Source organism: Humulus lupulus, chromosome 5 (genome assembly GCF_963169125.1).
Source record: "Humulus lupulus chromosome 5, drHumLupu1.1, whole genome shotgun sequence".
Classification (NCBI taxonomy): Eukaryota; Viridiplantae; Streptophyta; class Magnoliopsida; order Rosales; family Cannabaceae; genus Humulus; species Humulus lupulus.
The window spans coordinates 84,879,840-84,951,928 of NC_084797.1; the positions used below are offsets into that span (position 1 = coordinate 84,879,840).

Below are 72,089 nucleotides of genomic sequence, written 5' to 3' on the forward strand. Positions count from 1 at the left end.
CACCCGAAGAGTTTCAAGGGTGAGAATGACTCGATAACCTTCTCCGAAGAAGACGTACGGGGTGTACATTTCTCTCATAATGACCCCTTGGTGCTAACCGTCCAGCTTGCAAACATGAGGATACATCGAGTCCTGGTGGATAATGGAAGCTCTGTAGACATCCTATATCGCCCTGCCTTGGAGAAGATGGGATTGAACATCCGGCACCTGAAGCCCTGCAATACTTCCCTTTACGGATTTATAGGGGATTCGATTCGGCCCCTAGGTGCAATTGAGTTAGCCCTCACCATGGGGGAACAACCTAGGCAAACCACCATAATGGCAAACTTTGTTGTGGTGGATTGCGCCTCAGCCTTCAATGCGGTATTAGGGAGACCCTCCCTAAGAGAATTGAAGGCGATAACTTATGTGTACCACTTAGCTATGAAATTCCCAACTCCCAGGGGAATATCAAGCGTGAAAGGAGAGCAGAAGGAAGCAAGGGAATGTTATAGCACATCCCTCTGCGCGGCCACAAAGCCATCAGTGCCTATGGCAATGGTTGTGCAAGAAGGCGCAAAGTCGTACGAGTTGGACCCGCGAGTCGTGGAAGAACCTAGAGCTGAGCCAGTAGAAGAGTTGGAAGAAGTTACGGTCATGAATGAGCCATTGAGAAAGTTGAAGATAGGAAGAAACCTTACGGGTATCATGAAGGAAAAGCTAGTAGAATTTTTGAAAGCCAACCTCGACGTATTCACGTGGAGTCACAAGGACATGGTAGGAATAGACCCATCAGTCATGTGTCACCACTTAAACATCGACCCAAAAGCAAGGCCCATGAGGCAGAAAAGGAGAGCGCTAGACCCAGAGAGATACACAACCCTAATATAAGAGGTTGACAAGTTGAAGGCAAATGAGTTTATCCAAGAGGCATTCTACCCACTATGGGTATCGAACCCAGTGTTAGTCGCATAGCCCAACGGAAAGTGGAGGACCTGTGTGGACTTTACTAACCTCAATAAGGCCTTCCCTAAGGACAGCTTCCCGCTTCCTAGGATAGACCAGTTAGTAGACGCCTTAGCGGGGCACGAGCTACTTAGCTTCAAGGATGCATATTCCGAGTACAACCAAATACCCATGAACCTGGCCGATGAAGAGCATACTTCGTTCATAACAGACAAGGGGCTTTATTGCTACAAAGTGATGCCTTTTGGTTTAAAGAACACATGTGCTACTTATCAAAGGATTGTGAACAGAATGTTTGCGAATCAAATAGGAAGGAATATGGAAGTATACGTGGACGATGTGCAACACCCTCCGAAAGTTCAGAATGAAGCTAAACCCGCTCAAGTGCACCTTTGGAGTTTCATCAGGAAAGTTCCTGGGTTTTATGGTGAATTCCCGAGGTATCGAGGCTAACACTGACAAAATTAAGCCATTGCTGGAAATGAGCCCACCACGAAGCAAGAAGGAGGTGCAGTGCTTAATAGGGAGAGTAGCAGCACTCAGTAGGTTCATCTCCAGATCAACTGACAAATGCCTCCATTTCTTTAACATCCTAAAAAGGGGCAAAAATTTTGCTTGGGATGATGATTGCCAGGAAGCCTTCACCAAGCTAAAGGAACACCTTGGAAAACCACCCCTTTTTGCCAAGCCACAAAAAGGGGAAAAGTTGTATTTGTGTCTAACTGTATCAGAGCTTGCTATAAGTGCCGCCTAGGTTAAAGGAGAAAAGAAGCATCAACAACTCGTGTACTATGTGAGCAAACAATTGATAGACGTTGAAACCCGGTACCCAGAAATAGAGAAGTTGGCATACGCCTTGATAGTGGCTTCTAGAAAGTTGAGATGCTATTTTCATGCTCATGCCATCGAGGTGCTCACCAATACCCCTTTGCATCAAGTCTTGCACAAGCCAGAAAATTCAGGGAGGTTGTTAAAGTGGTCGATTGAATTGAGTCAATTTGATATCACTTACACCCCAAGGACCTCAATCAACGGGTATGTACTTGCAGACTTTATAGTCGAGTTTGCACACCAACCCCATGAGGAGGGAGAAGTAGAAGAGAATGGACCGGTGCATGAAGGGGAAGATCACCCTGAAGAATGGAGTCTCCATGTAGACGGGGCATCTAACAAAGGAGGAGCCGACACTGGTATAGTAATGACAGGACCTGAGGGGCACAAGATGTATTGTGCCTTGAGATTCGAATTCGAAGCTTCCGACAATGAAGCAGAGTACGAGGCACTATTGGCTGGCTTGCAGCTATCTAAGGAGTTAAAGGTAACCCATTTTCATGTCTTTAGTGACTCAAAGCTCGTGGTATTTCAGGTGAAAGGTGAATATCAAGCTAGAGGCCCAAAAATGGCTGCATATCATGCCAAGGTGAAGGGGCATTTGGATTAGTTCAAAAAATGCACCATATAACATATCCCAAGGGAGCAAAACAAAAACACCAATGCACTCGCAAAGCTCGCCTCTACTCGAGACGAAGACATGCTTAAGTCCATCCCAGTCGAATACCTCTCCTAGCCGAGCATAGTAGAAGAAATGATCCATATGGTCAATAGCCCGGGAGAGTCTGGTTTGCACCCGTCGCAAAGTACTTAAATGACGGGGCCTTGCCTTTGGACAAAAAAGATGCCCGTAGGCTAACTTACAAAGCTGCCCAATACACCCTAGCAAACGGGGTCTTATATAAGAGAGGCTTCTCTACCTCGCTCCTACGATGCGGAAATAAGGGAGAGGCTTTAAAAATTCAACAAGAGATACATGAAGGGGAATGTGGAAATCATGCTGGGGGGCAGTCCACGACAAAAAAGGCCATCAGCCAGGGGTACTATTGGCCTACCATGGAAAAGGACGCGAGCGATTTTGCGAAGAGGTGTGAAAAATGCCAGAGGCATGCAAATTACCCCAGACAACCACCAAATGAGTTGGTGGCCATGACCAGTCCGTGGCCCTTCGTTGTGTGGGGGATTGACTTGATTGGAGCGTTGCCAGCAAGAAGAGGAGGAGCAAAATACGTGGTGGTAGCAGTCAATTATTTTACTAATTGGGTGGAAGCAGAGCCTCTAGTCAACATAACGACTAAGCAAATCACCACCTTCATCAACAAATTTATCGTCTGCAGGTTTGGAGTACCCTACAAGATAGTCTCCGACAATGGGACGCAATTTGAAGGAGGAGTATTCGAGGAATATTGCATGGAAAAAGGAATCAAGAGGAGTTTCTCAGCTATAGTACACCCACAAGCCAATGGAAAAGTGGAGGCCATCAACAAGATCCTAAAAAGGAACCTGAAAAAAAAGTTGGAAAAGTTGAAAGGGGCCTGGATCGAAGAACTTCCCAGTGTGCTTTGGGCCTACAGGACCACAATTCATTCCACACGGGAGAGATGCCTTTTGCCTTAGCCTATGGCTGCGAGGTTGTCCTTCCAATAGAAATGAAGATTAACTCCATCCGCACACAAGCATATGATGACCAGGCCAATATCGCAGCATTAGCTAGGAATTGGGACCTATTAGAAGCTATGAGAGACAAGGCACAACTGAGGCTAGCCACATATCTGCAACAAGCCGCGAGATATTATAATTCGAGGGTGCGAGAGAGGGCGTTCAGAGTAGGAGACCTCGTGTTCTAGAAAGTCCTACCCAACACTCGAGATCTGAGCGCGGGTGTGTTAGGGCCAAACTGGGAAGGGCCCTACCAAGTTGCCCAGGTTATGCCCCCTAACACCTACAAGCTCACACGCTTGGATGACACCATGGTACCTAGAGTATGGAATGCAGAACATCTAAAGAAGTATTATCAGTAAGACTTCCATGTTGAGGCAAGGTTGTTATTGACCTGTCTAACGCGCAGGTTAAATGTAATAGTTATAAGTTCAATGTGAACTCCTTAATATTTAGCAAGAACAAGTCACATTAAGTTACCATGTACTTCACATGTTTTCTATGAATCATTCTGACTATCCTTAATGCATGAATCAAAGAATCAGATGACACATGTGAATGCTCAAAATTTTGTACTTGTGAAAGGTCCAAAACACACGCTAAGGTACCCTAAACGCCTAAATACATGCTTGTGCCACAAGGCCCTTGGGCCACCATCTTCTCGCAAGGAGGTAAGTGACGCCATTCTCGGCATGCCTAGCACCCATGCACCTAGCGAGGCAACGCCTCGTGCAAGAGCCTCTCGCAAGACCCATCTCGCAGCTGCCTCCACTCGGCGCACCAAGCGAGGCCATGACTCGCACACCAGGCAGTGCCCCACGTCACACGCATCAGCCCAAACAAGGCCCAAACAAAAAAAGGGGGGGGGGGTCCCAAACAAGGCCCCTATATCGTAAAAGGACCCCTTATATCAGGAGGATCCTAAAAGGACTCCTTATATCAAGAGGATCCTAAAAGGACCCCTTATATTAGGATCCTAAAAGGACCCCCCTTATAAAAAAAGAAGAAGACCTTGTAAGGCATCACTTAAGTTCACAAGGATTAGCTACCCTTATGAACATCAAGGAGGTCAAAAGGTCCTACAAGAAAAGCATCCTAATAAGAGTAAATGCTTCCACAAGAGGAAGTGCCTCAGGAGAAGCACCCACCAATAAGCCTAGAGCGGCCACCAAGCCGTCTAGCCAAAAAGGGTCCTAAAAGAGACCCTTGCAAAAATAGTACTATGAATAAAGACGAGAAGGACGCTTCTCGCAAGAAATAATAAGCAAGCGCAAAAATATATAAAAGGATAAGTAGAACCCAAAGGGTTAATATATCCTCATAGGTACAATCAAGAGGCACCAAAGTGGGACCTATTGAACCCCTTCGCATGGGCTCCAAAGCACCTCAAGCTTGATAAATAAAAAAGAGAACCTATCGAACCCCATTGTGCGGGCTCAAAAGGATCTTGAACATAGAGGAATAAAGATGAATGATCACATATGTATATATATAAAAGAGTTTTCATAATGTAACAGGACTCAGAGAAATTACAAGCAAAATAAGGCCCAAATAAGCATACAACCACATTGGACTGAATGAAAAAAATCGCAGAATGATAATCTCAAGGCCTCCTATCGTAGGCGTTCTACTCAGCCACCCTAGCAACGGCATGCTCACCAAAGGAGGAGAAATTGAAGTAAAGATTTTGCCTCCATGCTCCGTAGAGGGCGTGCTCTATGGATCTATACTCAATATCAGCCTTATCCGCCTCTAAGGAAGCGACCCTCCCCTACAACGTTGTGATGGTAGCCTTTGCACCCTTAAGGTCGGCCTCTAAGCAAGTGACCTTCTCCTGCAGCATCACGACCTTGGTAGTCGCCCTCTTCTCCTTTTTTGATGATGAAGAGGCCTTTGCCAGGGCCTTCTCTAGCTTAAGTTTGGTTTCAGCAAGTTCCCTCTTGAGCCCCTGGACCTGGACTGTAAGACGGTCCCTTTCAGCATTCGACGCGGAGAGGTCTTGAGCTGAGTCGGCAAATCGTTGAGCCACTGTATAAGTCTGCACAAGAAAAATAACAATAACGATGATAAGCAAAAAAAATCAAAAGAGAGAAAAGGGATAAGGCCGACGTAAGATGCATGAACTCACCCAAGTTGCGGAGCGCACAAGAGTCTCCCCAAGCTCCTACATGGCGAAATTCCCAAGACCTCTGTAATCAGCCTCAGGAAGATCTGTGGCGACCTAGTTGTAATGCCCTACATCCTTAGAGCCGTTACTAAGTGAGTTTAAAATTGTGCTTTCAACTCGTTAATCGAGGTTTTAGGTCAAACCGTGTAACTAAGCCACAATTAAAAGGAAAACATTGAAGAAAGTAGTTTTTCATAGCTAATCATAAAAGTTTTCACCTGGGATCCCAAAACATAGTTTAGAAAATATTTACAACACAAAACTGATCAGAGTCGACTAAACAACAAAATCTAAGTTCATTTACAAGCATCTCCCAAAATCCCCTAGCTGTGGCAGCCAGGCTGGCCGGACATGTACACGCCGCCTCACGCCAGCTATGCTCATGGTTGGTTGATCTTCTCTTTACCCTTACCTGCACCACAGAGCATCTGTGAGCCGAAGCCCAGCAAAAAAACCCATAACAGATAACATATGCAATACATAAATAGAATATATAAACAGGCCACCATTGGCTAAATACATACGGCCTAGCCATCCCAGGCGTTTACCAAACCCTGGGTTCGCAGACCATGCCGTTTGGATATCCCAGGTATCCTGTTAGGGTCTCGCCCTGGCAACCTGCACCCCACGTGCTCAATGCCGCTCCCAGCCTCAAGCCATTCTCGGCCTTGCACTCATCGTGCTTGATGTCGTTCCCGGCCCCACGCCGTTCCCGGTCTACACCGTTCCCGGCTCTTGCCGATCACACATATAATATCAAACACGATATAGCAACAAGCACAGAATTCAAGCATAAACAGATAAAGAGCCATGCTCTACAATTCTAGTATATAGGGCTCGGCCCTGCACACAAGCTCTATGGAAACAGGGGTTTCCTTACCTGAGTTCTGAGCTTCCTGAGCACCGATTCCCCGAGCACAGTCCGTTAATGTGAGCCTCGCCGAAAACCTAGACACAATACATTAACAACATCGTCCATAAAATTCTAACCCAATAAATAACCTCAAACCATAACCCTAACCTCCGGGGCTTTGAATTCTATCAATCCGGACGATAAAATCCATCCCGAGCCTTACCCTTTGAGTTCCCAAGTCTAAAATATCATTAAAATCCAAACTGGCACTAAGGGTCGCGGCCCCTCCCACTAGAGCCGCGGCTAGCCTTAAAACAGAGGCTAGCTCTCCATTGACCCCACGCGGGCCGCGGCGCGCCCTGCAAGCGCCGCGGCACGCTTGAATTCTCTCAGCCTCCCATGGCAGCGCGCGCACGCGGGCCGCGGCGCACCCCTCCTAGGGCCGCGGCGCTATACAACGAACCCAGATTTCTACACCAGTTTTCCATCCCTCCTTCAAGCCAATTCCTACCAAAACCAAGCTAACATTCCCAGCTAATAACACCATCATTTCCAGGTTAACTTCAACACTAAAACCCAACAGAAATCTACTCCAAAATACAACTAGAACACCCAAAAACAGCCTAGATTCTACCCACATGCAAAGCTTGAAAACACAGCTGAAACTTGAACATAACTTCCATGGAAAACTTACCTCTTGCTTAATTCAAACCCCTGATGTTGAACCTTAATCCACAAGCCTTAAGCTTTTGAGTTAACACAGCTGAATCCCCTTGCTTATGCTAGCTTGCACCAAGAATTTCCTTTGAGTTTCCTCTTGAGTTTTACCTTAGAAAGTGAAAGAGAGAGGAAAGCTAAAGCTATCTTCAGTTCTAGGAAGGTATGGGTCGGTTTCTCAAGGTTTCTAAACAGTTCCTTTCTTTTATTTGTTTTATATAACTTAAGTCTAAAGGTTGCCTCAAGGCTCGGGGTACCAAAACGTCCCCGAGGGCAAAAATGGTAAATTCCTCAAATATTCCCGCCTAGGCATTCTATCCTCAAATATATCTCCAAATATTTATTTCTATGTCCCGGTAATCCCATAACTCAACTAATACCCGAATTACCCCTCGACTCGCCCCGAGTCCGAATCTCAACCTCGTTGTGTCTCTCTGGCTAACTGCTCCCCAGGACTGTCTCGTATCGTGCTGTACAGACATATCACACATATACAACATATATCTCATTTATCACATTTATGCCCCTAATATCCAGACGGGGCCCACATGCACATTTAACTCAATTAAACATGCATCATAATCATATATTCACATATAAGCATATTAAACCACTTATTGCCCTCCAGGCACACTAATCAAGGCGCTAAGCCTGATTAGCAAATTCGGGTCGTTACAACCTGGACATACCGTTGCCCATAAGAGGCCGCCATGAAGCCCACCCAAGGTGCCCCCTCCAAGCCAAGGGCGCCTGGCTGGGTAGAGACAAATGACCCGCTCACCGAAGGAGGAAGGGGCACAGGAAGATCGAAAAAATGAGCCCCTGATAGACTAGGATTGAGGGAAGCTCGAGGGAAAGCATCAAAGTACTAAGAATAGGGATAGACGAAGCCCCTCGGCATGGCCTGTTGATCGTGGGAGTGGGAGGCCATGTCATGGTTTGTAGGGGCTAAAGGAGGGCACCCCCTGGGAGACAGAGATGATCGACGGGGTTGCCTATGTCTTAGGGAGACCCTCTCTGGCACACACTCTGCTTCACCCCCATCCGAGTGAGGTTCAGCCAAAACAACCTTTTTCTTTCGCTCAGAAATATGCCACAACAACTCAGGCTCCGAAACCGGGAATAGCTTGTAACGGTTGAGGTTGGTCACGGTGAATAGACGTGTAGCCATTTTTTCTGCAGGGTCAGCATCGAGAAATTTATCCACTGCATCCGCCTTTGACCCGAGAACGTCGAGCATGGAAAAATTCTCTGCACAATCAACTTAGTTGTTGACACGAACATAAGTTAAAAAATAAAAACTTGAAGTACTTACTAGGAGCTGAGCAAAAGTGCTCACGAACAGAGAGGGGACCCTTCACAAAGAAGAACTCCTGCTTCCAGGTCCCTGGGTTGGATACATAACCCTCTATCAAGGAGATCGAAGAATTGGATTTTTGCAGGAAATAAAAGCCTTTGGATTTAGGAGTGGGCATGAGGTTGTACATGTAATGCACCTCTTGACCTGTGGGAGCACGCCTGTTATGCTCTTTATACGCAATAAAGAGCCAGCTCAAGGTCAGCCAGCTGTTAGGCGCCAACTGGAGCAAAGCGAGGTGAAAATGGTTGAAAACCATGACGAAAAATGGGTGTAATGGACTTGTGCCACCAACCTTCAAGATGTGCTCACCCATGGCCACATAACCCTAAGTTGGGTTATCAGCCCGACACTTGTTCGAAGGAACATATACCTTGTATTCCGGGCTAACACGGTATTTCTCCGCTAATTACAGAAATTTATTTTCAGACACATGGGACACTAGGGTGGATGCCAACAGGGGACCAAGGTCTTGCTTCTCAGAGACCACCTGTTGCCATGCTCTCTTCAACATATCTGCAAAACCAAAAGAAAAAGGTGAGGTAGAAACATGGCACTTTACCCTCCATTTTTTCTTCCTAGCAAGTGTCTTCCGTTGAGGAACCGAGTGCGAAAGCGCTAAGCAAGGGTAGACCCAAGGGTTGAGGAGAAGACAGGATGGCCCCATGACAGTCATTAGGGGAAAATGGGGTAGGAGGCTCAGGTGGGAGATTTCCCTCCATAAACTCCAACTCCATATGCAAATCTAAAAGGGTTACCCTAAGGTTCGTTATATGGTCGTTAAGGTCAATGGGGAAAGACACTCCGTCTCCCCTCAAAACTGAGTCTATTTCTCTCTCTACTACCTAGATTTTACGTCTAAGTTCAGCCATGTGCTCAAGATGACGAATACGGGCCTGCCTTAAGGTGTCGTAGTCTTGGTGAAGGTTGTCTTCGGAGGACTCCGAGTCTGAAGAGAAGTCTACAAACTCGACCCCCGGAGGAACACCGTATGATCCTTCACATGCCACGGGACCTCATCTCGTAAGAAAATAAGGTTCACATATAAATGAGGGGATTGCTACAAAACACAAAGGAATGGGCTCAAAACCTCTAGGCACAAGCGCTCTAAATGACCAACTACGAGGTATGAATGAGGGCATGCAACTAGGTTAACTTATGACGAGCTCAGGCCAAAGTACCCCATCCCAAGTGGTGCTAATTTAGACCCAATAAACATAAGGGAGAAAGAAAGTATACCTTAAGCAAGTAAGATTGGTCGATGCCATGGTCAAAAGGAGGTCTAGGGCCGATAGCATCGTCGCGGTCGAAGAGAAGCAAGTGGTCGAAAGTACGTGTCTGCAAAAACAAAGGAAAAAGGTGTTTTAGTCCTCAAGTACCTGCATGGATATAGACATAAAAGAAATGAACTCAAATAAAAAAAAAAGAAAGCAAAAGTGAGGTTGTGGGGGATTGAACCCCTTACCTCTTGAAAGGAGCAAGGATCCCAAAACCACTAAGCTGAAGAGGTAAAGTGTAAAAAATAGGCTAGATATGAAGGCTTATTTATAAGAGCCATAGGCTCATCTTAACCATCGAACCTAAAGACTGATCAATGGCCAAGAAGGGATCTTGGCATCTGGATTGGGATCCACGAAGCAAGAGGATAGGCTCACGATCAATCTCAAGAAATCACAAGGATCACCACTAGCATCACCCATGTTTTCAAGACACCATATGGAAAAGTCTACCAGAGCACCTAAAGGCCCTCTCCTACACTGACGGGCAAGTGTGGATGCTCAAAATTCCGTACTTGTGAAAGGTCCAAGGCACACGCTAAGGTCCCCTAAACGCCTAAAAACATGCCTGTGCCACAAGGCCCTTAGGTCACCATCTTCTCGAAAGGAGGAAAGTGATGCTTTTCTTGGTGTGCCTAGCACCCATGCACCTAGCGAGGCCACGCCTGGTGCAAGAGCCTCTCGGAAGACCCATCTCACAACTCCCTCCATTCGGTGCACCCAGGGAGGCCACCACTCGCACACCAGGCAGCGCCCTGCGTCACGCGCATCAGCCCCTCGCGAGATCCATCTCGCGACTGCCTCCACTCGAGTGGGATCGTTAGCATGGCCTCGCGACATGGGGTCCGCGCACACAGGGCCTCGCAACACCACATGGGATCCGCGCACAGGGCCTCGCGACGAACCTTGGGATCTGCGCGCGCAGGGCCTCACGACACCACCAGGGCCTCGCGAGGGAGCATCTCACGCCAACCGGGGCCGCGCCTCCAGGGTCTCACGAGGGAGCGTCTCGCCTCGCACGGCTAGGCATCTTGCGAGGCCAGGTCGCCTCGGACACCCACTACCGTTTCGCGCGCCAGCAAGTGTCTCGCCAGGAGTGGTGTCTCGCGCACTTATCACCCACGTCTTGTGGGTGGCCTTGAGGTGCTTCAGGCATGTCGCACCAAGGGCCCAAGATCCCTGTTTCGCGCCACGACCCTTGCATGCACCGGTTGTCTCGCACCCTGCACCTCAAGTGGGTGTCTCCTATGAAGACCTACAGTGACTCCTTCATTTAGAGGTAAAGGCCCAAGTATAATTCAAAAGGATCGTACCAATACAATATTTTACGGGGTACGACCTTTAAGACCTCGTATGTCTGATCCGGATACTCATGCCAAACAAGTAGTGGGAGTATTAGGAGAGGGGACATGGCATGTATGTCTCTGGCCAGATGTCAGAGTCAACACCACCACCACCTTCACCACTACGCCTGGCGCCCCTCCTCTGACACTCGTACTAAGTAAGTAGTGGAGACGTCCCCATGGACCTTGACTATGTACTGGGGCACCCACCACTACACCTGATACCACTCTCCTGACAATGTACTTGTGTACATTCTAGTCCCCTGGACCACAATGTATTAGGGGCCATTAGAGCCCACTATAAAGGGAATCCGTCTTCAACATTGAAGGGGGTTGGAAAAAACACTGTAGCTTGAGACAACAAAGGAATACAAGTTCTTTTCCCATTTTTTCTTCTGCAACTATTTTCTAAGTTTCTAAGTCTGTGATTACATTGTTGAATTTTTTCATTGATAAGTAATAGACTTTGATTTTTCTAACTTAACTTCGTTGACGAGTTCTCACCGTTAACAACACATATAAGAGTTCATAGCAACCTCAGGATTAAGATCATCGTGTAAATGATCATCGTTTTATGTGTTTGATTAATACTATGAAACAATGTTTAAATAAGTATTAACAAATCACATCTAGTCCAGTTCTACATACTCTCAGCATGCAAAGTACCTCCACTAAAGTTTCCTACTACACTAGTGACCGGGATCTAGGTCACACGTATTCATAATACTAGTGGACCGTACTAGCAGTAATTAATCTAAAGATTCCATAACTTTATTTTACTGCAAACTATCTTAAGTTTATTATCTTATTCTCGATCCTCTCATAACAATATGAGATTAAGACCACATAGATAAACTTTGGAATTTTTTGATATTCACTTAATATTATCAATATAATACCGGACATAGTCTTTATATAATAATTCAATTCAATTATTTTTTTCATTTAAAATATTTGTCAACTACAATTGCATGAAGGGGACTATTCCCAACGATCTCCCACTTGCCCTATAGCAAATTGAGACATCTCTTTCAATTTATCAATCACATTCATCTCACCGAATTTGTCTAACAAAGTGTTTGTAACTGAAACGCCCCAAATTTCCTAATAAGGTCTAGGACCTTGACTAGGAGGCCGGGAGGGCCATAATTGCTTTATTATGCTATTTAATGATAATATGCATGTTTAGGTGTATTAAATATGCATGTGAACCCATTTGTGGTTAATTGGGTGATTTTCATATTTTGGCCATTTCGGGCATTTTTGGCATATATGTGAAATAGGCGTGGTGCTTTGTTATTATCTGGTTATGCCAGGGTTACCCAGCACAAGGCGATCCTAGGAGGTAAGCTAGTGGGAAAGTCACAACGGGATTTAAGCTTGACTTGGAGTAAGTCAAGGGGTATTTAGAGCATTACCGGGTTATTGGGTAATGGGAATTAACATTTGGTGATAAATTGGGAGTTAGTAAGACCAGGGGGAAATTCTGGAAGTTTTGACTATAATGTCCCCGGGGGTGTTTTCGGGACCCCGAGCATTAGGTTTTATTGGAAGCTACTTAAGCTTGAAGTAACCTTTTAAGAAAATAAAAAGAACGTTCTGTACGTTCTCTCTCCCAAAAGTTCCATTTTCGTTCCCGATTGCGTTTTCGAGGATAACTTGAGTTCTAGGACTCGGAATCAAGCGAGGATCGAGGCATAGCAATCCTAAGGAGAATTAGAAGCTTATTAGCCGGAGGATTTAGTTGGAAACAACTCAATCGGAGGTAATTCAAGTTTAAGTTTTAAGTTTTTAAAAGTTTTTAAGCTTAGAATTGGACTTTGTGAATCGTTGAGTTTTTAGGTTGTTTGAACCTTGGGTTTTGGTGGTTTTGGACCATTGGGGAGTTTGGGAACTTTGATTTGATGATTTGGGAATGTTTAGACATGTTTTTGGGAGGTTTTAAAAGGTTAAAAAGAAGGAAAAATGGCTGCCCCGAAGTTGGGCCGCGGCCCTGTTCTAGGGCGACGCGGCCCTTGCTCGAAGAAGCAGGTGTCAGGTTTTGGCCTTGCTGGGCGCCGCGGTCCTTGATGGAGGGCGCCACGACCCTAGCCTCAGAGAACCCTGGGGGCCGCGGCCCAAGGTGCTAGGGCCGCAACCCTTGCCCTGTTTTCACCCCGTTTGCTTGTTTTGACCCCGGAAACATGGTTTTGGGCCTCGAGATCATTCCTACTACCCGGATTAGTGAGGATTGATGTCTTGGAGGCTAAGTTTTAGTTCAAGGGTTGGTTTTAGAACTTGAACTCATTGGATCATCATTTGTGGTTGTGACTAGGTTAACACTAGAGGCTTGGATGAGGATCGTGCTTGTGGCTCATTTGTTGGTAACCTGTGCTTTGACCTAAGGTAAGAAAACTGCACCCCATATGTGACATGCATGGTTATGTTTGATGCATGTTGAATGTTTAAATGTAAACATTGATAGCATAATGAATGCTTGGCAATCTTGCCCATTTGCATATGATTATTGTTGAGGCATGCTGGATGATTAAATGTGATGCATGTGATGAACGAGAAACATGTGATTAGGGCATGCCATGAATGATGAGTATGAGATTGGTTAGAGCTTGAGTCTCTGAGTTTGTGCATGATCATAATTATGCTAGCAACTGTTTGGTAAGCATGCTGAATGCCCTGTTCTTGGATAATTGGCATATGATACACATTGATAGCATTGCTTACTTGAGCATGGTACTGACTAATTAGTCAGAATTGGCAAAGGTGTTAGTATCAACTGTGAAGCTGTGACTCATTAGTCAGGTTCGGCAGTGGTACTGGGCACTAGTCACGTTGCACTGACTCATTAGTCAGAATGGTCTTAGCGTGTATCACGCGAGCCATCAAAGATGAGGTCTAATTGACTGTCAGCATTGAATGACTCAAAGAGCATTAATACCAGACCGACCCCGAGGGTCGATGAATGAAATAAGCGCTTGGAGGCTGGTGGCTTACTTAGCAGCCACTCTCCCATTTGAAACGGTAACATGCTTGTCAGTCACTCAGTATGGTTTACCATAACCTATTGAAGGCTAGTGGCTTACCTAGCAGCCACTCTTCCACTTGAATTAGTGACTTGCTTGTCAGTCACTCAGTATGGTTTACCAGAACCTATTGAAGGCTAGAGGCTTACCCAACAGCCACCCTTCCATTTGAATTAGTGACTCGCTTGTCGGTCACTCAGCATGGTTTATCGGAACCTCAAGTGTTGCGACACTCATTTGATGAATATTATAAGCGCTTGAAGGATAGTGGCTAACCTAGCAGCCACTCTTCCATTTGGTTAGTGACTTGTTTGGCAGTCACTCATCTGATTAGGATTGACTTGATAGTCCTCCAATCAGAAGGCCAGGATTTCTTATCCTGGATACCTCAGCATCTGTTAGAATTCATTTGCATGCTGAATAGAGCTTTGAATGCTAGGCATGCCAGATATGATTTGATATCATGATATGACTGCTTATGAGCATATGAGTTTTCTTGCTGGGCTTCGGCTCACTGGTGCTTTGTGGTGCAGGTAAAGGCAAGAGGAAGCTGGACCATCCTTGAGTTGGAGAGCTTAGGTGATGACGTGTACATATGCAGCTACTCGACCAATACTTGGGCGAGGTTTGAAAGTGGAACTAGGGCTGAACCCTGTTTTGCCACTTAGAACGGCCTGTTGTAAACACTTTCTTGTAATAAACTCTGAAATTATATTTTTGGGATCCCAATGTATACAGTAAACGTTCTAGTGAAACGTTATAACTTAACCAAGGTTTTTAACCCCTAAACTGCTAATCACACTTAGTTACACGTTTATGGCCAAACGACTCGATTAGCGAGTTTAGCACTGTTTGCAATGTGCTCTGTAGCGGTCCCTGGAGTTGGGGCGTTACAGTAACAATTTTGTAAGAAATTGTTTTGAAGTTATCTTCAAGATCATTACATCAATTATGTAAAATTTTCTTAAATTAAATGATACTTCATTTCATGTGCTTTACCCTCTCATGATTTCTAGTTCTTCTAGAATAGTTGTATCTCCATTGCTTTCCCAATGAGATACTAGTTGTTTATTCTCGTTTGAAACCCTATCTATAATGGCAAAGAACTCAACTAAATCAAATAGCCTATTTAACTGCTCGTAGATGTTACATTTCAGCTTTTGTGGTGAAACATACAAATCTGAAATGTTTAATACATTTCCAGATTAATGTGTCTCATCCATAGTTATGGAAGCTGATTATGATATTAATCTTTGAAGATTTAAAATCAGATCATCCTTTGGGTTTTTAGGTCAATGCCTAAAGGCACATACATATAATCTCTATTATATTCAAGATACTCAAAATTAAGTTCTTATAATTATTCAATGACTCAATCCATCATTGGATTGACAACTGCTGACTATTTCCACCGTTTAACAAATGCCAATTAGAAAATATAACATTTGATACATTAAATAGTCCATAACTGAGTTGTAGGAATACTGTCTCATGTCCTCCTTTTTAGTAAAATAATAAATGGAAATTATTATTTAGATAATACATTCTCCTAATTGGGAAGGCACAAAGCCTTTCTTGGATTTTTGTAAACTAAAGTATTTAAGCTTCTTATCTATATAAGTTTCTTGAGACAGAGCCTAATGATAGTTCTTTCAATCTCTATAGAATTGAACGCATAGAACATTCTTGGATTTTCTAAATCCAATATTTATAAATGTTCACCTAACCATCTATTTTCTATTGACGACATCTCTACATCATTCCCAATGATTGGAACATGGTTAATATCAAGATTATGAATCACAACATAGTCTTTCTGATCGAGATCTTCAAATATTTTTTTCATGTCAGTCATTCAGTAAAGACTACTTAGACATTCATTTAAAATAATCTCATAATCCATGCATAAAGCAGTGGATAAGAGTATGTAAACAGATTTAAGTTTGGTTATAGTAGAAGAAATTTATTCAAGTAATAAATTCTTCTTTCTATTCATAGCCTTAGGCTATTATCCTATCTTTGAAAAGTCTGCACTTCCCCTATTCTCCTCTTCATCTTGAATATCCTATTTCAAACTGAAGTTCAATGGACTTTAGTTGGATGTTGAAGAATCCAGATGTCATAGAATTCTAAATTCAATTTCTTGATTTATGGTATTTCAACCATTGTTTTCTATACAAACTTTTTCATTTCATATACTTGTATGTTAAATGAAGCAGATTTCCATTTCCAAAATACTAATTTTGCTCAGAATTCTAGTTGTATGTGAGTTTGGTTTGAATTCCAAGTTTACTTGCAAAATAATTGAATTCCAAATTTGAGTTTAGCCTTCCTTTTGATTAGATCAAACAAGTCTCTAAGTGACTTTACTTTGAATGTTGCATGAAAATTTCTAGAAATTATTCCTTGCATTAAATCAATGTTAAACATATCTAAAATAAATGTCAATCAATATTGACTTACAATTTATTATTTCTTTTAGCTTTGAACATTAAAATATTCAACATACATCTCTATGTATTAGCTAAACTATTATGTGATTTTTGAGCCTTTATTAGAGAAAGCTCTTTTGGTTAATTTTAATTAACAGACTATATAAACAGGGAGAGAACCATTGAATGGTTGTAATAAAAGAGTGTCTTTTATTTGTTTTATGTGTCTAATTAATTACAAGCCAATCTAACAAATAATTCACATATATGTTTCACTTAATTGTGGTTGGAATAAGATGTCTTATTAAATCTATGATTTGCACAATAATGAATAATTCATGATTAAAATTTATACTCATTGATGAAATAAGTGGAACAAGTATATTTCAAAAATAACAACGAAATTTATTATTCAAAAGAAATACTAAATTTGTTTATTCATCAAATAAAGGAATCTAAAAACATAGTTTCTAGAAAGAATTCTAGAACTACTTTAAAGAAAAAGAACTTATTAATTTCTTTCAAAATAAAAATCAACTATTTCAAAATGAAAAAAATATATTTTAAACTAAACAAAATAAATTTATAAACTAATCTTTTCTTTATTCAATTGTCCTCATCATTTCTTCTTCGCTTTGATTTCAATGCAACTACTCTTTTCCTCAAAAGATTTCTGCACCCCTGAAAATAAGAACATATGAAAAATATTATTAGTGACATAATTTTGAATCAAACATTCAAAAGTAGTAAGGAAGAATTTTTGAGTAAATCGAATTTAACCCGTATTTCAAAAATTGAGCATGTGCTATAGCATCATCCTTTATCACGACCCACATCTCGTATGCAGTTTCAATAACCATATATATTTCTTTAATATCATCATGCATGGTCTATAACATGTATTGAAGTGCCAGGTGATTAAACCTCATCCATTCACCATAGTTTTCATGTTCATCAAAGCTAGACGAAAAACTTGGTTCCTCTGGTGGTAGATCATAGATCGCTCCATACAAGTTTTGTGTTCCGAAGACAATGTGAATCCCATCGTAACATCTTCTCACGTGGTTAAGTTCAAATGGAATCCTTTCTAAGAGTTTGTCAATGAGGTATGTTTATTTTGTCAAGTTTTCAAGTACATGATCAGGATTAAGAGAACTAACCATGAAATAAATAAATAAAATATAATGAATTAAAACATATAATAAATATCATATTTTATTTGGAAAAGTAAATATGATGCATGAATGCAACATATAAAAACACATAAAAATATATATACTAATCCCCGATAAATTAATTTGAAAAGTTAATAGACCGCCTTAGGGTACGTCAGACTAACTCCAAAATAATTTTGAGACAAATCTCAATTTCATAAGTGAAAACTTAACAACGCCTTTTTCTCTTTTGACTTATGAACAACCGCTAGTTTAGTCAAGAAGCACTAGTCGTGCTCGAAAACCTAGATACACCTTTGGCGTGTAACCAATTATTTTCAATCAATGACTTAACTCAAGAGTGTGCCTTAGGGTCAGTCAAACTTGAAATACATCACTAATTATATTCTCATAAGAGAAGTCAAGCTTGAGATAAAATAAACATATTTGGAAGCTTTTCCTTAAGGAGGCCGCAAACGGAGGCGACACGAGGCCCTTCCTATGCCTCTCGGTGTTCAACCAATAATGGAGACCATGTGACTTATTGTCATAACTCTCTCTCCCACTCACTATTTTGAAAAAGTGTGTTTTTCGCAAAATCAATATTTTTTAATTTAGTTGTAAAATAAATTTAATTATTTTTACTAAATGATATTCTAATAATTACTAATCCAATTAAGCAAAACAAAACAAAATTGTGCCCTTAATTCTAATTAATTTTTCTTTAACTAAGGGAATATCAATTTTATTTTAATAAAATATTTTTCATTAAAACAACAAATTAAACAACTTTAATTTTGATTTACCATCTTAACTAATTAAGAATAAATTTATTATTATATGATTTATCATATATAAGCATATAATAAAATATAGGACGTTCCTAATAGCATGTTTCTACACGAATGTAATGCATGCTAATTGCATATTGTGTGGCTATATGAATGACATGTTATAATGCATGACAAAATATAAAATATTTTAGTCACATTCAAATATTTATAATAAGTAAATAGAAGCGGGTATGGTAACTTTTGGGTATTTCTCGAAAAATTATAGCACTTGCAAAAAATACATGAAAATGTAACCTAGACTAACTAATGCATGATAAAAAATACTTTGATCTTGAAAATTGAGATGTAGTAATGTTGAGTCAATGCTACCCTTTCAATATCCATTTTGAATTATACAACTATTTAATTATTTTAAACAAATTCTTAAAATAATTAAACTTTGGGTTTTAACACCCAAAAGTTTCTAAGACTATATTTGAATTTGGGTAAATTAATTCAAACAAAAAAATTAAACAATTTAATTTTAATAAATTAAAATTCAACATAATGTTAATTTTGGACATTTTAATTAAAACACTTTTAATTATGGATGATAACAATTAAAATATTTTTAATTAATGAAAATAATCAACATTATTTCAATTAAAGAAATTTCCAAATTAAAACTTGTTGACGTGGTTTTTCGCCAACAACGAATTATGAATATAGCTAAGATGAATCAATGCTGTCCACGAGTCTATATTATTAGTGTTTTTGTAACGCCCTACTACCTTAGAGCCATTACTAAGTGAGTTTAAAACGTGCAATTAACTCGCTAGTCGAGGTTTTAAGACCAAAGTGTAATTAAACCATAATTAGAGTCATAAACTTTGAAAATAAACCAATCATTGGAAATTGTAAAGCGTTTAACATTTGGGATCCCAAAAATATTGTTTAGAAATATTTACAATTAAAAAATATAACCAGAGTCGGCTAAACGACAAAATTTAAGTTTAGTACAATCATCTCCCAAAAGTATCCCTGGTCGTGCCCGCCAGGCAGACAAGACATGTACGCGCCGCTCATCACGCTCACCATACTCAAGGTTGGTCGACTTTCCCCTTGCCTTTACCTGCACCATAGAGCACCCGTGAGCCGAAGCCCAGCAAGAGAAAAAACCCTTACAAGCAAATAATATATGCATATCAAACACTTAACATATAAACAAGCCATCATCAGACTATACGCATACGTCCATGTCGTTCTAGGCGCTTTACTAGGCCCTAGGTTCGCGGTCCACACCGTGAGGATAACCCAGGTATCCTTTAGGGTCTCGCTCTGGCAACTTGCACTCTGCGTGCTAAACATTGCTCCCGGCCCTTTGCCGTTCTCAGCCGTCGTCGTTTATTCATTTACATGTACACATAATATTAGTAAACAAATAATAAAACACATGTAAATTCAATCAAAGGGCAACGCCCTGCAACACAATCATATAGGATCGAGCCCTGCAACTCTATCATATAAGGTCGTGCCCTGCAACTCAAGTTCTATGGGAATAGTAGTTTTCTTACCTGTATCCCAAGCTGTCCAGGCACTGATGTCTCGAGCACAGTCCCCTAGTCCGAGCCTCGCAGAAACGCTAGTCACAATGCACCAACAATATCCATCCATCAAGTTCTAATCCATTAAATAACTTTGGGTCACAACTCTAGTCTCCGAAACATTGAATTTTATCAATCCAGGTGATAAAATCCATCTCGAATCTTAACTACTGAATTCTCGAGCCTAAAACCTCTTAAAAACCCAAAATGCACTAAGTGTCGCGGCCCTAGGAACTCATTCCGCGGCCCCCAGCTCAACCCGAGGCCATGCCTCAAATTAGCCTACACGCGCCACAAACCTTCCTGAAGGGCGCTGTGGCGCGCCTCCATTTCCAAACGCCCCAAAGTTCTAAGGGGCCGCGGCTCAGCAAGAACAATGTCGCGGCTCGACCCCTCGAACCTAGAAAAACCCACCATTTTCTCTACCAAAATCAAGCCAATTATCCCCAAAATCATTCTAGCAACTTAATTCAATTATCCCAGAAGTGCCACTATGATTCCAGCAGCAAAACCTAACAAATTCTTTCTTCAAAACTCACCAAACCCAAAATTCAATCTCACACTTTAAAACCTCAAGAAAACCAAAAACTCAGCCAAATGATCACAGAATTCAATGGTTTAAATCACAATTAAAGGTTTACCTTAGCCTCTGTTTGAATCCCCAAAGTGATGCTGAGTTAATCCCCAAGTCAAGAGCTCGAATCCTTGCTTAATTCCCAACTTTTCCCTAGGTTTGGCTTAGAGAAGATAATGAGAGAGAGAGAGAGTCTTTGGGTCGGTTTCTATAAGTTTCTGAGTGGTCCTTCATTTTTTTTTTGTTTTATTTACTTAGCCTCTAAGGTTACCTCAAGGCTCGGGGTACCAAAAACGTCCCCGAGGGCAAAATGGTAAATTTCCCCATGTTTACCCAAAACTGGTTTTTGATGATGTGGCAAAGATTTCTTACACGTGGATTGACACGTGGCAGAATTGAAGGACAAAGGTACTATTCAGCTATTGACCAGGAGCATGCCTCATCGTCAGCATGGATTTTTTGATACGACCAGGCTGATCGTGAAGCCTGATTTATTTCCTTCTTAAGTTGTAATCTAATATTAACTGCATTTGAATATTTCTTCATAATTATCATTGATACGCAATTATTAAGGAAAGATAGGACACGTTAGCATGTGTAACCCTCCTTGAGCCTAAAAATATGCATGAAATAGCTCAAGGAAAGGACTTTTGGATTCATTAGCTTTTTTGCATGATATTGAGAGAGAAAGAGCTATAGTGATTGCTCATCATTCTATTGTAATCCTTCCAAGTTTTGTGAAAACCAAAGAACCCTAGTTCTTTGATCACGACTTTGAAGTTCAATAATGACAATACACTAAGTGGACGTAGGTTGTTACCAATCTTCGGGGCCGAACCACTATAATTCTTTGGTGTTTTTTCCCTTTCCATTAGATTATCTTTTCAACTGTCGTTCCATATTTTGTCGTATATTTGACTCCATATCGTTGGCCAATTCGAGGGTCAACATTCTAGTGCTTTCGTTGAGAGCTTGTGAAAAAATCTAATGGCAAAAACATCCAAGAGGACAGGACAGACCGCTGGCGCTGCATCATCCTAGCCTCCTCCCCCAAATATGACTGAGGACGAACCACATTTGGAGTTTGATGAGGAGGAGTTAGATTCTGAAACACTGAAGGCAATGCTGGGGGTGTTGTAGGATGAGCTGGCGAATCAAGAGAATGCTGCAGAGATAATGGCATCGCAGCAAAAAGAAATAGATAACCAACGTCAGGAGCTGAGCTAGCAGCAGGCTGAGATGGATCGTCGGCATAGGGATGCCATGGCCGCCCTTGAAGCAGCCATCCAACTGGCTAGGAATCAGGCTGCGCCAGCCTCTCAGAAAAATCAGCCACCAAACGGGTCGCCTCAAAGGGGTCCCAATCCTAGTCCTCCGCTTCAGCCGGTAAGCCCTCAAAGTCCGGAGCAGCCGCCTGTGGCTCAGGATGATGTCCCACCTAGGGATCCTGAGCAGTAGCCTCGATCTCAGGTTGGTTGAGGCAATCCCCAACGCCTGAGGTAGAATAGGGGTCACGCAATCGCCCCGCAACGCTAGAGGCCCAGGGGATGAAGATTCGAATGTACCGAGCATGGGGCCGCGTCCTTCTATCAACAGAAGGAACTTCTAGATAGGCTCTGCGGTCAGGGCCCCCCCACGACATAACAGTGCCTGGGGACCCACTGACCAGCGCAGGCCTCCCCCCAGCTCGAGGAGGAAACAAAGTGAATTGCCGGTCACACCATAGTCAGCCATAATTCAGAGATGGCCACGATTACAATGAAGTCGATTCCGGCAGAAGAATTTCTGGTCAGAGAAACGAAGAAAGAGGTGGAGGCAGGAGCCCCCCACCTAGAGAGTACTGACCAGCAGGTCATAACGCTGGGGGGCAGCCAAGGCAGCAGAACGTCTTTAGTTGGCTGGGAGCCAGAGAGCAGAGGCAGAGAGACAATGATCTGAGGGACGTACTTAACGACCGCCGTGAAAGGCACGATGAGTACGTTCCCCCAGCACTAATGGCCCCGACAATCCTAGAAGCTGTTCAGGCTCAGATCGATGCCCTGAACCAAGCGTTGCAGCAGCTGGTCGGGGGGAGAACATCCCACATTGATTGCGATCGAAGGAAAGGCACCCCCTTCGTACAGAGGGTTGATGTGGCTGAAACCACCAGTAAATTCAAGATGCCAACACTGCCAAATTTTGATGGGTATGGAGACCCAGTATCTCACGTTAATAAGTTCGAGATACAAATGGATATACAAAAGGTGTCAGAAGATGCCCGCTGCCGCATCTTCCCCGCAACACTGTCTGACACTGCCTAGGAGTTGTTCTTCAAGTTCCATCCTGCTAGTATAGTATCATTGGAAATGTTCGTAAAGGAGTTTTAAGGACAGTTCTATGTAGGTCACGTGCACTCCACTGAGGCCAACCAGCTGGTCGAGATACATCAGAAAGAGGGAGAGCCCTCGAAGGAGTATGTTCAGCGCTTCATGTGAGCTGTAGCGAGAGCCAAGACTGTGGGTGACAAAGGAAAAATGATGGCCCTAACTGGTGGAGTTAGGCGCCATTCACCCCTCTGGAGCAGCCTCAGAAAGAATGGGGTAAGGGGCACCCAAGAGTTCTTAGATCGAGCTGATCGGTACATCAAGCTCGAAGACGCGATTGCCAATGAAGGGATATCGCCAACAAAAGACAAGGGGCCCAAGGAAGAACCCGCCAAAGCCACCAATGGGTCAGAAAAACCCAATGGCAATGACAAACGAAACGGGAATGGCAATGGTAGAAATGGTGGAAAGCGGGCGAACAATGAACCCTTGACCTTCGAGAGTAAGCGCCCCAAAAGCAATCGGTATGAACCGAGGTTCACCAAATACACTGCCCTTGTCGAAAGTCGAGCTGAGGTCTATCAAGCAACTAGCTCAAACGTGCCTTACAAACGACCCACAACTATCAGGAAAGATATCTCCAAGGGAGATACAACAAAGTTTTGTCATTTTCACAACGACTACGGGCACGACACAAACGAGTGTAACCAGCTGAAGGACGAGATTGAGTTCCTGATAAGACAGGGACATTTAAGAAGATATGTGCGAGCTGTAGGAGGTTCTCAATGAGAGGCTCAAGGTGGAAATGAGTAGGCGCTTGCACGCCAATGCTTGCCACCTTTACAGCCAGTTCCTATGGCAGGCACTCTACTCACCATCTTCGGAGGCCCGCATCTTGCAAGAGATAGTGGGAAGGCAAGGGAACGATACGCTCGAACCCTACGCCACGACCAGGACATCGAGATGATGAGTGTCGAGGATCGAGCACCAAAAAAGGCTTGAACAGAGGAGGAACTGATAACCTTCTCTGACGATGACGCCCAGCACGTGCGATTCCCACACTCCGATCTGCTGGTCGTGGACGTACAGATTACAAACATGATGGTGAAGAGGGTATTGGTCGATACAGGAAGTTCGGTCAATATCCTATACAAGTCTTCGCTGGAGAGAATGAAGTTGTTTGTAAAGGACCTGGAGCCATGCAACCAACCCATTTAGGGTTTTTTCGAAGAAGGGCTCGCCCCAACAGGGTCAATTAGACTCCCAATTACAGCAGGCACCGCACCTGGTAACAGGACATTACTCATTATTTTTAGAGTAGTTGATTTTCCTTCGACATACAATGCTGTCCTTTGGCATACAAGACCGATTTTGGTCGACCTACGAGCCGTCACCTCGATATGGCACCTTGCCATGAAATTCCCAACAAACGCAGGGATAGGTTGCGTATTGGGAAACCAGAGCGAAGCGAGGGAGTGCTACAATGCCTCAATCACCAAGGTGAAGAACAGTGTATCGAGAGACACTACCGGAAAGGAATTGCAAATGGCAATTGATGTACAAGCCCACTCAGGTGATAATGTCACCAAATAGGGCATTGCCCAAAATGAGGATAGGGATTTGGATCCTCGCTTTGGGGATTTTGAAGAAGAAGTGGGACCCATCGAGGACCTTGAAGAGGTCCAACTCAACGAAGAAAATCCGACCAGAGTTGTGAATGTCGGTAAAAACTGAGAAACAACAACAAAACAAGCACTGGTGGATTTTTTAAGGAGGAACCAGGAGGTCTTTGCCTTGTCACACAAAGACAAGGTCAGGATAGATCATGTAGTCATCAGCCTTGTCCTAAACATCGACAAGAGTTTTCCACCAGTGCAACAAAAAAGAAGGCTGCTCGACAAAGATAGATCAAAGGCCTTAAAAGAGGAAGTTGGGAGGCTGAAGGAGAATGGGTTCATCAAGGTGGTGTTTTTCCATCGTGGGTCTCTAATCCCGTACTAGTGCCTAAGCTGAATGGAAAGTGGCATACGTGCGTGGATTTTACAAACCTAAATAAAGCCTGCCCCAAAGATTGTTTCCCACTCCCAAGGATCGACCAACTGGTTGATGCCACTGCAGGACATGAGATCCTCTCATTCATGGATGTGTACTCCGGGTATAACCAAATTAGTATGCATCCCTCACATTCATGGATGTATTCAGGGCTCTACTGTTACAAAGTGATGCCCTTCGGTTTGAAAAACGCTGGTGCGACTTACCAGTGACTCGTCAACTACATGTTTAAGGAGCTGATCGACACAAACATGGGGGTCTACGTCGACGACATGCTGGTCAAGTCGAAGAAAGCAGAAGGGCATGTAAAGGATTTGCAGGAGTGCTTCAACATCTTGAACAAATATCAAATGAAGCTAAATCCCCTTAAATGCTCTTTCGGAGTAGGATCAGGGAAGTTCTTGGGATTTATAGTTAACTCGAGAGGAATTGAAGCCAATCCCGAGAAAATTAAAGCCCTGATCGACATGAAATCACCAATAAAGATTAAGGATGTTAAAAGCTTAACCGGAAGAATTGCCGCTCTAAGTAGATTCATTTCAAAGTCAACAGATAAGTGCGTCCCATTCTTTAATCTACTCATGGGCAATAAAAAGTCTGAATGGACGGAGGAGTGCGAACAGCCTTTTCAAGCACTAAAAACACATATGGTTCAACCACCCATCCTGTCAAAGCCGGTTGATAAAGAAACTATATTCATCTACCTGGCGATCACGGAGTATGCTGCTAGTGCCGTTTTAGTAAGGGAAGAAGAAGGTGTCCAGAAGGCTATCTATTATGTAAGCAAAAGGCTGATTGGAGCAGAACAGCGGTACCCGCCCATCGAAAAGCTAGCCTATTGCCTAGTTTTGGCCTCCAAGAAATTGCGCCCGTACTTCCAAGCTCATCCAATTTTCGTCTTGACCGACCAGCCTCTTCGACAAGTCCTACAAAAACCAGAGGCTGCAGGTAGATTGCTAAAATGGGCAGTCGAACTTGGGCAGTTCGACATATCTTACTTGCCGCGAGCAGCGATAAAAGGACAAGCCCTGGCGGACTTCATTGTAGAATTCACTGAACTTACGAATGGTGAGCAAATTGAAGAGCCTAACGAGCCTGAGTGTCAAAGCCAAGCCCCCACGTGGAAATTATTTACAGATGGTTCTTCTAACGAGTGCCACGTTGGGGCAGGAGTGATATTGATAACGCCAGAGGGGCATCGATTTCATTGCGCAATCAGATTTGACTTCAATGCTTCTAACAATGAGGCCGAGTATGAAGCACTACTTGCTAGATTGCGGTTAGCCAGGGACATGAATATAAAAGTGCTTGACATCTATAGTAATTCTTAGCTAGTGGTGAATCAAGTCCTGGGAGAATACCAGGCGTGAGGTTTAAAGATGGTTGCCTATTTGAAAAAAATAAAGGATCTTTTGGCTCAGTTCGACAAGTACAGTCCCCAGTAATTACCTCGCAATCAGAATTCCAATGCGGACGCTTTGGCCAAATTAGCAAGTGCAAAGGATGCTGATACTCTGAATATAGTGCAAGTTGAGCCGCTAACAATGCCAAGCATCCAAGCAAAAGAGACTACTATGGTGATTCAGATGACGGATGCATGGATGACACCATATATAGAGTATCTAACGCAAGGCACATTACCAACGGACAGAAACAAATCCAGGACCCTTCAGCGGGAAGCTGCAAGGTAAATCTTGGTCGATGGAATCTTGTAGTGAAGGAGATACTCAATGCCACTCCTCAGATGTATTACAAAGGAGAAAGCCAAAGAATTGATGAAAGAGGTGCACGAAGGTTTTTGTGAAGACCACGATGGGGGTCAAAGTTTGTCAAAAAAGATACTGAGGCAAGGATATTTCTGGCCCACAATGAATGAAGATTCGATGGAGTTTGTGCGAAAGTTTGATAAATGTCAGAGATTGTCCAAAATCCCACAGGCAGCCCCTAATGAGCTTAAACAGATGCAAAGCCCATGGCCATTTGTAGTTTGGGGTATCAACCTAATCAGATCTTTGCCCACGGGAAAAGGCGGTGTTAAATATGCTGTGGTTTCCGTCGACTATTTCACCAAGTGGGCCGAGGCTGAACCGGTTGCAACTATAACGACCAAGAAAGTGCTAGATTTCGTGATCAAGAACATCATTTGTCACTATGGATTGCCAAGGAAGATCATCTCGGATAACGACACTCAGTTTGACGGTGATTTATTCACGGACTTCTGTGAGCAGCATGGTATTATTAAGAGCTTCTCTTCAGTCGCTCATCCCCTAGCAAATGGACAAGTTGAAGCAGTCAACAAAATGCTGAAGGATAAACTGAAGAAAAGACTAGAATAAGCTAAGGGGGCGTGGCCAGAACAATTGCCTGAAGTACTTTGGTCATACAAAACTTCCCACCGAACAGCAACAGGTCATACTCCATTCTCTTTGGCTTATAGATATGAAGCTATGTTGCCTGTCGAGTTAGATCCGCATTCGCATCGCAGAATAACATACGTTCAAGGTTCGAACAGACAGCTATTGATGGAATCCCTGGACTTGATCAATGAGAAACGTGAACAAGCCCAACTCCGAGTAGCTGCGTACCAGCAAAATGTCGCCTGGTATTTCTTGCCAATTATTGTATTTATTACAAGTATTTGCTCATTACGTTTGTTATTTTGCTGTATTACAATTTCAATCCTTTTCCTCCGAGTAGTATTGTTCAAACAGGTTTTGGTCAAGGCAAGTGACCAAGGACCTAAAGCTCCTCGATTACTTGGGGGGCATATAAGGTACAAGTAAGCAAAGCATATCATCAAAAGGTATGTAAACACATGAGCAAAATACGTGAAAGCATGCTAGGGTACTTAGAGTATTTTTCAAAATTTTGTATTTTGTTAAATCAAACCAAAGTGCTATGCTATGTTCGGTCATGCGAACATATATTATAATAAAATAAAAAGGTGTTATAATATCAAAAATGAATTACTTTACACCGCGAGCAGTACTGCTCGGATGTAATTGTCTAATGAAAATGAAAATAGCTGCCCATGCAGCAATAAAAAATTAATGTCTTTACATCACGACCAGTAGGTCATGTAAATAAAAGATTAAAAGAGAAAAAGGAAAAAGACTAAGGGGCTGGAAGGTCTTGAGGAACGTCCTGGTCGATAGCTGAGCCAACTTCATTGTCTGCACCATCTATCCCTGTTGCTAGAGAGATCTCCGGGGAAGCAGGTACTTTAGCCCTCTCTTCTTCCTCCAGGCGAATGGCACACTGAGATATTAGAGTTTTCCTCAGGCATTCTGACAGATAGTTGAAGTTAGACTCCCGGTTGTGCTTCCAGAACTCGTAGAGGCAAAGATGAGTGGCTTCCTTGTACTTCTCCAAGTTTTTGGCTTCAAGTTCCTCAAGCTCCTTCACACGCTTTTCCAGCTCATCCGTTTCTTGCATGCTCGCAATCAAGTCAAGCTCGAGCTGTACGGATTGTTGGTAGTTGAGTTTTGCGCTTTGCCTAAATTTTTCTTTGTCTTCATTGGATTTCTTCAGGCCGTCTCGAACCTCCAGTAACTCCTCGGTTAGAGTGGCTTTTTGTTCGAGCAGTTCCTCTTTCTGCTTAGACAGCTCTGTACTCTTCTCAAGCAATTCACCATTCTCTTTAGTTAGCTCATTGTTCTTCTCGAGCAACTCAGTGTTTTTCTCTTCGAGCGCTTTCTTAGCCTCAGCAAGCCTGGTGTCGAAGTTTTTGGCCCGAGACACCATCGCCCCCGCACGGCGCCAGCTAGCGGTCATGGTTAGTAATCCCTGTAGTCAGATAAAAAAGGGTAAGGCGATGTCAAAGAATCAAAAATAAATTATTCAACATCAGGGGGTAACTTACGCTAACTATCTCGTTTAGCCCTTGGTTGAGTATTTGGTCAGGCTCCATGGAAATGGTTTCGGTAATAGCCTCTTGACTGCGTTTATGTTTGGAGAGCTTGTATATCCTCTCCCTGGCTGATCTGACCCCGATGCCGGACAGGGAGCCTTCGGGCTGAGTACGATGTGTTTGGCTGGTAGGGATCTGAGGAGTAGGCTGCAGGTTGACGGGTGTTGAAGGAGTGGAATGTTGGTCGACCAGAGGAGTTGAGGCCGGCTGCTTGAGTGGCGATGGAGGTGGTGTGTTCTCCTTTGAAGGTACAGTGGCTAGAGGGTCCTCAGTTCAAACCTTCTTTGAGGCGGTTTTACTGCTCTCCCCTCGAGACCTCTTGCTGTCCTTCTTCTTGCCAGAAGATGCAGCGACAGCCTTGTAATGCTCGAACACGTCCTGAGAGTCCATGTCTACACAAAAGGAAACAACACGAGCAATGATACAAGATATTTATACGGGACTAAAAATGAAAGTGAAGAGATTATAAGTAAAGTACCCGCGCTACAACTACTGGTCGCTACATTACTTACTGAACTACTTACTGCCTGGAAGAAATCTGAAGTTAAGATTGGAGTATACTTAAAGTTTCCGTCCCTGTCAAATAAGTGACAGGGAATTGGAAAACTATCTAAGAGTGAAAGATCAGTACCGTTCTCATCTAAAGATTCGTCGATGGGAGCGGGGGGTTCAGTGGCCTTCTTTTTTCCTTTTCCCTTTGGGGCGGGGGGAGCAGCAGCCCACGGAGTGCTGGAAGATTCCCTGATTGTTACTCCAGTGGCCCTCCTCGGAAGAGGTTGTTCCACGTTTAGGTGCTGCTCGGGAACCTCTCCGATGGTAGCATTCCTCGCTGTTGACTCCCTCACATCTGGATGAGGGGCCAAAAGGTCGACCAGGCTAAGGTTAGCCTCTGTGACCAGAAGCTTGACGCTTTTCTCCACATCAGTCATACTGGCCAAGAGGGCTGATCTTAACTCCATGTCTGGAGTGGGGTCTAGTCGCAACCATGGGCCTGAAAGGCACTACAAATCTAAGAAAATGTAGAGAAAAAATCAAAGAAAGATTAACGACCAGTGGTACAAAGGCGTTACCTCCTTGAGTGAAAGCCAGGTTGTTCGCGACCATGTCAGTCGTAAGGAAATACTCATGGTAGTACCTCCCCATGTTCGATATGTGAGTGGTGTCGGTCAGGAAGGTGCACCCTGTTTCCTGATGACAAAAATGAAAGAACCCCCTACCTTCTTGGTTGGGGTTAGACTTGAGGTCGAACAAGTAATTAACCTCATGGGGTGCTGGCACAAACCATTTTTGTGGCTATATAGGATATAGAGTGCTGCAAGCATTCTATACCCGTTGGGGGTTTTCTGGAAAGGGGCAACCCCGAAGTAGTTGACCACCCCTTGGAAAAATGGATGAAGAGGCTAGGTAGCCCCTGCCTCAATATGGTATCTCGACCAGGTGCGAAAGGCGCCTCCGGGCAAGTTCGCCTGTTGGTCTTGGTTGGGTCGAACTAATGTCACCCCTGGGAGTCCATATATCCTAATGTAGTTGGCGATCATCCTGATCATCACCCGGCTTTCAGAGACAACATACCATTCAACATCTGGTTGAATGGCATTTCGGGGCTGAGCATGAGTTTGGATATTGGGGTCAGGAGTATTTTCTGCTCGACCACTGGTCGAGGGAATTTCAGCTCGAGGAGCAGGCTGATTTGAAGAATTGGGAGTTTTCTTTTTCTAGGATGTAGTTTTTGCTCGAACCATATTTTGAATAAGGATAGATGGAGTGTTTGAAGTGGCACAAGAAAAAGGAATGTCAGGTATTAGCGATGATGATTGCTCCTCGTCCTCAAGCAGCTGAACCAATAAGTTGTCGTTGATGGGTCTTTCTCCTCCCCATGGATCTTGCATGAAAGCTGTGAACAGATAAAGGGGCAGATAAGACGTAAAGCTTAAAAGCTTGTGTTAAAAGTTGGGATAATGTTGCTCGCGTATACGACCAATAGCATTCTAACAAAAATACTAAGTTCTATACGAGCAGTTTGAAAAACAGATTGAAAAGCAGAAGTAAAAAGTTTTTTAGGAAAAATCTATTTCGACTCCGAAGGGGCGGGAAAAACCCAGTTTTCACCTAGCTTAAAAATTGAATTTTTACATTCAATTTTACGCCTAAATCTACAATCTCGACTACCAAAATGGCTCTTAACTCCTATGGAACAATATTTCACTACCCTATCAATCATCTGTCAACAAGCAAACAATCCCCATATATTTTCAGCCAAGAACACGAAAGGGTTCAGAGATGAAGGCAAGCATAAGGCGGTTTTGTATGGTAACTCAAAAAACAAGAAAGTTCGTGAAACTTACTCAGATAAAGATTGAAGTCTGAAGGTGAAAGCTTTTGAACGTCCTCGTATAGATGTTTGAAAATTTATGGGCTCTAGAACATGAGTTCTTCAATGTTCTTCAGGAAGGCAAAAGTATGTAAAATGTGAAAAATGATTCTGAAGGGTCATTTATACTAGCTGGGGAGCGGTTACCAAGGTAATCATTAAGGGTAATTTTTCAAGGAATGGGGAAGCGTGATAGCCGTTGGAAACATTCTTGGGAAACTGAAAGGACCTGATTAGACATGATTGGTCACCTTATTCGAGAAAGCATGGGCGGTTCTGACAGATTTCGTGGGGTAGTCGAAGAGTCGGTTTCCTAAGTTTACTTATTGCTGGTCGCAATAAATAAACTTGGGGGGCAAATGTTTACCCAAAAATTGTTTTTGATGACGTGGCAAAGATTTCTTACACGTGGATTGACACGTGGCAGAATTGATGGACAAAGGTGCTGTTCGGCAATCGACTAGGAGCACGCCTCATCGTCAGCATGATTTTTTTGATACAACCAGGCTAATCTTGAAGCCCGATTTATTTCCTTCTTAATTTGTAATCTAATATTAACTGCATTTGAATATTTCTTCATAATTATCATTGATACGCAATTATTAAGGAAAGATAGGACACGTTAGCATGTGTAACCCTCCTTGAGCCTATAAATATGCATGAAATAGCTCAAGGAAAGGACTTTTGGACTCATTAGCTCTTTTGCTTGATATTGAGAGAGAAAGAGCTATAGTGATTGTTCATCATTCTATTGTAATCCTTCCAAGGTTTGTGAAACTCAAAGAACCTTAGTTCTTTGATCATGACTTTGAAGTTCAATAATAACAATACACTAAGTGGACGTAGGTTGTTACCAATCTTTGGGGTCGAACCACTATAATTCCTTGGTGTTTTTTCCCTTTCCATTAGATTATCTTTTCAAGTGTCGTTCCATATTTTGTCGTATATTTGACTCCATGTTGTTGGCCAATTCGAGGGTCAACACCCCAATATTCCCTCCTAAACATTCTAACCTCAAATATATCTCCAAATATTTATTTCCATAACTCGATAACCCCATAGAAATGTCTAATACCTGAATTACCCCCCGACTCGCCCCGAGTCAGATTTTCGACCACATTGTGACTTTCTAGCTAACCGCGCCCTAGGACTGTCTCGGATTGTGCAACACAGATATATCACAGGTATATCACAATTATCACATTTATACCCTCAACGGGCTAAAATTGCAAACTTTCCCCTAATAACCAGATGGGGCCCACATGCATATTTAATTCACCTAAACATGCATCTCTAGTCACATATTCACACAAATTCACATATTATAACAATAAATCTCTTATTGCCCTCCAGGCACGCTAATCAAGGCCCTAAGACTTATTAGCAAATTTGGGTCATTATAGTTTTTCTCTCTAAATTTTTTCAGAGTTTTTGTATTATAGAAACAGTTCTCGTTTTCCTTATCCAATATCTTAGTATTTATAGAGAAAATCCATGGAGAGGCCTTGGGGTCATCACGTGACTTAACCCCCAGTGTTATCTGTACCACACTAATTATAAATATTACAATTCATCCTAAGGCATGGTTTGATCATTAGGTAAAAATGATCTTGGATCCTCAGGGATCATCGGAAATGCCCTATCTGACCATGCATGTCTATATAACGTATCTGGGTTTTCAGGGATCCGCAGACATGCCATGTCTGACAATGCATGTCTATATAACGTATCCGGATATCTAAGGATCCAAGGATACGTTAGGTCTCCAGTATACCCCGAGCTGAATGCACCGTGAGCTGGTGTCACGGATGCTATGCATTATAATCATTACAAGCTCGTGCTTATTGCTTTGCATTCCCCAGCTCATTCTATTGACCTAGGGAACCGTGTTGCTTTTGTGGAGAAAATACGGACTTATGATCATCTATTATAGTTCTTTACTCGCCACCTGTACACAAGCTAAATAAAAGACTTGTACTGAATTTTAGGATGCACAAAACAATTTTAATTCAATTTCTGATTTATAATTAAATGAATAATTAAAAAATATTTATGGTAACAACACACTAGGGTTTGTAAAAACAAACCCTAGGATTTTACCATGGTGCGACGTTAGAGGGTGGTACAGCGGGGGGCTTGGTTGGGCGTGGGGCGGGGCATGGCTGAGGTGCACATGGGTGCGGTTGGGCAGTAGGCAGGCGCATGCAGGGGTGAGGCTGAGCTAGGGCTGCAGCACACAGGGGCATGGTTGGACGCTGACTAGTGCGCACGCTGGCTGGGCAGCAGGGGTGCGGTGCCTAGCGCAGGGGCACAATTGGGCGTGGTGTGCAGGCAGCAGCTCGGGATCGGGGCTTGGGGCTCAGGGTCAAGCTCAAGGCTCGGAGCTCTGGCTCTAACATAATCCTATGCCCCAAAATGGCTTACATATTTCATCTAGAAAGTTTTAGAACAATTCCTAAATACAAAAGCACCATTATAAACAACCCTTAAGAATCTATCATCATGAAAATAAACATCCATCCATTCAAACATATATCACATATAATATAAAAATGCATATAATACAACACAACAATTAATAATATGTATAGATTAATGACCAACTTTGGTACTCATTGTTGGAAAAAAATTCAAAGCACGCAACAAAATTGGCATGGTGGGCCCATTGTATACAACATTAAAAAATTTCCTCACTCATATAAATAGTTTATATGAATCAAGAAAAACTCTAGAAACATTAACATACAATATTATTAACTAAGCAACATATATATAAATATACAATATATTTATATATAGCATATAAACACAAAAGAAAAAATTGAAGAACATAAGCCATTACCTCTTGCAGCCTATCAAGTTTCCTTGAGCCTTTTTGTATATTTTTCAATCTTACTATCCAAAGCTTTGAGAACTCAGACCATGATTTTCTGGAGTGTTCTCTACACCTCAAGATATGTGTAGGGACGTAGAGAACACGAGTTTATATTTTAGGAATCACAAGTATTTCTCAACACATGAGAACTTAGATTATGGTCTGAGAATGACTAGAATAAAGAAGAAGAAAGAAAGTGTTTTTGACTGACAAAAATTCTGAGAACTACTCTGAATTGTGTATTGTGTTGTATTGTCTATTGTATTTCTCTTCTTCTTCTATATCATATTATAGAGATTGATATTACCTTACTATTCCTAATAATAATAGCAATATAATAATATCATAATGATGATAGGATTTGATTTAGGTAAATATCTAACTTACCAAATTTGAAAAAACTATTTTCAAAATATTAAATAATTAATTAAATAAAATAAAAAAAACACTGATACAATATAAGTGTAGTCATACATGCATGACACAGTCCTTGGACTGTGTTTACCCAAAAAATAGCTGTTGATGATGTGGCAAGAATTTTTTACATGTGGTAGAGATACTGCTCGCCTATCGACCGGAAATATTTCCACATGCAAAGTTCAAGTTTTATATACGACCAGTCTAGTCGCATACTCCGTTTATTTATGTAAAGATCTGTAGAGTTGTAATGATATCCGAGAATATCTCTTCATTATGACTTTGGTATCCGTTTATTAAGGAAAGATATGACTGATTAATTCATGTAATCCTCCTTGAGCCTATAAATATGCAAGATATAGCTAAAGGGGGGGGGGGGGGGGGACCTTTGATCTCTTGAATATTTTTTTCTGAATTGCATTACTATTATCCACCGCTTGTATTGTTCTCTTCTTCTAAGGTCTGTAAAACTCAGGAAGCCTAGTTCTTTGATCACACCTTTGAAGCTCAATATCAATAATAATATCAAGTGGACGTAGGTCATTACCAATCACTGGGGCCGAACCACTATAATCCTTTGTGTTCTTACTTTCCATTAGATCATTTTGTCAAGCTTTGTATTATTTCATGTCATTTATCTGACTCCGTGTCGTTGGCCGAAACGAGGGTCAACATTCTGGTGCTTTCATTGAGAGTTGAACTCAAGACGATCTAATGGCGAAAACTACCAAGAAGACTGGACAGGCTACCGCTGCACCATCCCAACCTCCTCCCCCAAATGTGGCTGAAGACGAACCTCATTTGGAGTTTGATGAGGAGGAGTTCGATTCTGAGACACTAAAGACAACACTAGGGGTGTTACAAGATGAGTTGGCCAATCTGAGGGCCAATCAGGAGAATGCTGCCGAGATAATGGCATCGCAGCAAAAGGGAGATAGAACTCCAGCGTCAGGAGCTAAGCGAGTGGTAGGCGGAGATGGACTGTCGGCAGAGGGATGCCATGGCAGCCCTTGAAGCAGCCATCCAGTTGGCTAGAGATCAGGTTGCGCCAGCCTCGCAGCCTGACCAACCCCCTAGCGGGCCACCTCAAAGGGGTCCTAATCCTAGTCCACCGCTCCAGCCAACAAGTCCTCAGAGGCTGGAGCAGCCACCTATGCCTTAGGATGATATCCCACCTAGGGATCCCGAGACGCAGCCTCCGTCTCAGGTTGGTTGAGGCAATCCCTTGCGCCCAAGGCAGAATAGGTCCGGGCAACAGCTCCGCAGCCCTAGACGCCCAGGAGGTGAAGAGCCGCATCCACCGAGCAAGGGGCAGCATCCTTCTGCCAATAGGAGGAACTCAGAGACAGACTCTGCGGTCAGGGGGCCCCCACGGCATGACAATGCATGGGGACCCATCAACCAATGCAGGCTTCCCCTAACGCTCGGGAAATGCCAGCCCAAGGAGGAAACATAGGAAATAGTCGGTCGCACCATAGCCAGTCACGGTTCAGAGATGGTCACGGCTAGAATGAGGCTGACTCAGGCAGAGGAAATGCTAGTCGGAGGAACGAAGAGAGAGGTGGAGGCAGGAGCCCCCCACCTAGAGACGACCGAAAAGCAGGTCATAACACTGGGGGGCAGCCCAGGCAAAATAACATCTTTAGTCGGCTCGGAGCCAGCGAGCAGCGGTGAAGAGACGATGATTTGAGGGATGTACTCAATGACCGCCGAGAAAGGCACGATGAGTACATTCCCCCGGCACCAGAGGCCCTAGCAATCCCAGAAGTCGTTCAGGCTCAAATCGATGCCCTGAACCAAGCTATGTAGCAGCTGGTCGGGGGGTGGACATCGCACATTGAATATGATCAGAGGAGAGGCACCCCTTTCATACAAAGAATTGTTGTGGCAGAAACCCCCAGCAAGTTCAAGATGCCGACTCTGCCAAATTTCGACGGGTATGGAGACCCGGTATCTCATGTCAACAAGTTTGAGATACAAATGGACATTCAGAAAGTTTTTGAAGATGCTCGCTACAGGATTTTCCCAGCGACACTTTCTGATGCCACCCAGGAGTGGTTCTTTAAGCTCCCTCCTACAAGTATAGTATCTTGGGAGATATTTATGAAGGAGTTTTATGGACAGTTCTACGCGGGTCATGTGCACCCCACCGAGGTGAACCAACTGGTCGAGATACGCCAGAAAGTGGGGGAGCCCTTGAAGGAATACGTTCAGCGCTTCATGCGAGCCGCAGCAGGAGCCAAGATTGTGGGCGATAAAGGCAAGATGATGGCCCTAACTGCTGGGATTAGGCACCATTCTCCCCTCTGGAGTAGTCTCAGAAAGCATGGGGTTAAAAGTACCCACGAGTTTTTGGATCGAGCTGATCTGTACATAAAGCTCGAAGACGCGATTGCCAACGAATGGAAATTTCCAGCAAAAGACAAGGGGCCGAAGGAAGAACCTGCCAAAGCTGCCAACGGGCTAAACCCAATGGCAACAGCAAAGGCAACGAGAATGGCAATGGTAAGAATGGTGGAAAGCGGGTGAGCAACGAACCCATGACCTCCGAGAGTAAGTGCCCCAAAGGTAATCGGTATGAACCGAGATTCACCAATTACACTGCCCTTGTTGAAAGTCGAGCCGAGGTTTACCAGGCGACCAACTTGAGCGTGCCCTACAAACGACCCGCACCAATAAGGAAAGATATCTCCAAGAGAGATTCAACAAAGTTCTGTCGTTTTCATAACGAATACGGGCACGACACCGATGAGTGTAACCAGCTGAAGGACGAAATTGAGTTCCTGATAAGATAAGAACATTTAAGAAGATATGTACGAGCCGCGGGAGGTTCTCATCGAGAGGCTCAAGTTGACAACGAGTTGGCGCCTCCACGTCAACGCTCGCAACCTTTACAGCCAGCCCCCATGGCGGGTACCCTACTCACCATATGCGGAGGCCCACATCTTGCAGGAGATAGTGGGAAAGTGAGGGAACGATATGCTCGAACCCTACGCCACGACCAGGACATCGAGATGATGAGTGTCGAGGATTGTGCACCAAAAAAGGTGCGAATAGAGGAGGAACTAATCACCTTCTCTGACGACGACACCCAGCATGTTCGATTCCCACACTCCGATCCGCTGGTCGTGGATGTACAAATCGCGAACATGATGGTGAAAAGGGTGTTGGTCGATACAGGAAGTTCGATCAACATCCTATATAAGTCCTCGCTAGAAAGGATGAAGTTGTCCGTGAAGGACCTAGAGTCGTGCAACCAAACCATTTATGGTTTTTCTGGAGAAGGGCTCACCTCAGTAGGGTTAATTAGACTCCCAGTGACAGCAGGCACTGCACCTGCTAACAGGACATTACTCACTACTTTTATAGTAGTTGATTGTCCTTTGGTGTACAACGCTGTGATAGGGAGACCAATTTTTGTTGACCTGCGAGCCCTCACATCTATATGGCACCTCGCCATGAAATTCCCAATGGATGCAGGGGTAGGATGCGTGTTGGGAAACCAGATGGAAGCGAGGGAGTGCTACAATGCCTCGATCACCAAGGCAAAGAAGGGTGTATCGAGAGATGCCACCGGGAAGGAGTTACAAAAGAAAGCTGATGTTCAAGCTTGCTCAGGTGATAATCTCACCAAATAGGGAATTTCCCAAAGTGAGGATAGAGAGATAGATCCTCGCTTTGGGGACTTTGAAGAAGAAGTGGGACCGATCGAGGACCTTGAAGAGGTCCAACTTGATGAGGAAAATTCGACGAGAGTTGTGAAAGTCGGTAAAAACTTAGAGACAACAACAAAACAAGCACTGGTGGAGTTCTTAAGGAGGAACCAGGATGTCTTTGCCTGGTCGCATAAAGACATGGTCGGGATAGATCCTACTGTCATCAGCCATGTCCTTAACATGGATAGAAGCTTTCCACCAGTGCAACAAAAAAGAAGGCTACTCGACAAAGATAGATCAAAGGCCTTGAAAGAGGAAGTCGAGAAGCTAAAGGAGAATGGGTTCATCAGGGTGGCATTTTATCCATCGTGGGTCTCTAATCCCGTACTCGTGCCCAAGTCAAATGGCAAGTGGTGTACGTGCGTGGATTTTACAGACCTAAATAAAGCCTGCCCAAAAGACTGTTTCCCACTCCTGAGAATCGACCAACTGGTCGATACCACTACAGGACACGAGATCCTCTCATTCATGGATGCATACTCTGGGTATAATCAAATCAGCATGCATCCCCCTGATGAGGATCACACTAGCTTTCAAACTGATACAGGGCTCTACTGTTACAAGGTGATGCCCTTTGGTTTGAAAAACGCTGGTGCGACTTACCAGAGACTCGTCAACCACATGTTTAAGGAGCTGATCGGCACAAACATGGAGGTTTACGTCTACGACATGCGTGTTAAGTCGAAGAAAGCAGAAGGGCATGTAAGGGATTTGCAGGAATGCTTCAACGTCCTGAATAAATATAGGATGAAGTTAAATTCCCTTAAATTCTCATTGGGGGTAGGATCAGGGAAGTTCTTGGGATTTATAGTTAACCCAAGTGGAATTGAAGCTAATCCCGAGAAAAGAAAAGCCCTGATCGAGATGAAGTCACCAGTGAAAATTAAGGATGTCCAATGCCTGACTGGGGGGATTGCTGCTCTCAGTAGATTCATTTCAAAATCAACAAACAAGTGCGTCCCATTTTTTAATCTACTCAGAGGCAATAAGGAGTTTGAATGGACAGATGAGTGTGAGCAGGCCTTTCAAGCACTAAAAATGCATATGGCACAACCACCCATCCTGTCAAAGCCGGTCGATAAAGAGACTTTGTTCATCTACCTGGCCATCACGAATTACGCTGCTAGTGCTGTTCTTGTAAGAGAAGAAGAAGGTTTGCAGAAGGCTGTCTATTACGTAAGCAAAAGGTTGATCATAGCAAAATTGAGGTATCCCCCCATCAAAAGGTTAGCCTATTGTTTAGTTTTGGCCTCTAGGAAGCTGCGGCCTTACTTCCAAGCTCATCCGATTACGGTCTTGACCGACCAGCCTCTTTGGCAAGTTCTACAAAAGCCAGAGGCTGCAGGAAGATTGCTAAAGTGGGCAGTCGAACTCGGCCAGTTCAACATATCTTACCTGCCTCAAGCAGCGATAAAAGGACAAGCCTTAGCTGACTTCATCGCTGAATTCACAGAGCCTGCGGGTGGTGAGCTGATTGAGGAACCCAGCAAGCCTGAATGTCAAATCCAAGCACCCTCATGCAAATTGTTCACAGACGGTTCATCTACGAATCCCACGCAGGAGCAGGAGTGTTATTGATAACCCGGAAGAGCATCGATTTCACTGTGCAATTAGATTTGACCTCACTGATTCTCACAATGAGGCTGAGTATGAAGCATTACTCGTTGGATTGCGGTGAGCCAAGGATATGAACATAAAAACGCTTGACATCTATAGTGATTCTCTGCTGGTGGTGAATCAAATCTTGGGAGAATACCAGGCGTGAGGTTTGAAGATGGTCGCCTATCTAAACAAAGCAAAGGATCTGTTAGCCCAGTTCGACAGATACACTCTCTTGCAGGTACCTCGCGATCAAAATTCCAACGCGGACGCTTTGGAAAAGTTGGCAAGTGCAAAGGACACTGACACTTTGAACATAGTGTCAGTCGAGCGACTATCAGCACCACGCATCCAAGTAGCAGAAACCACTTTGGTCATCCAGATGGCAGATACGTGGATGGCACCTTATGTAGAATATCTGTCAAGTGGCGTGCTACCAGCGGACAAAAACAAAGCCAGGACCCTTCAGCGGCAAGCTGCTAGGTATATCCTAGTCGATGGGATCCTGTACCAAAGAGGATACTCACTTCCACTCCTCAGATGTATTACAAAGGAGAAAGCCAAAGAGTTAATGAAAGAGGTACACGAAGGCTTTCGTGGGGATCACGCTGGGGAGCAAAGCCTGTCAAAAAAGATCCTAAGGCAGGGATATTTCTGGCCAACCATTAATGAAGACTCAATGGAGTTTGTGCAAAGATGTGACAAGTGTCAGAGATTTTCTAAAATCCCGCGAATAGCTCCCAACGAGTTAAAGCAGATGTAGAGTCCATGGCCCTTCGCAGTTTGGGGAATAGATCTAATCAGATCCTTGCCTACAGGAAAAGGTGGTGTAAAGTACGCAGTGGTTGCCGTCGACTACTTCACCAAATGGGCCGAGGCTGAGCCACTCGCAACCATAACGACCAAGAAAGTGCTTGACTTCGTAGTCAAAAACATCATTTGTCGCTATGGATTACCAAGAAAGATCATCTCAGACAATGGCAACCAGTTCGACAGTGATCTATTCATAGACTTTTGCAAACAACATGATATTATCAAGAGCTTTTCTTCAGTCGCTCTTCCCCAAGCGAATGGGAAAATCGAAGCAGTTAGCAAAACGTTGAAGGATACCCTGAAGAAAAGACTTGAAGAAGCTAAGGGAGCATGGCCAGAGCAGTTGCCTGAAGTTCTTTGGTCATACATAACTTCCCACTGAATAGCAACAGGTCATACCCCGTTTTCCTTAACGTACGGGTATGAAGCCATGTTTCCTGTCCAATTAGATCCACCCTTGCACCGTAGATTAACATACGACTAGGACTCTAACAGCCAGCTACTGATGGAATCCCTGGACTCGATTGATGAAAGGCATGAACAAGCCCAGCTCTGAGTAGTTGGATACCAGCAGAAGGTCGCCCGGTATTTCAACTCTAAAGTGCGAGAAAGAAAATTCAATGTTGGAGACCTTGTACTCCGAAGAGTTTTCCTTAACACCCGCGACCAAGCTGCTGGAGTACTCGGGCCAAATTGGGAAGGGCCTTACCAGATTGATGAAGTCCTTCAACAAGGACTTATAAACTTGCACGCTTAAACAAAGATATCGTTCCTCGCTATTGGAATTGAGAACACCTACACAAGTATTATCAATGAACAATTCTTCTTAAAGAATTGGCTTGTATAAATTTTACTTTTTACAAGTTTGGGAAAAGTGTAAGATCTTATTGATCACTCGTATAGACATGTTGAGTCCATTTATTACGAGAAATAAAAGGGACTGTGCTCAGCCAGTCATTTCTTGCCAACTATTGTATTTATTACAAGTATTTGCTCATTACGTGTGTTTTTTGCTGTATTATAATGCTAACCATATTACTACGAGCAGTAATGATCGAGCAGGTTCTAGTCAAGGTAAGTGACCAAGGACCTAAAGCTCCCTGATCACTTGGGGGGCATATAAGGTACAAGTAAGCAAAGCATGAGCCAAATAAGTGAAAGCATGCTAGGGCACTTAGAGAGTATTTTTCAAAATTTTGTTATTTTGTTAAATCAAACCAAAGTGCTATGCTAAGTTCGGTCATGCGAACATATGTTATAATAATATGCATATATATTATAATATCAAAACGAATCCTTTTACACCACGAGCAGTCACTGCTCGGATGTAATTGTTCAAGTAAAAATAAAAGCTGCCCATGCAGCAAACAAAAATTATATTGTTTTTACATCTCGACCCATAGGTCGTGTAGTTAAAAGGAAGAAATATAAACAGAAAAGACTAAGGAGCTCAAGGATTTTGAGGAGTCGGAGGATCTTGGGGAAGGTTCTGATTGACAACGCCTGCAGCCTCGTTGTCTGCCCCGTTCATCCCAGCGGCCAGCGAGATTTCAGGGGAAGCAGGAACCCTTGATCTTTCTTCTTCAACCAGCTGAGCAGCACATCGAGCAAGCTTGACATCTCTCGCATTCTCGGGAAAGTAGTCGAAGTTGGCACCATGATTGTGCTTCCAGAAATCATAGAAGCATCGAAGAGTGGCACTCTTGTACCTTTCCAAGTTTCTGGCGTTGGCCTTCTCCAACTCTTCAATCCGGCTCTCCAGAGCTGTGGTCTCCTGCCTACTCGCGGCCATGTCCACCTCGAGATATTGGGCTGCACGGAAGTTAAAGCAGTTGGACTCCCTAAATTGGTCCCTCTGCTCGCGAACTTTCTCCAGAGACTTCTGCTTCTCCTCCAACTCCTTAGCCAATTTGGCCTTTTCCTCAACCACCACTGCCAGCTGTTCAGCATGTTTGGCCTCGACAGCTTTAAGTTCATCCTCGGGCTGTTGCTCCAAAGTTCTGGCATGCTTGGTAATAGCACCCAAGCAGATTCGGCCCACAGTGAAGGTCAGCATGGCCTGTAGGCCAAGGTTGAAGTTAGAAAAACTATAAAATAAAGAAGACCTGTTTTCGCAGAAAAAGATGACTTACAATGGTAAACTCGTTCAGAGCGCGGTTCAGGATCGGGTCAACTTCCATCGTCTCTGTAGCAGCCATTGCCTCTCGATAGCGGTCATGCTTCACAATCTTGGTGATCCTCTCCTTGACCAGTTTAAAGGCGCGACCAACCATCTCGCCCCTGGTGGAAGTAGGATCAACCTGCTAAGTTTGGTCAGTCGGAGCTGCGGGAGGAGTCGATCTGGCCGGAGAAAAAGGAGTCTGCTGATCACAGGGAGAATATGGAGTTGTGGTGGCGGAGGGCCTATCCTCCGAAGGGCCTGCATTTCGATCCTTCTTCGCCTGAGGCGCTTTGCTGCTCTCCCCATGGTGTCTCCTCCTGGTTTTCTTCTTGCTCGAGCGAGCTGCGACAACCTCAGGAGTGTTGTAGATGTCGAACACATTGACAGATTCCATGTCTGAAAAAGAAGAACAATGTTAAACAGTGAGATAGCATGAATGACCAAGTATATTACATCAGAAAAAGAAGCAAAGAAAGATTGCAAAGTCAAATACCTGAGCTATTATTACTGGTCGCTATCCTACAGACTCTACTAGTCTTATACTCACTCTTTGACATGAAGAAGTTTGGACCTAAATGTGGAGCATATTTAAAATTGCCGTCCCCGTCGAATAGATGACAGGGAATTGGAAAATTGTCTAAAAGTGAAATAACTGTACCATTGTCATCCGAAGAATCGCCAGAGAGTCCTCGGTGGCCTTCTTTTTTCCTTTCCCCAAGGGGGCCGAGAGGGCCTCTCTGCTGGAGGAGTGCCAGCAGGTTCCCTAATCATGACCCCAGTCGATTTCCTTCGTGGAGGGTGACGCTGGATGTTGCTGCTCGGGTTCCTCCTCGGGAAAGGCACTCCCTGCTGAGGGCACCCTCGTGTCCGGGTTAAGGAGCCTAGAGGCCAACCAACCTAAGGTTAGCCTCTGTAACCAGATGCTTGACGCTCTTTTCTATGTCAGTCATGCTGGCTAGGAGCTCCGATCTCAACTCCATGTCCGGGAGTTGGGTTTGGTCGCAGCCATGGGCCTGGAAGACATTAACAGTTTAAGAAAATTGTGGAGGAGAACACTAAGTGAAGAAGTAACACCCAGTGATACGAAAGTTTTACCTCCTTGAGCGAAGGCCAGGTTGTCTGCGATCATGTCAGTAGTGAGGAAGTACTCTGGTAGTACCTCCCCACATTTGATATGTGGGTGGTGTCAGTCAGGAAGGGTGCGCCCGGTTTCCTGATGATAGAAATGATAGAACCCCGTGCCTTCTTGGTACGGGTTAGATTTGAGGTTGAACAGGTAGTTGACCTCATGAGGCGTTTGTAATGACCCACTAATCTAGACTCTTGGACCATTATCGAACTATACATACAAATTCTTACTAAAACATACATTTGCGAAAATACCATAATTTATTATAAACTTGTAGAAACAAAGGTTACTTTCATAAAATTAAGTAGGATATGGGTACCCATTGTCTTTAAAACAAAATAACTTAAAGTAAAAAGAGTTACATAGAAAATGCGGAAAATACATTTAAAACCATAAAAACATAAACAAGACTACATCCTCGAATCGAATAACGCTCGGCCCCTTGACTCCATTCACCATCGATACACATCCTCTAAGCGTCCACGAATCTTACCGCCTCTTAAAGCTATTTTCCTGCACATAAAACAGAAAGGAATGAGCCTAATGCCCAGCAAGGAAAATCTAACACATAGTCATACACATAAATTTCATAATAAACGTAAAGACATATCATAACACTTAATACATACACTTATTATAATGGCCATTATTACTTGGGGTCCCATAGACTAAACAAGCTTATGCCCATGAGATTAGTGGGGACCTACTAGCTAAGTAGGCATATGCCCATAATCTTTTGGGGTCTTGTTAGTCAAATAGGGCATAAGCCCCAAGCCTACAAACATACACATAACATATTCATAACATATCATATTTCATAACATAACACATAAGATAACATAAGCAATACACATATAGATTCTATCCTATTTTCCTTACCAAAGTTACCGGGATATGTGGGACTGAGTTGGGACCTTTTGGAACACTCCTAATAACCATTAGAAAGAGTGAGTCTAAAGAAGAAAGGAGATGAAATGAAAGGGATGGAAAGACTAAACCATTTGAGAAACATGCTTACCGAAACTTATGTGCTCAAGAACTTAGATTCCCTAACCAAAATGAAGATTATGGTTAGAGATTGAGTATAAGACTATGAGAAAGAAAATAACATAATACAGAAATGAACTAGAGTTTTGGTTACCTCAAAGACTTGAAAGACCAATCTACACCTCAACCGAAATACTATAGAACCTCACTTCCCAAAGTGTTTGATAAGCTTATGATGTTTAAGCTTATGATTTTCCCAAACCAGGTGTTTACACTCTCACACTCACTTAACACTAGCAGCTTCTGAACTTAGAGCAAAAGGTGAATAATGGCTGGGTACTAGGTCCTATTTATAGAGTTTCGGAATGAAAGTATCTTTATTTTACTTGAATAAAAATAATGGCTTTTTAGGTGAAAATCATTTGAATAATCGTTCAGCAGAGGCTGAAGACTCGTTCAAAAGATGCTGGACTTATGGAGGAGTTTGAATGGCTGAAAGGAAAAGAATTCAAAAATGTTTGAATTTATGCTGGAGGAGGCGATATATCGCCCCCTGTAGGCGATATATCGCCTGGGCCAGTATGCCCGAGGCGACCGTGCACCGTCTTGTGTTTTCCATATCTACGTGCTGCGATATATCAGCACACGCTGAATATTTAAACACGAAATTACACATTTTTAGCTAAGTTTGAATGGAGTAAACAGCCTTGACTAAGCCTTCAACGTATTCAAAGCTGCGGACTGACCCTATAACATTCAAACTTTACCCTTATTTAATTTAATCCTCAAAAATACTTAATCCTTAATTACCATTCATAACATGTGCTTAAAATCCTATTGGTTGATATCTAAACCTTATAGTATAATAAATATAATCCTTAATATCAGTCATATTAACCAACCTTAGGTTAAAATTAATATTCTTAAACTATAGGTTAAACTTAGAAAATCTATAAGTACTACTATGAGTGTCCAAATAATTCCCGGTTTGAACCAAAAATCCACAGTAACAAAGATAATGCTATAAATACTATCATACTATTATCTGTCTTAGCTAAGTAAAGTTCTTGGACTCTACAATTCTCCCCTACTAAAAAGAATTTTGTCCTCGAAATTTACTTATCAAATAACTCCGGATACCAGCCTTGCATGTCCTCCTCTAACTCCCACGTTGCCTCGCGTTCAGAACTATTGCTCCATAGGACTTTGACTATAGGAAGGCTCTTAGACCGTAACTACTTCATCCCTCTATCTAGGATGCTAACCGGTCGTTCCTCGTAACTTAAGTCTTTCTAGAGTGCTATCGTATCGTATTTGAGGACGTGAGATGGGTCTGACACATATTTGCGTAACATCGAGATGTGGAAGACGTTGTGACTATCGGCTAGTGCTGGCAGTAGGGCTAGTCTATACGCAACTGTTCCCACTTTGTCCAATATCTAAAAGGACCTATGAATCGGGGACTAAGCTTGCCTTTCTTTCCGAACCGCTTGACACTTTTTATAGGAGATATCTTGATCTCCAACTTGGAATTCCACATCGCGTCGCTTGGTATTCGCATATCTTTTCTGACGGCTTTGAGCAGCCAGCATACGCTGTCTACTAAGCATTACTGCTTCTTGAGCTTGTCTAACAGCTTCGGGCCTTAGAATCTGCCTTTCTCCTACCTCGTCCTAGTGCAACGGTGATCGGTACCTTCGTCCATATAGCAACTCATAAGGTGCCATTCCGATCGTTGACTGGTAGCTGTTGTTGTACGAGAACTCGATCAGTGGTAAGTACTTGTTCCACGATCCTCCGAAATCAAGTACACATGCGCGTAGCATATCCTCTAAAATATGAATCGTACGCTCGGACTGCCCATCTGTCTGAGGATAGAAAGCTGTACTAAAGCTTAATTTAGTACCCATAGCTTGCTGTAAGCTTCTCCAAAATCTTGACGTAAATACTGATCCTCTATCTGACACTATCGTCTTGGGGATTCCATGCAATCGTACAATCTCTTGGATGTAGATGTCTGCATATTGGTCTGCCGTATATGAAGTCTTAACAGGCAGAAAATGAGCCGACTTGGTTAGTCTATCTATTACTATCCAAGCGGAATCATGCTGCTTATTCGTCTTTGGCAGACCCGTCACGAAGTCCATGGCTATATCGTCCCACTTCCATTCCGGTATGCTAAGCGGTTGTAATAATCCTGCAGGCCGCTGATGCTCCGCCTTCACTTGCTGGCATACAAGACACTTAGATACATACTCCGCTATCTCCTTCTTCATCCCTGGCCACCAATAGACTGCCTTGATGTCATGAGTCATCTTGGTAGACCCTGGATGAACTGAGTACGGGGTATTGTGCGCTTCTTCTAGGACCGTCTTCTTAATACTTTGATCGTCTGGCACGCATACCCGATCCTTATATCTCAATAAACCTTGACTGGATATTGAGAAATCTGTAGTCTTGCTTTCTCTGACTGCATCCGTGTGTGCCGCTAGCGATTCATCACGTCTCTGACCATTCCGTATGTCCTCTAGCAGATTCGATTGGATAGACAAGTTCGCCAGCTTGCCTATAACCACTTCTATTCCGGCATTGATAAGCTCCTGCTGTAGCGGCTTTTCAATTCCGGATAAGGCTGCTAAATTCCCATAGCTTTTCCGGCTGAGCGCATCGGCAACTACATTTGCCTTTCCCGGGTGGTATAGGATTTCTCAGTCGTAATCCTTTACTAACTCTAACCACCTGCGTTGCCTCATGTTGAGCTCCTTCTGCGTAAAGAAGTATTTTAAACTTTTGTGGTCCGTGTAATTCTCGCACCGTTCTCCGTAAAGATAATGGCGCCAGATTTTTAACTCAAAGACCACCGCTGCCAACTCCATATCGTGAGTTGGATAGCGTTGCTCATACTCCTTTAACTGACGTGAGGCATAGGCTATCACTTTGTCGTTTTGCATCAGCACGCATCCCAATCCTAGATTTGATGCATCACAGTAGACAACGAACTTGTGGTTGGGTGTTGGGACACTAAGTACTGGTGTTGAGCAAAGCCTATCCTTAAGCAACTGGAAGCTTTCCTCACACTTCTCATTCCAGATAAACTTTTTTTGCTTCCGGGTCAGGTTGGTGAGTGGAGTGGCTATCTTAGAAAAGCCCTCTACAAACTTTCTATAATAACCTGCTAGCCCTAAGAAGCTTCTTACTTCTGACACATTCTTTGGTCTAGGCCAATCCTTCACGGCCTCCCCCTTCGATGGGTCTACTGCAACTCCGTCTTTTGATATGATGTGCCCGAGGAATGCCACTTGTGAAAGCCAAAACTCGCATTTCTTGAACTTCGCGTAGAGTTGGTGCTCCTTCCATTGCGTCAAAATCATCCTCAAGTGTTCCTCGTGCTCCACTTCATCCTTGGAGTAAATTAAAATGTCATCGATGAACACAACGACGAATTTATCCAAGTAATCCTTGAAGACCCTATTCATTTAGTCCATAAACGCGGCTGGTGCGTTAGTAATACCACAAGTTATAACCAAGAACTCGTAATGTCCATAACGAGTCCTAAAGGCTGTCTTAGGAATATCTTCTCCCTTTACCTTGAGCTGATGATACCCGGACCGTAGATTGATCTTAGAAAATACAGTTGCGCCTCAGAGTTGATTAAACAAATCGTCAATCCGAGGTAGCGGGTATTTGTTCTTAATCGTTACTTTGTTCAGCTTACGATAGTCTATGCACATTCGCATACTTCCGTCCTTCTTTTTCACGAATAGTACCGGAGCTCCCCATGGTGAATGGCTTGGCCTAATGAAACCCAAGTCTAGGAGTTCTTGTAGCTGCGTCTTTAACTCCTTGAGTTCCGTAGGTGCCATCCGATATGGTGCCTTAGAGATAGGCTCGGTGCTTGGTACTAATTCTATCGTGAAGTCTATTTCTCGAGTTGGCGGCAATCCTGGCAAGTCATCGGGGAAAACTTCTGGAAATTCTTGTATAACCCGAACATCTCCAACTTTAAGTGATGTCTCCTTCTCCACATTCGTGATGCTGGCTAAGAACGCTTGGCATCCTTTCTCCATCATTCTCTAAGCTTTGAGAGATGACACTAACGGGGTGCGTAATCCTGAAGCTTGTCCCATGAAGCATCGTCTCTGGCCGTCAGGAGTCTCGAACATCACCTTCTTGCGTTTGCTGTCGATCGTTGCGCCATGCCGTGCTAGTCGATCCATGCCTAGTATTACGTCGAAGTCCTTGATCACTAGCTCTATCAGGTCTCCTTCTAGTTCTATGTCCTCAATCTTGATCAGTACGCCTCGTACTATTCGTGATGATAGAACTACTTTGCCCGAAGGCAACTCGGTTACAAACCTAGTTCTAAATCTTTCACTAGGTTTGTCTAGTTTTTCTATCATTCCTAACGAGATATACGAGTATACTGCTACCAATCAAGCGATACTAGAACATGTACTATCAAGGATATGATCTGACCTGTAAATGCTTGTTACTAGCATGGGTTCCTCCTTGGGTCAAGGCAAAGACTTTGGTCTGGAACCATCGTTTAATCCCTCTTCTCCTCACTAACATTCCTCTGAATCCTTTCTACTTCTATTTCCGTTTCTAGAATATTGGCATAGGTAGTGGTTCCCAGGTTTGCTAACTTAACCCCTAATTCCATCTTTGGTCTAAGTCCTCTGACGAACTTGGTCAACCTCGTAAAGTCGGTTGGGACCAACTCTTGTGCAAACTTGACTAATCTGTTGAACTGACGAGCATATTCTTCTATCATTAGCGATGACTGCCAAGGTGTAATACTTCTTGTGGAACAGCTCCTTAAATCTTGTCCACATCATGGTGATGACATCGTTAGTCTGCTGAACTAAGTCCCACCATATTCTGGCATCCTTCTTGAGTAATGACGAGACGCAGGATATGCGGTCTGCATTACTGAGATTCATGTGCGTAAGAATTGGCTTCACATTCCTTAGCCACTCTTCTGCCTCAAAGGGGTCTATAGTCCCTTCGAATTTTGGAGCGTGCTGCTTGCGGAACCTCTCATACACTGACTCCATATTCGGTACTGGATGTGGCGCGTAGTTCGTCACTGGCCATCCCCCATATGGATCAACTTGTTGGGGTGCTAGGGCCATTTGTTGTAGCTGTACTAGGACATATTGTTCTGCAACTCTCATCATGATTTGCTTAGACTCTTGAAGGTGACCTATCTCTTTGTGGAACAAGATCAATCTTCGAGTGATCTTTTCTAGTGCTCCTACGGTGTTCCTTGGCTCCCTTATTCTTTTTAAAGCCTCAATGGCTCGGATATCCTCATTGCTTAAAGCTCCGTTCATTCTTAACTGAAAACATAAACACTAAAGGTGTTAGCTATACACATAAGTAACATAACTAGTAACTTAAACACTTACTTGGCGGTCCGATTCGGAGCTTTGAGCGTGTGTATCGAGGAGAACTTCATGCGAAGGAACCGTTGCTCTGATACCAACTGTAATGACCCACTAATCTAGACTCTTGGACCATTATCGAACTATACATACAAATTCTTACTAAAACATACATTTGCGAAAATACCATAATTTATTATAAACTTGTAGAAACAAAGGTTACTTTCATAAAATTAAGTAGGATATGGGTACCCATTGTCTTTAAAACAAAATAACTTAAAGTAAAAAGAGTTACATAGAAAATGCGGAAAATACATTTAAAACCATAAAAACATAAACAAGACTACATCCTCGAATCGAATAACGCTCGGCCCCTTGACTCCATTCACCATCGATACACATCCTCTAAGCGTCCACGAATCTTACTGCCTCTTAAAGCTATTTTCCTGCACATAAAACAGAAAGGAATGAGCCTAATGCCCAGCAAGGAAAATCTAACACATAGTCATACAGAAATGAACTAGAGTTTTGGTTACCTCAAAGACTTGAAAGACCAATCTACACCTCAACCGAAATACTATAGAACCTCACTTCCCAAAGTGTTTGATAAGCTTATGATGTTTAAGCTTATGATTTTCCCAAACCAGGTGTTTACACTCTCACACTCACTTAACACTAGCAGCTTCTGAACTTAGAGCAAAAGGTGAATAATGGCTGGGTACTAGGTCCTATTTATAGAGTTTGGGAATGAAAGTATCTTTATTTTACTTGAATAAAAATAATGGCTTTTTAGGTGAAAATCATTTGAATAATCGTTCAGCAGAGGCTGAAGACTCGTTCAAAAGATGCTGGACTTATGGAGGAGTTTGAATGGCTGAAAGGAAAAGAATTCAAAAGTGTTTGAATTTATGCTGGAGGAGGCGATATATCGCCCCCTGTAGGCGATATATCGCCTGGGCCAGTATGCCCGAGGCGACCGTGCACCGTCTTGTGTTTTCCGTATCTACGTGCTGCGATATATCGCCCCCTATAGCTGCGATATATCGGCACACGCTGAATATTTAAACACGAAATTACACATTTTTAGCTAAGTTTGAATGGAGTAAACAGCCTTGACTAAGCCTTCAACGTATTCAAAGCTGCTGACTGACCCTATAACATTCAAACTTTACCCGTATTTAATTTAATCCTCAAAAATACTTAATCCTTAATTACCATTCATAACATGTGCTTAAAATCCTATTGGTTGATATCTAAACCTTATATTATAATAAATATAATCCTTAATATCAGTCATATTAACCAACCTTTAATATTCTTAAACTATAGGTTAAACTTAGAAAATCTATAAGTACTACTATGAGTGTCCAAATAATTCCCGGTCTAAACCAGAAATCCACAGTAACAAAGATAATGCTATAAATACTATCGTACTATTATCTATCTTAGCTAAGTAAAGTTCTTAGACTCTACAGCGTTGGCACGGGCCATTTCTTGTGGTTTTACAAGATATAGAGTGCTGCGAGCATCCTATATCCGTTTGGAGTTATTTGAAAGGGGGCAACTCCAAAATAGTGGGCCACCCCCTGAAAAAATGAGTGAAGAGGCAAGGTAGCCCCTACCTCGATATGAAACCTCGACCAGGCGCTGAAGGCGCCTCTAGGAAGATTCTCCCTTTTGTCTTGGTTGGGTCTGACTAAGGTCACCCCTGGGAGACTGTGTTTCCTTATATAATTGGCGATCATTCTGATCGTCACTCTGCTTTCAGGAACTACATACCACTCAACATCTGGCTGAAAGGCGTGTTGGGGATGGGCATGTCTTTGGATGTTAGGGTCGGGAGCATTTTCATCTCGACCACTGGTCAAGGGAGCATCAGCCAAAGGAGCAGGCTAATTAGAAGGGTTAGAGATTTTCCTTTTCTTGGCTTTGGTTTTGGTGCGAGCCATATTACGAGTCAAGACAAGGGAAGTGTTTGGATTGGCACGAGAAAATGGAATTTCGGGTATCAATGACGAGGGTTGTTCTTCGTCCTCGAGCAGTTGAGCTAGCAGGTCGTCGTCGATGGGTCTTTCTCCTCCCCATGGTTCTTGCATGAAAACTGCGAACAGAGAAAGGAGGAGATAAGACTCACAACCTGGGAGCTTATGTTGAAAGTTGGAATAATGTTTCTCGTGTCTACGACCAGCAGCATTCTAACCGAAACACTAAGTTTTATGCGAACAGTTTGAAAAATGGATAAAAAAGTGAAAGTAAAAAGTTTTTCTGGAAAAGCTTTTTCAACTCCAAAGGGGCGGGAAAAACCCAGTTTTTCAACTAGCCTAAAAATCATATTTTTACTTCGATTTTACGCCCTAAATCTATGATCCTGACTATCAAACTAGTTCCTAACTCCTACAGAGCGAAACTACATTACCCTATCAAGCATCAAACGGTATACATAAAATCCTCACGAATTTTTACGCAAGAACACAAAAAGTTTTAGAACTCAAAACAATCGTATAGCAGTGTGCATGGCATCTCAAAGGGTTTAAAAGTTGAAGAAATTTACCTGGATGAAGGTTGGAGGTTCTGAAATGGAACGATTTTGGGCGTCCGAACAAAAGATCCTTAGAACAACGACAGAAGAACTTCGAGGTTTTGAGCTCTAAGATGGAGTTCTTGAGAGTTCTTGGCAAGAAAATGGTGAGTAAAAAGTTCAAAGGTAAATGTGAGGATTATTTATAGAGGCTGAGATAAGTTGAAAAGGGGTAATCATGAGTTACCTTTTTCAAGGCATGGGGGACTGTAATAATCATTGGAAAGGTTACTTGGAAATCAAAAAGGCATGATTGGACGTGATTGGTTCACAGTTTTCGAGAACGCACGAGGGGCTCTGACATATATCGTGGGGCATACGAAAGGTTAGTTTCCTAAGTTTACTTATTGCTGGTCGCAATAAATAAACTTGGGGGCAAATGTTTACCCAAAAAAAAACTGTTGATGACGTGGCAAGAATTTTTGACACGTGGCAGAGATACTGCTCGCCTATCGACCATAAATATTTCCACATGCGAAGTTCAAGTTTTATATATGACCAGTCTGGTCGTATACTCCATTTATTTATGTAAAGATCTGTAGAGTTGTAATGATATCCGAGAATATCTCTTCATTATGACTTTGTTATCCGTTTATTAAGGAAATATATGACTGATTAATTCATGTAATCCTCCTTGAGCTTATAAATATGCAAGATATAGCTAAAAGGGGGGGGGGGGGGGGGGGGACCTTTGATCTCTTGATTTTTTTCTGAATTTCATTACTATTATCCACCGCTTGTATTTTTCTCTTCTTCTAAGGTCTGTGAAATTCAGGAACCCTAGTTCTTTGATCACACCTTTGAAGCTCAATATCAATAATAATATCAAGTGGATGTAGGCCATTACCAATCACTGGAGCCAAACCACTATAATCCTTTGTGTTCTTACTTTCCATTAGATCATTTTGTCAAGCTTTGTATTATTTCTTGTCGTTTATCTGACTCCATGTCGTTGGCCAAAACGAGAGTCAACAGACTGTGTCATGCGTGGATTGCAATATCTTTTTTCAGGGATAATAAATTTTTCTTTTATTTAATTATTTAATTAAAATCAATTTTCCACAAAATAATGTATCTATATTTTTAAGGAAAAGATGATAACCATATTTCAAAATTTGAATTTTAAATTCAATATTCAAATTGATGATCATCATTATCATCATCTTTTTAAATTAAATAAAGCAAAATTATTTTTGACTTACTATTTTTATTTTCTCCCACTCAAATAATTAATTTAAAAAATTTATTTATATATATGAATTTTGCAAATTTATATATTTAAATTAATAAATATATTTTAAAAAATTAGTAATTAATTCCAAATTAATTATTCAACCTCAATTATCATATAATTGTGTACTTGTCCCAAAGAATAAAATTCTTCTCAATTTCCCAAATTACAGTTATACCATTGTATCAACTCTTACCTTGATATGGTGTTGATAGAGCCACCCTGGGAACCTATGGACCTATAGTTTCAAGCTCTAATAAAATATTACAATATCAATCAAAGGTCTTTGATTAAATAATCATATTTATTAATATCATGATTACTCTACTATAAATATGAGATTGAACTTTTGATAATTACAAACATATATTTACTGAGTACTTTATTATGGAATAAAGTGTCCCTTGATATAATCATTACATACAACGTTAATCCTCTATTAATGGTTCATAATTAAAAGGGAATAAAATTACCATTTTACCCTTTTAGATATATCTTGTTCCTAGAGTACCATTTACTTTACTAGTGAAGGTTGTGTCACAACAAGTTTACGATGTGAGTGCTCATAACCTTTTCAGTTCCAAAAGTCAACCCAATTGGGAACCATTATTCAATCTATAAGAAGGTATAGATTCCATATTTGTTAAACTACGTCCCCAGTCTTATACAACATAGAGTCCCAAAAATAATGGTTCTTAGCTTGATCATGCTAACAAACCTTAACACATGAATCAAAGGATCAAATGACATATATAAGAGTTCATAGCAACCTCAGGATTAAGATCATCATGTATATGATCATCGTTTGATGTGTTTGATTAATACTATGAAACAGTGGTTAAATAACTATCAACAAATCACATCTGATCCAGTTCTACATACTCTCATCATTCAAAGTACCAACACTAAAGTTTCCTAATACACAAGTGACCAGGATCTAGGTCACATTTATTCATAATACTAGTGGACTGTACTACCAGTAATTAATCTAAAGATTCCATAACTTTATTTTACTGCCAATTGTTTTAAGTTTATTATCTTAATCTTGATCCTCTCATACTAATATGAGATTAAGACCACATAGATAATCTTTGGAATTTTATGATATTCACTTAATATTATCAATATAATATCGCACATAGTTTATACATATAATAATTGAAGTCAAGTATTTATTTCATTCAAAACATTTGTCAACTACAATTTCTTTAAGGGCACTATCCCCAACAGTGGGAGCAGATGGCATAACAGTACTTGTCTTTGTACTGTAAGTATTGTTGTCTTTGTTTATCTTTGAATTCAATTTTAGAAACATGTTCTAGGTTATCTCATATTAATTTGTTTAATATTAGATCTACATGAAAATAAATCAAGATCCTGTATAAGTTTTCCCAACAATTGGCCTCAGAGCCTTTGGTAATCTTTATTTTCATGCATGAACATGTTTAGAATTGGATTATTTAATATGTTTGAATAATTGGATGGTTTTCATGTTTTTATGAAGCATATTGATTTTATGTGAATTTTAGTAATTTTTAGGTTATTTTGTTGTGTTTTCTATGATATTAATTTTATATATGCTTTATTTTGTGTAAAACATGTTAAAAATTAATTAGAAAATATTTTGGTTTGAAAAATTGCTCAAAAAAGTTTTGAAATTTTTTTTTCATTGCCTGCCATGCGCGGGCCCACTAGGCAGTCAGCCCTGCCACCGTGCGCGCATCCCCTGAAGCCAAACCAACCTCCGCACGCACGCCTTGCATGCAGCTCCTGCGTGCACGTGCACAAGCCCAGACACCAGCACCCAGTGAACAATACCCGGTACAGGTACTGTTCATCATTTTTTTTTTTAAGTTAAAGAAATTTTTTTGTTAAAAAAAATTATTTATAATCAAAACCAAAATATATTTTTTGTTTTATCATTTAAAATTATTTTTTTAAAATAAGATATTTTTATTAGTTGAGATTTAAATAATTAGATATTTTCTACAAAGATTCAAATTCAAATTTAAAAATAGACTAAGAACTTAATTTTAAATCTTTTAATATATTAAAATATTAGAATTATGATATCACATTTTTAAGATATTTTCATTTAAATTCTTGATTTCTTTTATTAAATCTTTATTTGAAAATATAAATATCTTTTTATTCTATAGTTTTTAATATTTAAATTATTTGAAATTTGAATATTGTTAGTTAGATATTTTTAGGGATATTTGAATTTGATTAACTGTTTGGAGATATTTTAGGATTGTTATAACTATTAATATATATTTTTTTAATGGTTAAAATATTGGCTTATATTTGTAACAACACAAGATATTTTTGAAAAAATAGTTAAGATATTGATTTTAAAATTTAAAATTGGTTAAATTTTTAAAAATATCATTTTTTTCAACCAATTAATAAAATATTTTTTTTAATAAATGAGATTTAAATTAACTTTGGTTAATTGTTGATAAATCCTATTTAAATTAAATTAATATTTTTTTTTCAAATTAACTTAAACCAAGTTGATTGTTGATAAATGAAATTTAAATTAACTATTGTTAATTGTTGATAAATTTCATTTAAATTGACTTAATTTTGTAAAAAAATTAATTAATTCAAATTTTTGATAAATTCTAGATAATTAATTGTGGTATTTTTTGCAAATGAAATAAATTGTGGTATTTTTTCATAAATTCATAGAATTGCTCATATAGTAACATAATTAGGCCAATCCAATTATAACATGTCTGTTTGCATATATGTGGTATTTTTACAATTGGGCTTAGATACATATAGTAGCCCATATGTTTGTTTGATATATGGTATTTTTCCAAATAAAATATTCATAGAATGATAGGTTTTATTTGGGCACATTAGAAAATGTAAAGTTTAAATTCCTCTCTTGTGGGTGATTCCACTTGTGAAGGCCCATTTTCTTTGCATGACTATAGTGAAACTAATCAATTAATAAATTTAATATAACGAATATTTAAATTCCTGTCTTTTGGACATGTATGGAAGATTGGGGGTCTTTGTAGTGGGAACAACATACTGGACCCAGTCCTCCTCCGTACAAGTCCAATTGTTAAGGCTCATTTACCTGAGTTGGACTTAATTGTATATGTTCATTATATTAGTTAAACTTAAATATTGATTAGCAACAAATTAATTCTAAATTAATTGAATTTGTTTCAATGTGACATTTTAAAATTAATAGGAAATTATAGGAGTTTGGTTTTTAAAAATTCTAATCTGTTTAATTTTTTTTGGGAAAACCATAGTCATTAATTTTCTAAAAATAAATAATAAAAATACAATTTTTTTTATTTTTTTTTTATGAAAAGAGTATATATTGAATCACAACAAAACAATTACAACTCAAGCTCTAATAGAGCACCAACAGCCATAACCATTACAATTGGTCCAACTTCTCAACAATAGCTATATCTTTTTTCCCAAACTTTGTCCTAAGAAGTCTTAAAATTCTAGCTTTCAAACAAGACTTGATCAAGTGATCTATACTATCTACTGTCATAGCATAAAATCTAAACATACAAGAATTACGATTCCACCAAATTGCATAAACTGATGCAGCCAGTGCTGCTGCTGCTATTTTTTGCTTAAGACCTTTTGGTCTCCCAATCATCCAAGTGGACCAATCTTCATACTTAACTGGCCATATATCATTTCCCAGCCAAGAAGCAACTTTTGATCTAACTTGATGAGAAAAGAGACAATCAAAAAACATATGGGCATGAGTTTCCTGCTCACAAACTGGACACAGTAAGGAAGCAATATTCATATGGGAGTGAACAAGCTTATCTCGGGTGAGTAAGTGTCCAAGAGTAGCTTGCCATAAAATAAACTTGTGCTTGGGAACAGCCAGATTACATCAGACTACATTAGCAAAATGAACTCTCTCCTTATTCAGCAGCTGAAAATAGAGCCTTCTCATATTAAGTTTACTGTTCTTTACTGCATCCTCCAGATCACCAAGAGAGATGACTGATTTCAAATTGACAAGCTTTCTCCAGTACCAACTCACATCGTTTTTGATCTTATACTCCCGAAATTCCTGCCATTTGAGATAAAGGGCATCCACCCATTTCACCCAGAGTATATCTTATTTAGAGGAAATAGCTCAAATGAACTTAGCTAACAACACTCTATTCCATTTGGACCCTTCCTTAAACCCAATACCACCCAAACTATTAGGCAAACAGACTTGATCCCAAGTAGTGAGATGCATTTTGCTTCTGTTATTATTGTTGTCATTAGACCCCCATAAAAACCTTCTGCATAATTGATCAATCTCACAAATGACACTCTTGGGAAGGAGGAATATACTCATCCAGAACGATCTTATGCCCAATAAAACAGAATGAATAAGCTGAGCTCGACCAGCAAACGAAAGATGATGACTGGACCAAGAGTGAAGCCTCAGGTGAATCTTTTTGATGATTAAGGCATAATCTCCAGCCTTCCATTTAGTAGGCCTGAGAGGAATTCCAAGATATTTTAATGGAAATGAACCTTCATAAATTGAAGCCTAGTCACAATATTCTTTGAATCCTCCTCTGTCAAACCCCCAAAATAGACCTGAGATTTAGCCATATTGGCTGTTAAACCAGATGCAAGACTAAAAGAAGTGAAACACTCTTTGATAATCTGAACCGAACTAGAAGATCCCTTACAAAACAACACCAAATCATCAGCAAAACATAGGCTTACTAATTTCAGCTTCTTACAATTAGGATGAAATCTGAAATCCTTTCTATAAGAAGCTTGAACAAGAAGACGAGTTAAGTATTCCATGACAAGAACAAACAGCAAGGGAGATATAGGGTCCCCTTGTCTTAGACCTTTTCTACCAATAAAGCTCCCTTGTAATCTATCATTCATCAAAATAGAGTAAGATGTGCCCTTCAAACAGATCATAACCCAGCAAATAAATCGACTTGGAAAACAGTAACCACTAAGAATGTCCTCCAAAAATGGCCAATCTATAGTATCATATGCTTTCCTAAGGTCAATCTTCATCACACATCTAGGGGAGATATTTTTCCTCTTGTATCCTTTAATAATATCCTGAAAGATGAGAATGTTATGAGCCAACAATCTATCCTTGACAAATGCTCCTTGATTTGGATTTATTAATAGAGGAAGAACCTTAGTCAATCTACCACATAGCAATTTTGAAACACACTGGTAAAGAGTATTATAACAAGCTATGGGTCTATACTCCACAGCCTTAGTAGGATTCTCAACTTTCGAAATCAGTGAGAGGGTTGTACTATTAAGCTCAGCTGGAAGCACTCCATGATAAAAAAAACCCCAAGATGGCATCAGATATTTCTCCTCCCAAATCTTTCCACATAACTTTAAAAAAACCCGAACCATATCCATCAAGACTCGGGCTTTTAATCGAATTAATACTGAACATAGCAGCTTCCACATCCTTCTTGGTGAAAGGTTTCATCAAACTATGATGTTGATCCAAAGACAAGATACCTCCATGAATAAAACACTCTCTTTGAATAGGATCAGAAGTTGAACTATGACTGCCCATAATACTTCGAAAATGATTCAAAAAATGAGCCACTACATCCTCAAATTTATCATTAATCTGCCCATCATCATCAATAAAAGAGGTGATACGATTAGTAGCCTTCCTCTCTTTTAAACACGCATGAAAATAGGCAGTGTTATCATCACCAAACCGAAGCCAGTTAATTTTGCTTCTTTGTCTAAGATAGCTTTCATAGTATCTAGATTGGCTAGAAAAAACCTCAAAAGTAGACCTTTCCTTTCTTTGAAGATCATATGAATGAGGGTCCTTTTGGAGCTGACATTGGGCAGATTGGTAGTTCTCCTTAGCTATAGCATACTTGTGAACAACATCACCAATTTCCCTTATGTTAAACTGGCAAAGGACATGTTTAACTCTCACCAATTTCCTCATTATTCTCTCTAAACCGTGAGACTTTATCGGCTTAGACCAGCTCTGCAAAACAATTTCCCTAAAGCCATCATGGTTAGCCCACATATTGAAAAATCTGAATGGTTTTATTCCTGAGTTCAATGTTGTTATGGCTTTAATGATACAAAAGCAGTGGTCAGAAAGCACATCCCAATTAACATAGGCTTCAGATTGAGGAAATAAATCCATCCAGGCTTCATTTTTAAAGATACGATCCAGTTTGGAATAGATTCTAGCCTCAGCAGCTTTCTTATTCGTCTAAGTGAAATGGGAACCACTAGTGCAAAGTTCATCAACCAAACCAAGAGATCGCCATCTTTGAGCATCAGCCATTTCCATAACAGTAATAGCGCGACCACCAAGTCGATCATCAAAATCAAAAGCAGAATTAAAATCTCCAGCCACAAGCCAAGGTTTAACTGGAAAAGTCAGCCCAGGTAAATCTTGCCATAACTAAAATCTCTCCTCAATCGTATTCCTCCCATACACAAATGACAGACAGAACTCTTTACCATAACCAAAATCTTTAACATAAGTGTGAATAAACTGATCGTTTTCTTGTGAAACCTCAACAGACACAATATTGGCCTGCCAAACCAGAAGAATTCTTCCTTCACTAGCTGAACCAGTATAACAATTCCAGCCAACAAAATTACTTGCCATCATCTCCTCCTTTTTATTACCACGCAGCTTGGTTTCAAGAAATGCTCCTATACGAATTTTGTTCAAACAACAAAAAGTACGCAGGGATCTCTGCTTCTCCCTTTTCTTAAGGCCCCGGACATTCCAACTAAGAATGTTGTAATCCTCCATTGAATATATTTGTTGTAGATAATCCCAAATTCGTGACCTCCATTATCCTATCTTGCAGAGCACTATAAGAATTCTTCAACTGATTCTGAGAAGTAGGTGCCAAAATTTTTACAACCCCAACTCATTTAGGAGTGAGCCAATCTGAATCATGCCTATCTCTTGTATCACACCTCTCCTTAAAAACAACTTTCAGGGTATCTTTTGAGACTAACACACTATCCGTACCAGTAGGAACTGAGATAGAATGGGGGTCACACATCTCCTTAGCAACAACTTTCTGAGTGTCTTTTGAGATTAACTCATTAGCCGTACCAGTAGTAACTGAGATAGAGTGTAGGTTAGTGGATTTTTGTATAGGCACTTCTTCAGTATTCTGAGTTCCAGACTTCCTATCTTTTTTCCTCCAAACCTCACCCTGTTTTCTATTACAAAAAGCATCAACATGACCAAAAACTTTCCATCTTTCACACTGAGTCGGCAACCATTCGAATTCCAGCATTTGCTCCATCAACTGTCCTCTTTCATTTAGAAATTAAATGGATTAGGAACATCCTCTGTTATTTCAACATCCACTAACACCCTAGAAAATTACACCATGGACCGATCTTTAGTAACTTTATCAACTAGTATAGGATTACCAATGGTACTCACTAGGGCACTCAAACACTTAACAACCTAATATTGCAGCCCAAGACCAGGCAATCTAACCCATACATGAACAGATTTCACTAACTTATTTTTTGTTAATTTTATAATGAGCTTATTTTAAGAATTTTATTCGATCTCCACCGTTGGTTTAACATAGTCAATAGCTTAATGGGGCCTCGAGGCGCTTTGATTCGTCCCCATACGAAAGGTGTTCATTAGCTATTTTGACAAGATTAGATTTCGAAAGATAGATAATTATAGGTTAAATTCTACTAGACTCACCCCTACAGTGACTACTAGGACTAAATCTATGATTATTGAAACCGTGGGTCTAGCTCATAAAATAAGAGATTTTTTTTCTTATTTTGATCAAATAGTAGGTTGTTAATAGTGGTGTCCATTATTAAATGAGTTTACAACTCTATTTAACTAGTTGTATTTTTTACTATCGCCAATTAGGACAAGGATATCATAGATTAGTTAAAAACCTAAAGAAAAAGAGATATGATTGTTTTTGGTATTTTATCTCATATCTTACATATATTTTATATATGTTGTGCTATTTCTTGAAATTTGTGTGAATAGAAGTTTTATTGAGCAAATGTGATTGATTTATATTTTATTGATAATTTGTAGTTTTATGCTAAGTAGTGTCTACTCCCATCCTTTCTCAACTTTCGATGGAGAAACTCACTGGAGAAAACTTCATTAATTGGAAGCAGAATATCAACATAGAGTTCATTGGTGACAACTCCGAGTTCGTCATGATTGAGGAATCCCCATAACGAGCACCATGTCCACACGTTCGTGATGGCACCCTCAATGCTCGCGATGGCACCATAAATGCTTGGATAGCACCGTCTCCACATGTTCATGATGGCACCGTAAATGATCGCATGACACCGTGTCCGCACGTTCGTGATCAACTCAACTATGGTCTGACGCAGATCATGAACGATCATTAGACCTTCAAGCTTATCATGGGTGGACCTAGTAAAAGAGGAGAAAATAAGACAACTGTTGTTGCGGCTGATCTAGCTAAGACTGAAGCTAACCAAGCTTCGTTTTTGAAAGCTGGAAACAAGAGGAAAGGTGGAAAAAACAACAAGCCCAAGCCTGCAAAGGCTGCAAATATGAGTGCACAATCAAATGCACAGACCCTAAGGGGAAGAACAAGAAAAACAAGAAAGGTAAAGGTAAACGTTTTCACTGCAAAGAGAAGAGGCATTGGAAACAGGATTGCCCCAAGTTTCTAGCAGCTAAAGACAAAGGTAATGATTATAGTTCATTTATCTTGGAAACATATGTTTTAGAGAATGATAAATCCATTTGGATTATTGATTCTGGATCTACCAACCATGTTTGTTACTCTTTATAGCTTCTTGAATCGTGGGAGTAAGTGGACGAAGGTGGCTTAAAGCTTAGAGTTGGGAATGGAGTGTTTTTTTAGGTCCAAGCCAGAGGAATAACTCGTCTGAAGTTCGGAAATAAATACTTAATTTTAAAAGATGTATTTTTTATTCCAAATTTTAGTAGAAATTTAATTTCAGTTTCCATGTTGCAATTAGAACGATTTGTTATGACTTTCACAAGTTCTAATATATCTATTTCTTTCAATGGATCACAATTGTGTATTGCATGTTTGGAAAATAGGCTTTATATTTTGCGACCTAACGAACCCCTCGCTCTTAACAATGATTTATTCAAAGTAGCTAAACCTACAACCAATAAACATCAAAAGACTGATAACGATAATATGACATATTTATGGCACTTGAGACTACGTCACATTGGCTATGAAAAGGATTCAAAGACTTAAAAAGGATGGACCTTTGAGGGAACTCACCTTAGGTGAATTACCTGTCTGTGAATCTTGTCTAGAAGGAAAACTGACCAAACGTCCATTCTCTACGAAGGGTGACAGGGCTAAAGAACCACTTGGACTTGTTCATTCAGATGTTTGTGGACCTTTGAATGTACAAGCCAGGGGTGGTTTTGAGTATTTTGTCACTTTCATTGATGATTACTCTAGATACTCATTTATTTACGTAATGCATAGGAAATCAGAAACATTTTCAAAGTTTTAGGAATTTCGAGCAATGGCTCAGAACCAAGTAGGTAAAATATTAAAGATCTTCCGATTTGATAGGAGTGGAGAATATTTGGATATGCAATTCCAAAATCATTTAACTAAACTTGGGATTTTATCACAACTTACTGCCCCAGGTACTCCGCAACAAAATGGTGTAGCGGAACGCCGGAACAGAACTTTATTGGAAATGGTTAGATGCATGCTTAGTTACTCAACTCTACCAACTTCGTTCTGGGGACATGCAATTGAAACCGCGAATGACATTCTCAATTTCATACCATCTAAACCGATCCCCAAAACACCTTTAGAACGCTGGAATGGTTGTCAACCTAGTTTACGCCATTATAGAATCTGGGGTGTCTTGCTCATGTCCTGAGGAAAAAGGAGGGAAAGCTAGAACCGCGAACTGAAGTATGCATGTTTGTTGGCTATCCTAAAGGTACTCGGGGTGAACTTTTCTATAGTCATTCACATAGAGTCCAAGAACTTTACTCAGCTAGTTAGATAGTAGTAATAATAATAGCTAGTAGTATGTTTATTACTGTGGATTTTGGTTCAAGCTAGGACTTAGTTGGACACTCGTAGCAACAGTTGTAGATTTTATAAGTTTAACCTATAGTTTAAGAATATTAATTATAACCTTAGGTTTGATTAATATGACTGATTATGAAGATGATATTTATTATACTATAAGGTTTAGATAGACCCAATAAGATATTAACACTTGTCATGTGTATGTTTAATGAGAAATTAAGTATTTTTGAGGAATAAGTTTATTAAGAGTAATTTTTGAAAATCCCAGAGTCTGTCAGCAGCTTTGAAATCGTTAAAGGACTTAGTCAAGGTTGTTTACTCAATTCAAATTAGCTGAAAAAGTGTAATTATGTGTATAATATTTCAGCGTATGCCGATATATCGCAGCTCTTGGGGGCGATATATCGCCACACGGGGATACGAAAAACACGTAACTTCGCACGACCACCTCGACGAGCCTCGGGCATATGAGCCCAGGCGATATATCGCCTATGGTAGGCAATATATCGGCTTTAGGGCTGCATTTTCAAATGATTTTGAAACCGAGCTCATTTTAATCCTTAACCTCTTGATAAGTCCAGAATCTTTTTGACCGAGTCTTCAGCCTTTGCTAAACGATTATTCAAATGTTTTTCAATTAAAAAGCCATTATTTTATTTAAGCTAAATGAAGATCTTTTCAGTCTTGAACTCTATAAATAGGACCTAGTACCCAGCCATTTCTTCATTTATCAAGCTGAGTTCAGAAGTTTCTGGGCAATTTTTTGGTTTCTGGTGACCTAGTGCGACCGCACTAGGTTGTGGCGCGACCGTACTAGTGTCCTAGAAACTAGAGAATTTGGCTGAGATTAGGATATAGAGCCTAGGAGAGCGATCGTCCTAGGCTGGGGATCGACGACGTCACTACCCCAGAAAGCCCAAACTTTCTGCAGGCGCGACCCTCCAAGGATCCTGAAATGTTGTTTTGATGATTTTAGGATTAGGGCTTGGTGAGTTCGGGAATCCATTTTATAGCGTCCCAAATTTGCTAATAAGGCTTAGGGAATTGATTAGCATGCCTAGAGGGCAATAATTGATTTATTATGTTAATATGTGAATTTGATGATTATGTGATTACAAATACATGTTTAGGTGAATTAAATATGCATGTGGGCCCCATTTTATTATTTGGGGCATGTTTGTAATTTTAGTCCGTTGAGGGAATAAATGCAATATTTTTGTATATTCTGATTGACACAATGTGTGCGTGGTGATATATTTGTGATGAACGATACGAGACAGTCCTAGGGAACAGTTTGGCTAGAAAGTCACAATGGGTTCAAATACCCAGCTCGGGAGGAGCCTAGGGGTATTTTGGGTATATTATATGTGATTGGAATTTATTGAGTAACAGGTAGAAGTTTGGTAATTATTTAGACAAGTCGGGATTTAACGGGGATTTATAGGAATACTCGGGGACTTAACGGGCTTTGGCAAAAGACGGAGTTGCCCTTGGTGGCACTTGAAGATTTGAGTAGAATTAAGGGGCATTCTAGAGTTTCAAGTCGGTGACCATGTGCAAGCTGAGCCCTAGGTTTGTTGGCCCCTTTGAGATTCTAGAATGGGTTGGAGAGGTAGCTTACAGATTGGCGATGCCTCTAGATCTATCAGGGGCTCATAACGTTTTCATGTATCCATGCTCCAAAAGTACGTATCAGACTCTACGCATGTACTGAGTTATGAGAACTTGGAACTAGACCAGGATTTGTCATATGAGGAGAAGCTGGTTCAGATTCTCAATCGATAGGATAAAGTCTTGTGGAGCAAGGCCATCGCCTTAATGAAAGTGTTGTGGAGAAACAGCAAAGTGGAAGAGGCGACTGGGGAACTTGAGAGAGATATGCGGGATTGGTATCTCGATTTATTGAGGTAATTTCGAGGATGAAATTTTTGTAAGGAGGGGATAGTTGTAGCGTCCCAAATTCGCTAATAAGGCTTAGGCTCTTGATTAGCATTCCTGGAGGGCAATAATTGATTTATTATGTTAATATGTGAATTTGATGATTATGTGAATAGAAATGCATGTTTAGGTGAATTAAATATGCATGTGGGCCCCATTTGGTTATTAAGGGCATGTTGGTAATTTTAGCCCATTTAGGGCATAAAGGAAATATTTGTGTATATTGTGATTGACACCACGTGTGAGTGGTGATATATTTGTGATCCACGATCTGTTTGGCTAGAAAGTCACAACGGGGTCGAATACCCGGCTCGGGAGGAGCCTAGGGGTATTTTGGGTATATTATATGTGATTGGAATTTATTGAGAAACGAGTAGAAGTTTGGTAATTATTTAGACATGTCGCGATTTAACGAGGATTTATAGGAATACACGGGGACTTAACGGGGTCTAGCAAAAGACGGAGTTTCCCTTGGTGGCACTTGAAGATTTGAGTAGAATTAAGGGGCATTCTAGACTTTTGTTAAAATGGGATATACACTTAGAGACTTAGGAAATTATTGGAACTTAGAAAAGAGAAGGATTAGCTCTCAAGTCTCTCTATCCTTTTTGGTTCTCTTATTTTTCTTCCTTGGGTTTGAAGACTTTGATTTATTGGAGAATTTGTGGCTTAGTTCTTAAGGAATTGAAAGTTGGCTGTGGCTGGGATTAGCTCAAGGGAAAAGTTATCAGTAAGGTAAGGAATTCCATCAATTTGAACCTGTTAAATTCTATAGAATTTCTGTAAAAACTTTGAAGCTAGCATGGAATAGGCTCTATATATGATCTTTGAGTGTTTTCTTGAGTATATGGGTTGTTTATGAAATGATTAGGATGTTAAGCTTATGGGAACAAGGATTCTGGGTATAGGCCTTGAATTAGGTTGACTTCAAAGGATTTAGGCTTGAGGAAAATACAGGAAAAAATGGAGGTTTGAGCCGCGACCCGTGTGTGCGTGAAGGCCTGGGGAAGCCTCTGTTCTTGAGGCGCGCCGCGGCCTAAGGAAGGGCATGTCGAGGCCCGTGTCTCCTAGCAGGGAGGCATTTATTTGCTGTGTTGGGGCACGTCGTGGCCCTTAAGGGGCAGGGCCGCGACCCTAATTCAATGTATTGGCTATTCGTAGGATCTTGGCTCGGGAACCCAATAGTTAAGGCCCAGGAAGGATTTTACCACCCGGATTGGTATAATCTAAGGTCCCTGAGACTAGAATTATATCTCCAAAGTTATTTAATGGATTAGAGCTTGATGGATGGCAATTGTTGATGTGTTGTGACTAGGTATTCAACGAGGCTCTGGATAGAAGACTACGCTCGGGATTTTAGTACTTGGAAAGCTTGGGACACAGGTAAGAAAACGGTTGTACCCATAGAGCAGGGCATGGCCCTATAGTTTGTATTCTAGGGCATGGCCCTATGTGATTGAATTGCAGGGCGTAGCCCCATTGTTGATGTTTTGTATTTGTTGATTATATGCTATGTATTGCATATTTGTGAATGAACGGTGAAGGCTGGGAACGGCGAAGGCCGAGAACGGCAGGAAGCCGAGTACGACAAAGGGCCAGGAACGACATTAAGCACGCAGAGTGAAAATCTGAGTATGGCAAGGGTCTGGAAATGGCGTTGAGCACATGGAGTGCAAGCCGTTAGTGTGAGACCCTCTCAGGATGATGAAGCCATCCTCATAGTGATGACCGCAAACCTAGGGCCTGGTAAAGCACTTGAGACGACATGGTCGCTATGTGTTTAGCATGTTGGCTGTTTTGAATTATATGCTAATTGATAGATATACATATGTTGATTGTTTACGTTGACTTTTCGTGCTGAGATATGGCTCACGGGTGCTCTATGGTGCAGGTAAGGGAAAGGAAAGGTCGAGCAACCATGAGTACGGAGAGCGTGAAGCGACGTGTACTTGTTCGGCCTACCTGGCTGCCATGGCTGGGGGTATTTTTGGGAAATGTGATGTATTAACCTGAATTTTTTCGCTTAGGCGACCTTAAATGTTTGTTGGGTTGTATATATTTTCTAAACAGTATTTTGGGATCCCAACTGTAAAACTTTCTGACATTTTCAATGAGTATCCAAATGTTTTATATTTAGTGACTGGTAATGGGTTTTATCTCAACTTAGCTACACTTTTATCCTAAAACCTCGATTAGCGAGTGATTAGCACAATTTAAACTCACTTAGTAATGGCTCTAAGGAAGTAAGGCGTTCCACATTTGGTGGCCCACTTGGAGGCTCGGGGGACGTTTCTAACGTCTCGACAACTTAGAATAGTAATATTAAGAATTTAGGTCTAGGATGAGGCTCAGTATTTGGAGTTAATACCTAATAAGGGTGTGTTTATGTTGTGACTAGATTACCACAACGCTCGGGACTAGGATCGTACTTGAGGTCGTATCGTCTATCGCACGGTACTTGAGGTAAGAAAACTACACTTGGGTTGTAATCGGGGCTTGGACCCCTATTAATGGATATGAGTGTGGTTATAAATGTGATTATTAGATTAGGCATGCTTGTATATGTTGCATCTGATTGTGTATTATGCAATCCATATATTTGATTATATCTAGTCTGAAAGTCCGGTCTAAGGGCGCCGGGGTCGACATCAGATGTGAGGAATGCAGCTTGGCCTAAGAGGGTTGAGGTTGGCAATATGATCTGAAAGCTCAACCTAAGAGAATCGGGTCTGAACGTCACCTAAATTTTCGGAAGTGTCGATTGCACTTGTCTAACTCATTGATTGCTAAATTTGATTATGTGTTTGTTTGAGCAGACTGTTGCTGCTAAGCTTGTTGTTTATATTCTATTACTTGTTCAATCTATTGATTTAAGTTTTCTTCCTGAGCCTCAGCTAACAGGTACTTTGTGGTGCAGGTAAGGGCAAGGGTAAGCTAGACTAGCCATTAGTTGGAGAGCTTTGGGGGCAGTGTGTACATCTGCAACCTACTCAACTGCCACGACCAGGATAGCTTGAGATGAACTAGGGTTGAACTCTGTTTTGCCGCCTAGGACGACTAGCGTGTTTTTTTTTTGTCTTTTATCCATCTGTAACAACTATTTGGGATCCCATGTATAAACTAAACATTTTCATTGAAAAATGATTACTTTGTTGACCAAATTTTTTAATATCTAACCTTGGTTTAGTATTTAATTACACATTGAACTCCAAATGGCTCCCTTAGCAAGTTATGTGCCATTTTAAACACACAGTGTAACGGTCTTAGCTAACTAGGGCATTACATCAACCCTTGTTCCTCCCAAGAAATCCTAGACGTGGCAGTCGAGTAGGCTGGATATCTACACACCGCCCCTGAAGCTCTCCAACTCATGGCTAGTCCAGGTTAACTTTTCCCTTACCTGCACCACAAAGCACCTGTGAGCTAAGGTTCAGAAAGAAAACTTAAATCATAGATTCAATAAGTAATAGAATATTAACAACAAGCTTAGCAGCAACAATCTACTCAAACAAACACATAATCCAATTTCAAAATCAATGAGTTAAACAAGTTCAGTCTGCACTTCTAATTATATAGGTGGTGGTTAGGTCCGACTCTCTTAGGTCGAGCTTTCGGATCTTATGGCCAATCCCTACTCTCTTAGGCCGATCTGCATTCCACATGCTTGTTGCCAGCTCCGGCTCTCTTAGGTCGAGCTTTTAGATTAGATATAATCAAACATATAGATTGCATAATACATAATCAGAGGCAACATATACTAGCATGCCCAACCAGATAATTACAAGTTCAGTCGTAGTCATATTCATTAATAGGGGTCTGAGCCCTAATTACAACCAGGGTGAGGTTTTTTTACCTTGAGCTCCGAGCAGAAAGCGTATGGCGACGCTGAGATCGATCCCTACTTCCAAGCCTTAATGGTATAACCTGGTCACAATAAAATAATGGACAACCATCAAGCACTAGACTATTCAACAACTTCAGGGTAAATTCTTAGCATTCAAGACCTCAGATTCTACTAAGATGGGTTAATGTGGGTCGCGTCGCTCCAAGCACAGCGCAGCGGCGCGACCCCGCTAACTCAGATTTTCAAACATTTTCCAGCTATTTCCTTCGAACCAAAATTCCTAAAATAAGTCACAAAGTTGAACCTAAGTCCCAATTGAGTCTAGGACTCTCAATAACATAATCTAAGCATCATAAACGCCCCCAAAACTAAACCAAATCCATACCAAAACTCAAAGTCAAAAACTAAAGTTTAAACCTCAACAACACTTAAACTGTAACGCCCTGGATAGCCAAGACCGTTACACTGTGTATTTGTAAAGGTGCAGGACTTGCTAATCAAGTCATTAATTTGAAAACGTGTTGCTAAACATATAGGATCTAAAGTTAAAAAAAGGGTTTTAGTCTTAAAAGGACTCATTCCATATATTTAAAATGTAGTAACATGGGATCCCATACAAAAACGAAGTTAAAGAAAGTTTACAGACTCCCAAAAGTACATGAGGAACCACTAGCCATATTAAGGCAAAACAGACAGTCATCAGGTTCCACTCCTTGCCTAGACCTCAGCTGTGGCGGCTGAGCACCTGGCTATGTACATTCCGCTCGTCGTGCTCTCCAGTCAGGGTTGATCTAACTTGCCCTTGCCTTTACCTGCACCACGTAGCACCCGTGAGCCAAGGCCCAGCAAGAAAACATCATAGATAACTCAAACAATAGCAACAGACAAATAGCTCAATAAGCACGTATACCCATCAGATTATCTACAACAGATACTCAGCATATACAATCCAATACAAGATACATTCTATCACAAATGGTATTTACATCACATAATAATCAGGGCCGATGACTGAGGCCGCACCCTCTGTTTAACCCACTGACTCTGGCCTGCTTAAACCAAGCTCAGTGCATATTAAGCTGTCCTCGGATACCAGTGTCCAAGCCGCGCCCTGTGCGCTAGTGAGACCCTTGGCACCCTTAGGCCGTTGGTTCACTAAATGGCTTGCATGGCATAATACCATCTTTTCAAGCATCTACAATAGGGAGCCCTTACTCCCATCACATATAGTCAACCAGGTGCAGTTTTCTTACCTTTAGTCTGTACGGTTATCGAATTACGAGCAACGCCCCTTAAGCACGATTCGTTCCCGAGCCTAAGCTTTTATCACCTAGCCACAACCAAAGGGTTTCATAAATAATCAAATATAGGTTTCCAGTTATAAAACTAACTCCCGGGACTCCTAATTCCACCAAGCGCAGTGATGGAACCAAACCTGAGCACACTAGACCACTTTCCCATGCTTAAAACCCTCAAAATTACAAGTGTGCAACCAAGGGCTGCGGCCCCCAAAGCCTAGCCGCGGCCCTTCCCCAAAACAGAACCTATTCCCTCAATGAACCACACACGCGCCGCGGACCTTGCCTTGGGCGCCACGGCGCGCCCCCTTGGCCGAACCTCCTTGTCTTCTTTGCATGCTAGGGCCGCGGTGCTCTAGAACAGAGCTGCGGCCCTCCTCTTCGAACCCAGATTTTTCACCATTCTAAAGCTCAAAACCTCACCTTAAACCATCCCCAAACTCCCCAACACTTAACCAATTAATTCCCAACCTCTTTAGCATGATCTAAACAACATAACTCCCAAGAAAACACAGCCTAACACACTCCAATCTCTTCCTTCCAATTTATGAAACCCAAGTGCTAAAACACACACAAACCAGGCATCAAACTCAATTTAAAGCCTCCAAACCAGGAGTTAAAACTCACCTTTGTTGTAGAACCACTTCACTAAGTTGTAGCCAAGTCAAGTCCCCAAACTCCCTTCTTTAATTCTGCCTTAAAACACCAAAACT

At 41.5% G+C, this 72,089-nt stretch overlaps 2 protein-coding genes across 2 annotated transcripts; both read right to left on the reverse strand.

The window, feature by feature from the left end:
* Positions 1-5,206: 5,206 nt before the first annotated feature.
* LOC133779269 (uncharacterized) lies at positions 5,207-43,035 on the reverse strand. Its single transcript, XM_062219251.1, has 8 exons — positions 42,895-43,035; positions 42,472-42,821; positions 30,813-30,865; positions 29,251-29,363; positions 28,469-28,847; positions 8,995-9,045; positions 8,185-8,423; positions 5,207-5,473 (listed from the first exon to the last, which is right to left on the reverse strand). Exons 1-8 carry the CDS (start codon positions 43,033-43,035, stop codon positions 5,207-5,209), a joined length of 1,593 nt encoding a protein of 530 aa, XP_062075235.1.
* Positions 43,036-57,641: 14,606 nt separating this feature from the next.
* Positions 57,642-60,398, reverse strand: LOC133779270 (uncharacterized). The gene is made up of 4 exons (XM_062219252.1): positions 59,563-60,398; positions 58,763-59,408; positions 58,131-58,304; positions 57,642-57,992 (listed from the first exon to the last, which is right to left on the reverse strand). The coding sequence occupies exons 1-4, from the start codon at positions 60,396-60,398 to the stop codon at positions 57,642-57,644; spliced, it is 2,007 nt and encodes a 668-aa protein (XP_062075236.1).
* Between the last annotated feature and the right edge of the window lie 11,691 nt (positions 60,399-72,089).

Bases quoted from the DNA above. Each gene is read 5' to 3' on its own strand.
- LOC133779269 (XM_062219251.1), bottom strand. From the start codon at position 43,035: ATGGTTGGTCGCGCCTTTAAACTGGTCAAGGAGAGGATCACCAAGATT. The intron at 42,822-42,894 runs GTAAGTCATCTT...CTTGGCCTACAG, and splicing joins CTCTGAACGAGTTTACCATT to GCCATGCTGACCTTCACTGT. The intron at 29,364-30,812 runs GTTCAGCTGCTT...CCTTTTGTGTAG, and splicing joins CCATCAACGACAACTTATTG to ACATGGACTCTCAGGACGTG.
- LOC133779270 (XM_062219252.1), bottom strand. From the start codon at position 60,398: ATGGATTTATTTCCTCAATCTGAAGCCTATGTTAATTGGGATGTGCTT. The intron at 59,409-59,562 runs GTTTTTTTTATC...GCTATGTGGTAG, and splicing joins ATATCTGATGCCATCTTGGG to ATTGACTAAGGTTCTTCCTC. The intron at 57,993-58,130 runs GTAGTCTGATGT...GTTTGTGAGCAG, and splicing joins AGAGAGTTCATTTTGCTAAT to GAAACTCATGCCCATATGTT.